This window comes from Glandiceps talaboti, chromosome 15, assembly GCF_964340395.1.
Source record: "Glandiceps talaboti chromosome 15, keGlaTala1.1, whole genome shotgun sequence".
Classification (NCBI taxonomy): Eukaryota; Metazoa; Hemichordata; class Enteropneusta; family Spengelidae; genus Glandiceps; species Glandiceps talaboti.
The window spans coordinates 7,625,168-7,686,054 of NC_135563.1; the positions used below are offsets into that span (position 1 = coordinate 7,625,168).

A 60,887-nucleotide genomic window follows, 5' to 3' on the forward strand; every position below is an offset into this window, starting at 1 on the left:
TATTTCTGCCTAATAAAACAAAATATTTGGTTCCGGTTACCCGCACCCACCTAGTTTTTCACACCGACCATAAATGTATTGTTTACGTATTCGAGAAGAAAATAAATAAAATCGCGAAAATTGTGAAGAAATAGTGGATGCGGAAACTTAAAAAGACAATATAAAACTGATCAATCTAATGGCTGTACATCTGATGAGAAGAAACCAATAACACAGAGACCATATGGGAAAACATAACAACCTGAGTTAAACATATGAAAAAAAATCTACCTACCCCACCTATTCTAAAATTGAGAGTGATCGGGATCACACAATTCTTTTTGTTTAATAAGCCTTATCTGAGATGGAGCCCTTTAAATGTCTCTAAGCTCCTGTGTCAACTTGAGTAAAGAGGAAGGTGAAACAAGATTTCCTTTCAGATACATTTCTACCAATATTATTTACCTGGTCTGTAGCAACGTCGAAGATATATACGTATTACGTCACGGCACAAGTCTAAAATTAAAAGAATACACAGATTTTAAAGTTGACAAAAGTATTATATGATGTATATTTATCAAGGAAGAATATTTCCTAATGTCGTACTCTGCATCTTTTTATGATTAATTGTTGTATTCTAACTTGTCAACACAATTTGCACATTATGTAAATACATGTACTATAGAATGACCTCGGGTCAATTCTGCTAATCCAACAATTGTTTTAGTGTTTCTGACATATTATTGCATTAAGAGGATTATACTAAATCTCCTTTCACCTATCTGATCAAAGTAAGTCGTTGAAAAGTCAATGAAATAGCTCAGTGAGCGTATTTTGTATATTTGAGAAATATACATTGTAGATTTTTCCATTAAATAATAGAACCAGTATCAAACGAGTTGTAATTTGATCATTGTGAAAATTTCTATTCAGTTACCCTTAAATATAACAAAATCATACAAAATTAGCAATCTGATATAAATACCTCCCTATGTGCCACTTGAATAATTCCCATTTTGCTACACTGTCGAACGTTATTCAGACAAAAAGAGATGGATGGGGCGAGGTGTCAGTTTTTTCAAAACATGAGGGTAACTGTACACAGCAATAGACTGGTTAAAACCAGAAGGAATTATGTGCAGTCATTTTATCTGTGATAGGTAAAATTTATTTGTGATATGAACATATTTATTTGTGGAACGAACATAACATCAATATGAATATGTTAGCTTTCGGAGGGTAATGTATTGTTTAAGGAGGTCCGCTACTTTTCTTGTAACCATAGAAACCAAACGAATCTTTTCTTTTGCATGTATATAAAGTGTAAAGTAGTTAATTCGAAAGTGAAAAGAAAAAGAAAGACGCCCTATATTTCCTAAAAAGCAAAACGTCGCCAAAGCTGGGTAAAATCATTAGAATTGATATTTCATAATAAATCCATACATTGTGATGTTAGTGGTAAAACGTACAATCTACAAATACCTATCAAACTGTTCGTCACATATATTTGTCATCAGTTTTTAACCGACAACATTCCTTATTTTCTGAAATAATCATTTCAAATCAATATTGTACATTCGCTGCCTGACGCCGAAAATGACGTAATCACCAATAGATTTTGTGTTTTGATATTAATTTGCAACTTTATTGAATGACAACACTGTATCATGGCATTAATATAATTCTTTGAGTTTTAGTGTCATTTGGAACACTTGTAAACGTGTGTAAACGTATGCGATAGTTTTACAGATTACTCTAAATAATATTGGGGCTCCACATATTTGAAAGGCACTAAACAAAACATTATAGGACAAAACATGTGATGAATTTTACACCACAAATAGTGATTGTTTGAAGAGCTCCTCCTTTCCTTGAACGGAAGAGTGTGACAGAAGTAAACTGATCGTGTCTTTGCTATCTGGTGCACTATGCGCAGAACAGTGCGCAATGCAAAATCCGTATTCTGTCAAGAGAGTGAGCACACCATTTTAACAGTGTTGTATATTAGATGAACACAGGCACACGTCATTTCTTATCTATATGAAATAACATAGCGCTCTTGAATGTAAAATTTCATGTTTGTTTCAATCAGCCCCTTTTAATACGTTTGTAAAATGTAAAATGTGTGTTTCATAGGTCGGGTTAATTACCCTTCAAAATGGAGAATAATTCTCAAATACTACCCACACACACATTTGTCATTTATTAAATGTCCGTAAATATACTGTTAAACGTTTTACTGGTACTCGAGTAGAGAGTGGTGAGAGAGATGAGGGATATAGAAATGTATCATGTTGTCAAAAATGGGGTTAATCATCCATTGGGGTTTACAATGTTATTATTTACTTAAAACGTGGTATTTCATCTGAAGGGTAGAAAACATTATTTAATTATCCCTTCAATCAATTGATATCTTTTGGTTTTATTTAACCTGTCCGCCCCGCCCCCCCCGCGTGTGTGTGTATGTATGTATGTATGTATGTATGTATGTATGTATGTATGTATGTATGTATACATGCATGCATGCATGTATGTATGTATGTATGTATGTATGTATGTATGTATGTATGTATGTATGTATGCGTCTCTGTCTGTCTGTCTGTCTTTCAATATTTTCTCTAAATTCACTGGTTCTAATGAAATGAAAAATTCAGCCAAAATAATTTTCGCTGAAATTGCTTAAGGTTACTAGTAGTTGATTGAAATTTTCCCATACCAATCGGTTTATTTTGCATAATTAATATAGATGATTAAATTAATATATAATGGGTATAGTTTGAGGCCGGGTCTATTTACTGCATTTAATTTTTTACTGCATATAAACTGGGATATCTGTAATTGTTATTTTTTTTTACTTCAAACATGTCTCAAAAGTGTTTCCTGGTACTAACTGTCATGAAGCAATAGCTCTTCTTTCGGTAACATGACCCTGGGCATATCAAAACTTGGTGATTTGGTTTCATAAAAAATGACGTACCAGCCGGAAGTACTTTGAAATTAGCATATTCTCTTTCTATATAAATCTGCTCCAAGAGATACCTTGCTTATGTAGAAGAGACGAACGGATACAACGCCTGTGACGTCAGACGGTAAGTAACTTCTAAATTTATACGAAAAACGATATTTCATTTCGTAAATCTCAAACGACAGCACGAAACGACTCGACGTCAGTTTGTTATGACTCAAACTGATAGACTGACCCTGGGAGACAAACTCTCTGTAAATTATACCTAATGTCTTTATCGAAAGACAAAATAAGTATGCTATTGGCTCAATAAAAATCTTGCCAAAAACTGCTACATTTATCACCCGGCTCAACATATATCTGACGAAAACTGCTACATTTTATCGCCTGGCTCAGCAAAAATCTAACCAAAACTGCTACATTTTATAGTCTGGCTTAACAATAACCATACTAAAAGTGCTACATTTACATGTTGAAAACCTAAACACTGAAATTATTAATGATCAGAAAACCAAGAGGATCTTTTTCCCCAAAAAAATGCTCAGAAAGGTATAGAAATACCATACATATTAACTTGTTATGATAACATATGGTTAGATAGAGAAATGATATTGGTTTTCGCCGTTTGAAATTCAACCATTGTACTCACCCACGCACAGCGTTTTATGGGTTTTGGACTGTAAGCTACTATTAGCTGAAACCAATTTTTTGTTAAATGAAAAGTCAGAATAGCTCCGCTGCTTCTTTGTTCTATTTTTGTTCTACTGTTAAGCTCTTCCACTATGCAGTTTTGTTTTAGCAATATTATAAAGTGGTTAGTGGTTTCATATGATGACTCACACACTATAGAACACATTTCACACAGAAAGTTCGTGAAATATTGCACTTTTATATTATAGTCACCATTTAAAATTTTTTTTACCACAAATTTGAATTTCATCAACTGTCCACGTTACAATGTCAACCTTCAGGCTACATGGAATCATAGACTGTCTATGATTGAATACATGATCATGATCACACCATACGACCAATAATACTGTGACATTTTGATTCAAATTAAATAAACAGTCGGAACAGTGTTGCAACTCAGCCTCCCAAACTTCGTTCGAGATCTTTTAGAAGAACAGTTTTCGAGGATTTCAATTAACGATGTCGTCAACCTACACAGGCTGCAATAATTATAGCGTCAGACTGTTGTGATTTTGAGGGTATTTCTTCTGTTTTTTTACCATTCGATGTTTAACTGGAAGCAAACGCTACCGAGTCAGATCTGAATCGCAAAGTTTGGTGTTTTTTTCTGCTAAATTACGCCTTACCTATCAAAAAATCGGACATTTCCTAACTTCACCATTAATTATGGAGCCGTCAAGATCCAAGAAATGTTCAGAGGTATCCCAATCCCGTCAAAATCGGCAATAGCAGTAACGCATGCAACATTTTGAAACGGGCAGTACGTACGCTGACATGAGCTCATAGTTTTATCGAGGTCCGAATTGGCAATATAATTCGACGATCAACTTGAAGCCGATACACTCTCCAAAATCACTAGTATGTTCACTATTGGTGCTATTGTAGGACTCTACACCTTACTACATAAAAAGTCAAATCAATCTATCGAACATGGTAAAGTCGTCATTCATAGAAGATTCATCACTCTCAGACAAATCCTGGTATGAAATTCAGAATTACTACTGTGCGTCATTGCTTACTATACTAACTGACATGAAACGGTACCCTCTATGATGTCATAATCCCCTATAAAGGGAGAACAATAGGCAATATAACTGTAAATTCATGGCTGCTCTGGTCGGCTGCTGATCGCCAGTTTTAACTTTTTTTCTTACTTATCGTCTAATTTTGATTATTTAGCTTGATTTAGTTAAGAGACATGTAATTAAGGTACATTTTTCAAGGTTGTGGTATGGGGCATTGTGAATCACTTCTAATGTCACCCTCATATAGCCTCTCGACTAGGTCGACCATATTTGATTTTAATACTTCAGACAATGACATAATTAATATCAGAATTCGAATTCTATGTTTATTCCGCTCGTTCGTTTACCATAATAAAGATAACAAAGAGAGGACACAGACAAAATTTCGAATTTTCATTGTCCGTTTATCTTGTCAGTAAATAAACAGACTTGGAATTTAGCTGCTGTGTTAAGTTTTTCTCCAATCCAGAACGTACACGAAAACTCGGGTTATTGTTTTCGCACTCGAAATTCAATATTTCATTCTTCATATTCTTCACCCGTGAGTCAATAATGCCCTGAATAAGAGAAATATTATCCTCTTACTCATCTACAGATAAAACCGTACATCAAAGTACAACTATGCGACTACCAATATCTTTGTTAGTTGCAATTGTTTTACTAATAGGACATGTTGAAGCCAAATGTGGTAAGTAGACTTCATTACCAACCAACATACGGGTACTTTGCAGCTATACCATTTACTCGATACGATTTTTTGATTTTTAGAGACTACATCAGCAGTTACCAGTAAGAACGAAATATATTCATACAATTTCAAGTGAAGAACACCAATTAGTATTACAATAGCTGCTGTCGCCAGTACTTAAAGTGTAACAAAACTTGATTTCTTTGATAGAACCGGAGACCCACCGATTAAGAGGAGTTCGGCCTCATCGAGATATTTGCATTAGAAATGTTTGGAGCCGTGGAAAAAGAAATAATCAAGTCCATGGACAATATCATATAGATTAAGACTCGAATTACACAGTAACAACAATAAATAATTATCAAAAGTCAATCAGTAAATTTCCATTGTCTCGTCATTCTAATACTGAAGATGAATTTCTGGATTGTCGTGATTTTTCAAAGAAAATAACCGAAGTATTTAACGTTCTTGTCAAAACAACAAAACAGATACTGACAGCATCACTAATTTTATTATTTTATATTAGTACGACGTACTTTATCTAAGGTCAAATGTTACAGATGCATGATGTGTTTAGCTATGTCGAGTGTACAATGGGGCAAAACAACATAACACATTCATATATATAGTTCTCTATACATTGATTCATTTCAGACACGCAATCTCAAAATGCTGTCGAGTTTTCAAGTACTAATACTGATGTAGCTGTAGAAACAGACGTACCTCAATTATCAGCACTCACTGCATGTACCTGGACAAAAAGTGCAGTGGCTCAAGTCGGCACATTGGTTTCCTACAGTGTTCCTGGTGCTGATAATGAATTCATAATGTACGACACTTCAGGATTAGACATGTATGTCAAGAAATCCAAAAAAGAAACTTCATTGAATATCAATGATGGTGAATGGCATCTGGTCTGTGGTACATGGGCTTCAAGTGGTGGAAGCTGGGCAATTTATGACAATGGTATCATCTATGCTGGTGGTACAGGTTTGAAGACTGGTAGTACAATTACAGCTGGTGGCTCTTTAGTTGTTGGACAGGAACAGGATTCAATGAGAGGTGGTTACGCTGCCAATCAAGCTTTTACAGGAACAATGGGATACTTCAGTATGTGGTCAAGGGCTCTCAGTGCTGATGAAATTGCTGAAGTTGACTGTTCTAGTGGTGGTGATGTCTTCACGTGGTCTATAAGTGGTCTTGACGTACGAGGAGACGTAGATCTTGTGTGTAGTGATGTCTGTGGTATGTCATTTATTTATTTATTTGAGATGTCTACAGGATTACCCCATTTACAGACACTCTGAAATTGGAAAGACTAAAATACATACAATATTTACAAAAATAGTAAAAATAGTAATAAAATAAATTAAAAGAAGATAAAAATTACCGAAATTGCGTTAAGTTCACACATCAACTATTTTATTTAGGACATCTTTTCTAAAAGTACTGAGACTTGAAAATATGTCACTGTTTTGCAAGGTGTTGATAAAATTGAAGGTCCTAGGTAAAAATGAGTTTCCTTTGAGTAGAATTTCACAATGCTTGTCTTCTTTCCTTGTAACAGACTGTATATCCCTCTCCAAGACTAACTACGAACCTCTTCTTTCAATTTCTTAGATTAATAGATCAATCTAAAATGTGATATCTTGTTTATGAACTCAAATCTAAAAAATGAACGATATCCACAAAACCCAAACTTGTTTAACTTTAACGTTGATATGATTTGGCTCACACTAATCACGGGAGATTTTGTAGTCGGAGATAGGAGAATATGAAACTTGATTTGTTTAGCCATGTACAAACACAATGGATATCGAAATAGATAGTGCGAGAGACATGGATTGCTTAGAAGATTGCTACATTTCTTTGTGTTTTCAGAACCAAAACCTGCTTCATGTGAAAATGCTGTCGAATTTTCAAGTACGACTACTGATGTAGCTGTGGAAATAGACGTACCTCAACTATCAGCACTCACTGCGTGTACCTGGACAAAAAGTGCAGTGGCTCAAGTCGGCACATTGGTGTCCTACGTTGTACCAGGTGGTGATAATGAGTTCATATTGTACGACACTTCTGGATTAAACATGTTTGTCAAGAAATCCAAAAAAGAAACTTCATTGAATATCAATGATGGTGAATGGCATCTGGTCTGTGGTACATGGGCTTCAAGTGATGGAAGCTGGGCAATTTATGACAATGGTATCCTCTATGCTGGTGGTACAGGTTTGAAGACTGGTAGTACAATTACAGCTGGTGGCTCTTTAGTTGTTGGACAGGAACAGGATTCAATGAGAGGTGGTTATGCTGCCAACCAAGCTTTCACAGGAACAATGGCATACTTCAGTATGTGGTCAAGGGCTCTCAGTGCTGATGAAATTGCTGAAGTTGACTGTTCTAGTGGTGGTGATGTCTTCACGTGGTCCATAAGTGGTCTTGACTTACGAGGAGACGTAGATCTTGTGTGCAGTGATGTCTGTGGTATGTAAATAATTGTCACTGAAGAGATATAACAATGATCAGTCTACATTGACAGAGATATTGACATGCTATATTTTAATAATCTGTATCAATGGTAAACCAACAACCTTATTGCAGAAAACGACCTTTCCTCCCGGTAATTAGTAAGCAATTCATATATAACTATGTTAATCAATCAATCAATCAATCAATCAATCAATCAATCAATCAATCAATCAATCAATCAATCAATCAATCAACCAATCAATCAACCAACCAATCAATCAATCAATCAATCAATCAATCACCCAAACACCCACCCACCCACTCACCCACCCACCCACCCACTCTCACTCACTCACTCACTCACTCACTCACACTCACTCACTCACTCACTCACTCACTCACTCACTCAATCAATCTGTATGACTGTCTGTGTGTCTGTCTGTCTGTCTTTCTGCCTGCCTGCCTGCCTGTCTATCTGTCTGTCTGTCTGTCTGTCTGTCTGTCTGTCTGTCTGTCTGACTGTATGTATGTTTGTCTGTCTGTCGTGCGCCCGCCCGCCCGTCTTTCCATTGTTAGTAATAGAAATAGTAGTAATCATTAATCGTTCGATTTATTGCATATACCTCTTGTTCACTTTTCCCCTACATTTTGGTTTCCAGAATGCGCATTTCCAGACGACCTAGTGAATGTTGCAGTAGGTAAACCTGCCTCTCAAAGTTCAGGGAATAAAAAAAAAGGTGCAGAGAAGGCAGTCGATGGGAATAAGGACAGTGATCTGAAGAAAGGAAAATCTTGTACCGCAACAAAGAAAGAATTCCAACCTTGGTGGAAGGTTGACCTTGGTCAGTCTTACGATGTTTACAAGGTTGTGATCACTAATAGACAGGACTGCTGTGGTAAGTCTCATAGATTCCAGTGATACAACTATACCAAAACCCCGTAGATATATTTTCAATATATTTTCATACTTAATGGGTAATTTGGATTTAGTTTTAATTCAATTCCTGTATAAGGGAGTCGTCAGTAATTACGTTAGCGTTACAAAAATATTATGCTCCCCGCCTCCGTCATGCTAAAAAGTGACCATCTCACAATTTCCTTTCTCTAAAACATGATCCTTCAAAAACATGGTTTAAGCGCTGTCAATGGTTTAAAACCGTTGCCACCACATTGAAAGTTTATAGATATTGGTTATTTCTCAACTACTACCAATTTGACGGAGTGAATTTGTGTGAAATTGGCACTATATTAACCAATACCTTTGTTTGGATCTCATTCCTTTGGCTGAAATTAATATAAGGCTAGAACATTAACTTCAAACCACTAGATGGGCACACTACCAAAATTGCCAGGACCGACCAAGGTCAATATGTCCACAACATTATCCCTAATATCTTACCCGACCGTTCCCGCTTAACTCCTATGGGACCCACTGAGTAAATTCCCTCCTCACATCATACCTGACAACTAATTAGTATCAATAAATGGGTGTTAGAGGTGATTAGATTTACATGGTTTGATATTACAGTACCTAACACTAACCCCAACCTTGCTACTAACTGACGTGGCCGCAGTGGGATGCCAAATACCCCACAAAAATGCAAAAATTAGCCAATATAATGAGTCAAAGTAAAATGTGACCCTCCCCTTATCTCATGCCTAAAATATTGCCCTACCCCGAGAACTGAGTTGTAAAACGTGACCCCCTAATTCTCCCGGCCTTCCAATTGTAATTACTGAAAGCTCCCTAAAGGGGAGGTAATAAAGTGAAGTGACGGTATGTGTGTGTGTTAGTGTGTGTGTGTGTGTGTGTGTGTGTGTGTATGTATGTATGTATGTATGTACGTACGTACGCGTGTATGCGTGCATGCATGCATGCATGTATGCATGTATGTACAGGTTTTTGTGTTACTCCTCGCATTGCTGCCTGCATCACTGCCCGTTGGCATGCATACATTGGGCCATGTACATCAGGGGACAGTTGAACACGGTCTACATTCAGAGAGTGTGTCCTCTCGTTTGATTTTGATGAAATTGAAGCTCAGACAGTTGAAATCTCCTTATGAAAGAGACGCTATAATCCAAAATGTTTGTGATTAAATTGGTGTAAGAAATGACCAAGTTTTGTGTCATAGAATCGGTGTCAACTTGTTCAATGATGAGAAGCATTCTGATCCTTATAAAATACAAGTTGATCTTACTTTAGTTCATTCTTTTGGATATCAAATGACCTCTTGTCTTTTACTTTTTCTCCTGCCTATACTTCTATTTCTAGTAGTCGTAATACTTCCTTCCACTGTCTTTACACTGTTCGATTTTGTTAATTATTTCCTATTTTCATATAGTAGCACGAGAAGCAGTGGAAATATATGCACTGTTAAAAGTGAAAATGACAATATGTTGATAGCTTTACAATTACTCTGCTTTGCTATTGGTCTCTTCAATTCTTACTACTTGATTTCTTCACCTTTTGACTTTCAATCTTCAGTCTTTTCTCTCTTTTGTACTCGGTATTTGCATATTTCCAATTTAAGATCATGGAGTGAGGTATATTTTATCAGTTTGTCAGTGTTAGATTGTCTTGTAGCCAGGTCATATTCCTTATTTCTGCCAAAAGGTATACAAAGTCTCTCTACATATGATCATGAAATATCATGCAATAGAAAACTCAACTACAGGTGTGACGTTGCCAGTTTGATGCAATGGCAAGATAGAGTGCAAAAGAAAGTTGTACGGTTGTCTACTTGTGTTCTCCCACATTCACCTATGTCAAATTGTACAGCTGATAATTTCTGTAGACGGTTATCTAACATCCGTAAACAGATTATGTGTCTGACTGCAAAGAAACCTTGCTGTAGGAAGCTTTTATTTCATCAAAGAAACACTAGAGTCAGTGATTTGTATAACACTGTACTGGTAAGGTTTAAACAATGGCAGACAGAGTCTGTCAGCCACAACATATCAGATGCAGGTACTCTTTGTCATGAATATTTTGATGTGCTGTGCACATATGTTCTAATGTTGTATATGACTTCAGTCTTTCTAGTTCATGAAGCAAACAGTCAACAAAATAATTGTCATGATGCTAACACTGGGCTGTACAGTTTTTCACAATGTCAGGTCAAGTCTGTCAACCAAGAAATACTAGTATCACATTCAAACAATGTATGTGATGATTACTTTGATGTGTTGTGCACTTACATGCTCTCAGTGTATGTGACTTCTATTGTCCTAGCCTATAAAACAAACTTTCCCTGTGAATACCAATTTCTCCTTATTCTACCTGACCACTCTGTTCTCATCTATGAATCTCCTTCACCTGCTATATCTTCTTCTGATCTTACCAACTTTGTTTTAGAAAAAGTGGGCATTCCTAGTAGTGCATACAAGTTGATTTATGATGGTAAACCATTTCTGTCTGGGACAACAATTGATCACAAGGTTCACTCAACTCTGTCCATTAACATGACTGGGTATGGTGGTGGCAAGAAGTCATCTGATTTGGTACATCCAGATAAATCATGTGGTCCATGTATTGTATGTGGCTGTTACTCGAAAACAAGGTATTACCATTTGTGTCGCAGAGAAAATGACAGTTTGGTTCAGTATGTTTTGTCAAATTTCAGAACAAAATCCAATGAGCGTCTGTCCAAAACTGATTGCATGTGTAGCAGTTGTGACAGAAAGATGACTCGTAGTTTCAAGTTACCCACTGACCAAAGTCAACCCAAGCGAACAAAATTAAGCCATTGTACATTAAGCAAGTACAATTTGTGTTCAGCTAAGGCAGATCATGATGCCTCCACTATTGCAACATATGACCAATTGTTTGAACATCTTCAAATTGCTGCTACATTTGAAGGTCTGCCACAAAGTATGCCTTTGTGTCACCAACACTACTGTGAAATTTATAACTTTGTAAAGGGCAATGTTTATCGTCCGTGTGCAGTTTGCACACAAACAATGTCACCAAAACAACAGAAATACAACATAAGTGATCTGGAGTTAATGTTGAAATATGTTCATCACATTAAACTAGATGTTGAAGGTCTTACTAATGAAAGTCTCATTTGTGGCTCCTGTAATACAGCTTTTTCAAAGTTTGTTCGTTCAGAATTTGAAGTTAGCAGGGTCAAGGCAGCTTCTAAAGAATACATGAGATCTCTATGTGATAGTTACAGGAATGTCACTTGTAGTGATATTAATTCCATTGAGGAGCATGCCGTAGCCCGTGCAATTTTATTTGTATGCAGAGAATTTGAAGAGGATAGGGCAATTTTTCTTTCTTCTGTGTACGGTATTTACTTAAAAGAACTTAAAAAAAACATTGAAAAATATGAAAGGTCAGATACCTTAGATTTGTTGAAAAAAAATAAGAGATGGCTGATGGTGAAACTCCAGAGTGTATTTGGTGATTGTTTGATTTCCTATTCTAACCCCATGTACAAAAAGCTTGGGACTTTGCTAAGGAGATGTGGGTCATCTCTTGAAGACTGTTTTCTTTTCACTCTCTATGCTGCCAACAATAAAGTTGATAGTTTAGAAAAGGAAATTCTTTCTCTAAATGTACTTAAGAATTCTTTGATTGCTTCTATGCCAAGTCATGATATTACCTCATATCTACGTATTGGTTGTGAATATCTTAAATCTAAAATTATTAAAATGGCACAGAACTTGATGAAAAAACAACAAAAAGATGAGTTTGACATTACTTCAATTAATTTCAAAGACTTTATTACACACAACATTGACCCCTACCTCTGGAATTTTGTTTTTCAGTTGACAATGAACAACACTGAGCAAGGTGACTTTAATCAAAAGGAGATTGATACATTTGATTGGAATGACTGTTACACTCAAAATATCAATGACAAAACACAAAATTATCATATTGGTCGTCTCATGAAGAGGCTGTTCATTGTATCTTGTATTGTTTATTCATACAATACAGAGTGTAACTTTCCAGTACACATAGCTTTAGCTGACGTTGTTGATAAATTCAGCAGTTCATCATCTGAATGTTTAAAAATTCTGAACAGATTTGGCGCTGTCTCCTCTAAAGATAGTCTCCAGCGGTATAAAGTTGGTATATGTGAGAAAATAATGCAGGAAGGACCAAAGCTTAGTAATCAATGTTTTACTGTAGTCTCTGTAGACAATGTAGACAAGCTTAGTTCTTATGCCACAGTAAAGTCAAGTCAGCTTGGGAGAGGATTCAATGGCACATCTATTCAAGCTGTAGAGAGTAAGCCTTCACTAACTCTCACTATAGAAGACCTTGCACCATTTCGCAGACAGTCACTGCGGTCTACAGCCGGAGAATACTTTCATATTGTTCATAACAGCCATGACAATTCCCTTTGTAGGGCAATCGCAGCTCACAGTATTTACTCATTGAGACATTGTACCCGTGATGATACTGGAAAAGCAGTACTGCCTAAACTACAATCTTTAGAGGAAAGACTAATGATAAATATCAGAAATGAAATTGTTGATTGCTTAGAACAAAACAAACAACATATTGAACTCCTTGAAGCCTCCAAATACGAGTCTTTTCTGATGAAAGATAATTGTCAAGAGAAATATCTTGACTTTGATCACAGATGTGAGGAAATCAGAAAAGGTGCTGGTTGTGGTGTTCCTGAAATATTAGCTCTGTGTTACTGCATAGCTGTACCTGTTGTTGTATACAAAGAAGAGCAAGGTCAATATATTGAAATATGTAGATATGGTACTGCTCTCTTTCCTGATACTAACCAGCCAATAAATTTATTACTATCACATCATGAAGATGCTGAAATGTATCATCTTCTTGTAAGTGAAAGTTTGTACTATGATCAAAGATCATTTCTTACTGATGAAAGTACACTTTCCTCCTGGCAACAAAATAACCTACAAAGTAAAGTAAGTGTTTCATTCAGTGAAGTCCTGTGCCCAACATACACACCTGTAACAAACCACTGTACCTTTATGTCTTCTCGTCGAACCATTGCACCTGTAATGATAGAAAACTACTACAGTGACTTGTCAGGTATGGATGATGAAAGTGGTCATCATATGAATTCTTCACTTCTGTCTTTGGAGGATTTTAAAGTGTCACCTGTTGAGAAATTACACTATAGTAGATTACAGTCAGACTGCTTTTTGTATGCACTTGAAAAAAAGGCAATACAAATTGAAGATTCGGGCATCTTTATTCCGAGTCTGAAAGAAAGGCTAGCAATGTTTACAAATGAGAACACAGAGGTTTCAAATGTAGTTTATCTTGATGTGCTTGACCTGCCTGCTGACAATGTTGAAACAATGAAAGCTGTTCTAAATAAAATATATACCCAGTTTGGTGTTGGGAAGTACATCAACTATTTGGTTGTAGTTGGTGATGGAAAAACTTATGACTACTTACTGAAATTAAAAAAACAGTATGGTTTAGACTTGGCATGGCTTTTACCTTTTCCTGGAGACTGGCATATTCTAAAAAACTTTCAAGCTGTTCTCATGAAAATATACCTTGATGCTGGGCTGAAGGACCTTGTCAGTCTCTTCCATTTTGGGAAGACTGGTACTTCAGTTGCCCAGGCTACTAATTTTGATAGAACCCACAGATTTTTACTTCAGGTGTGGGAAGCATTGTATAGAATAGAAATTGATAGGTTCATGAAGAACAGGACCTCTAGCTCACAGGAATCATGTGTTCTGTCTGAAAAGGAAATATATGAGGCATGCACTAACAGTTTACACACTGAGCCAGATCATTTCAATCTACTGGAAAATACTGCATGCTTCACTGACATAAGAGAGAAACTGAAAGTAAAACTTGTTAATTTGGAGGTAGAATTTGAAGAGTTTACACAAACATTAATAGCGAAAAACAGCAACTGGAAATTCTGGCATGACTTTATACACAGAGATATGATGACTTACATTGCATTGTACACATCTATGAGAAACAGAGATTTTACTTTGCGCAATGCAGCACTGAAAGAAATGACACCACTCTTTCACAGTTTTGACAGACTTAACTACTTGAGGCTAATACCACAGCACCTTGCTGATTTAAAATGCTTTCCTCAGTCTGTTCTAACTCATCTCCATAATGGAGGATTTGCAGTCAGTCTTTCAGGTAGAAAATGGAAATGTGTTGCCTTGGACGAATGTCATGAAATGTGCATCAATAAAGATGTAAAAGAAGCAATGCGTTCTGTGCAAAGGGAAGCACTTTCCAGGCTGACATTTTATCTTCCTCACAGGGCTTTACTACATAAAAACATCAAAAGAGAAATATTCAGTGACAAAGATCAATTATCTTCCCATGAGTCAATCTCTGAAATGAAACACACTGAAAAGAATGTTAGGTCATATATTGACAAATTAGTAACATCAAATGTTCTGTTTGAACCTGAATCTAGTACTTCTGATTGTCTTAGTCATCTCTTCTCTAACAAAACATTGTATGGTAAGGATGCACATGATTTGTTGACATTCAGGGCTGTTGGTGAAAAATCTATGGATGATTACATCTCATGTGTTATTCTTTTTAATCCTCAGTCCAAGCTGCCACCTCGTCGCCGCAAAAACTTGAACACTTTCACAACAAAGCAACCAAAATGTGGCAAAACAAAAGCTGCAAATCAAAGATCAAAAACTGGTCAATTCTATCCTTCGAAAAAAAATTGCATATTCTAAGGCTACAGGCATTCCCATTGATGATCTCAGCCAGTTCATTCAACTTCCAAGGGCCATAGCTACTGTTGATGGACTGCCTGAAAAGGGACAAAAGGCCAGTGTTGGTAAAATACTAAAAGGTAGATACCCATCTGCTTTTTATTCAGAAATACCACGAACATTTATCCCAGAATGTGTTGTATTAGAGGGAATGTTTTTAATAAACACCACACCACTAGCATTCCATCGAACTTTCAATGACTATGTGTCCTTCCTCTGTAGAAGGTGGGTTAAACCATACTTTTGTAAACTAAATACAACTGAGGTACACATCGTTTTTGATCATCCACAGCGCCATGGGGTCAGTCCCAAAGATATTGAAAGGACACGACGAGATACAGGGAAAGAAGAAGAGGTAGTGTTTGAAACACTGACCTTAGATCAGGTCCTGCCTTCCACTTGGAGGAAGTTTTTAGGTGTTCGCCAACATAAAAGACTTCTAGTTAATCTGCTGTGTGATGCCATGTTGGCATTGTCTAAAACATATCTATCAGAGAATCAGATACTTGTTACTGCAGGTGGCTTTGATGGTGCTGAAACTGACATTGCAAAACAAATCAATGCACAGGGTGTCATTTCCATTAATCCACTGTTAAATTCAAACCATGAAGAGAGTGACTCTAGAGTATGGTACCATGCCTTCAAATCCAGTCATCAAAATATTCTTATCTATTCCCCAGATACTGATGTGTATCATATTGGTCTGCCTTTCCTAGAGGAAAGAAGTAAAAATGTACTGATACAATTACGAGCAGTCCCATTCGATAATGTCTATCTTTCTCTGTCCTCACTTTTTGAATACATGAAACATGACCTAGCACTAACCTCTGTACCTTCTAATAAGCTGGGGAAAATATTTCAAACACTATTTATCTGTAGTGGTTGTGACTATATATCGTACTTTCGTGGTTGTGGAAAGAAATCCTTTTTAGATACATTTTTTAAGGATGCATCATTCATTACTAGTGCAGATACTGAATACACTGTTGGAATGCTAAGTGACACTTGTGAGGATTCTAAAGAGCAAGGTCTGCTATCCTTCTACCGGTTGGTTGGCTGTGTATATTATCGTAAACATACAGCAGCTTTTCCAGGATTTGAAGGGCCTAACGAACATTTCAAATCATTCATCAGTGAATCAATATCTACAACCCTCGAGTTACATCAATCTTGGCTTGATGATATCAGAAATAGAATATGGGACAGAATTGACAGCGAGGTTGGATTTTTACCATCAAATGAAGCCTTAAAATATCACTGGAATAGGTCATGCTGGGTATCCTTGCTATGGGCCAATGCTGATAAAGAGGAAGTCAGATTACCACCAATCACTGAATATGGATGGACAATTGAGGATGGCAAATTAGGTATCATATGGGACACTCCTGAGAATTTTGAGAGAATTAAGAAAAATGTTGAATTTTGGACTCATGGATGTAAGTGTAAAAAATCTAAATGTACAAACAAATGTTGTAAATGTGTGAAATCAGGCAATGTCTGTGGACCAGGCTGTAAGTGTTTATTGTGTGAGAACAAGCCAAAGCAGCAAAACACATAAACTGTATCTTCAACTGAATATTTGGCAGCATTGCATGAGGCCGAAGAAGATGACACCATTTATGAGCAAGGTCTAAGTAGGGACAGTGAGGAAGTGTTGATTGATGAGGACACAGAGTCTTTGATTGATAACCTGGAGGCAGCAGACTTTAAATATATAGAAAACTTGGTGGAATATGAGTTGAACGATGACCAAGACTGGAGTACTGATTTAGACTAAAAGCTATTCAAAATTACTCTTTAGTTGTCTGAAATAACCAGACACATGTTTCAACAGTTTATAGAAATGGCCATTTTAACTTGTAATAAAGATTAGTAGTAATATTAGTAGTAGTAGTGTATAGTATAGTACGACTACGAGCAGTAATTTCAGGCTATTTTTCTTTTGGGGAAGAATAACAAATTCCTGCACACTATAAATGTAAATTCAAAAACCTTTATTTCCTGAATATTTCAAAAAAGGTACATACCTGCAGTATACCTAATTTTTCTCGTTATCTATCGGGCGGTCAAATCCCTGTACATACGTATCGGTATGTGTTCGATCTTTCACCCATACCCATGCATGTAATACAGTACCGTCATTGCTGGTACCAAGATCGTTCACAAAAAACTGCAGCACTTTTATATAAAAAGTCCACCAACGTTCAAATTTGGCTCAATTACAGATGAATACATTGTCTATCTTCCATGTGATACTTATTTTTCTACCATCAAAACTTTTTGAGATTCAGGTCGTCAAATGTGGAAAATAGTAAATTTCACACCAGATTTCCGACGAGGTCATTCTAGGAAAAAAATGTCCACAGTGTGATCGCACGGTGCAGGAGGCATATAATTTCTCAGAAATTATCCTAAATACCTACTTTCACCAAATCTACGGCCATTTCAATGGAAACCTGACTTAACTGTGAAAATCAGCCCGTGTTTCGCGTACGTGAACATTTATCTTACGGGAGCCGCCATATTTGAAAATAATCACGTGACCTCTGCATGATGGGTGGTTGCGTTCCGACTGGTATGTATGTATGTATGTATGTATGTATGTGTATGTACGTACGTACGTACGTACGTATGTATGTATGTATGTATGTATGTATGTATGTATGTGTGTGTGTGTGTGTGTATGTGTGTGTGTATGTGTGTATGTATGCGTGTATGCATGTAATAAATGCCGTCCGGGTAAATACACGCCGACGTAGGAGGCGTGTATTGCCAGGATGGCATTTATCTTGTACCCCGGCTAATAATTCAATGGTGTCATATTCTTACCAGGAAAAAGTTCATACACCCATGACCCATTGTTTATGTTTTGATTTTCGACAAGACACCCTGACGCCAACGTGACTTCCAATCGAAGCTGACACGTGTCAACAAACTGGATACACGCCTGTGTCAACATTCAATGTCACACACGTATATCGCTATGTTGCACGACGAAAATAGCAATTTACATCCCAATGTACAATGTATTTCATACCACTATGTATTTGCTCGATATTATTATGTAGGACATTCATACTACAAACTACTCAATACAATCACATCCATCATGTGTATGCAACTAGTGATATGAAATTTAATCGCCACTCAGTGATAAAACGTAAACCTGGCTACTGACATCAAAAATACAACTTTCAGCGAAATTGTTTATCTGTGTCTAGTGTAAAGAAACAGCATATTAATTACATGCAAATGAAATACATCATTCAAACTTTTGAAATGTCGTGTATTACGAAGCAATAGTAGTACCGTCTACCTCTCGCAAGTTGTAGTAAAATACACCATTCAAACTACAATGCAATACCGTCCACAACTATTGTGACTTTTTGTCCATTCCGTCTTCATCCCTATCTTCGGCCCAACTATTCCAAACTTGCATGATGAGCTAGTATTTTTTCAGTGTATTTCTGTGTGTTTTTCAGTACACTTGCCTTCAGTTTCTGATCTATGTCCTCAGCTGTCATAACAGCAAACCGTCGCTTTCCCCCTGCCATTATACCGTCTACCTTGTAGTATGTGTATTTTATTCACCTTCTAATTAAATACACTCTGAGGTAATGTGTATTATTACGAAAATAGTGTTCAACGTGTGAACGGAAGTCTTATCTGTTCAGTCACAGTCTGGGGTCATGTTTTTGTTATGATTGTCTGCGTCTAATCACTCTTCCCTGGATGCCATTAATTGGATCTCATACACAGCAAATACACTCCCGCCACCGACATTTGATAAATTTGCTACTCTGCTGAAGCACTGAGTAGGTTTTGATAAACATCCTATGGATATTAATGTAACACAAGCTGAGTGTAGTAACTTTTAAATCGAATGAAAAGCCGTACAAGAAAACCTCGATTAACTATTCTAGTATAATGGTAATATCGATGCATGCCTTCTATGACATTACAATTTGTGTTCTGGCATTGTTAGAATTGTTGATTGCATTGTTGGGAGTTTCTTTAATTTTTGATACGTATAGTAAATTACGTCATTGGCTCGTATTCTAATACCAGGTTTAAGTGTAGTTAATTGCAAGTGATGGTTAAGTATACATGTATATATCAGTAAGTATTTTAATAGTGAGAAGTATATGTACATGATGTCACTTTTACAAATAAACATGTGAAAAGTAGGGCATTCCTCATACATACTTCTTATTCCATACACATTTCCTTAATCCGTTAGTTGAAAATAACTTGTTTGATTGAAATTTATTGATGACGGGATATGCTAAAGTCATGTGTCATAACCAGCTTTAAACATACGCTGATGTGTTTGTTGTGTTTCGATTGTAGGAGCCATTATACCAAGTTTACCATGTATTGGTGAAATAGGTCATATGTCTGTCTGTCTGTCTATCTGAGTGTCCGTCCGTCTGTCTGTCTGTCTGTCTGTCTGTCTGTCTGTCTGTCTGTCTGTCTGTCTGTCTGTTTCTGTACCTCTCATAATATATCTCTGACCTTATGTGCCTCTTTTTTCTCCTACAGCTAAGAGATTGAAAAATGCTGAAGTACGCGTAGGTGACAATGAAGATTTCTCCAAGAATCCTTTATGCGGAGATGTGCTCAGTGGCGATGATGTGGAAGACGAAACCATCACCATAGAGTGTGGCTGTGAGACACCGATGAATGGCAGATACGTCAGTGTTCAATTGATCGTTAATAAGCAAGTGTTAACTTTATGTGAAGTTGATGTAATGGTAGCTTAATTATATTGTGCAACCACATCACTACAACCGTTTTACTCATTTTACGATAATAAAATTAAAATGGATATTGGATGTTTTTGTTGATGGTATAGATAGGGTTATTGAATTCAAATTTGCAAACTAAGACGACTGGTCACTCCTAGTTGATAATATAAGTCGGGTTTTGGTTAGCATTACATATTGGGCTAGTGTTATTACATATTGGGTTAAGGTGTTATTACATATTGGGTTAGTGTTATTACATATGCTATAACATATTGGATTAGTATTACATATTGGGTTAAGGTGTTATTACATATTGGGTTAGTTTTATTACATATGGTATAACATATTGGATTAGTATTACATATTGGGTTAAGGTGTTATTACATATTGGGTTAGTATTACATATTGGGTTAGTGTTATTACATATGGTATTACATATTGGATTAGTATTACATATTGGGTTAAGGTGTTATTACATGTTTGGTTAGTGTTACAATTGGGTTAATGTGATATAACATATTGGGTTAGTATTACATAATGGGTTAAGGTGTTAATAGATATTGGGTTAGTATTACATAATGGGTTAATGTGTTTATTACACATTGGGTTAGTGTTACATATTGGGTTAAGGTATTATTATATATTGGGTTAGTATTACATATTGGGGTAAGATGTTATTACATTTTGGGTTAGTATTGCATATTAGATTAATTGCTATTACATATTGGGGAATAGCACTACATTTTGGGTTAGTATTACATATTGATTTGATCAAATCCAAAACATCATTTGTTATCATAAAGCAGAACAACATTCATCACCACAAAAGATTGCTGACAATAAGCTGTGTTCATAGAATGTTTTACAATGTGCCCCGTGGGAATTAAGAAAAGTCATCGATATTTACTTCATATGTACCACTATAGGCTAGGCTAATATCTCGTACTGTTATATTTTATTGGTACAAATAAGAGCAGAGATGATAGCAACCTTATGATTATTTCATTTTATCCAAGTCGTATATAAAATGATGTATTCACAAATTGTATTTGAAATCAACTTGTCTTATGTTCTCATCCTTTACAATAGAGAAATAAAGTATGATGCAAATAACAGACTCATATATTGTTAAGTGTTTTCTGGTTTCAGGTAAAAATGTACAACTAAGGTTGTATTTGAATATTAAAGTCTGTGTGTGAAACATTGCTCCTGAAAATACCATGACCTGTGTACAGGAATGAACGCTGCTGAAACAATAGTGTCGATTAAATCTTTTATTAACAGAATGTAGCTTAATTCAATCCCCTTATGAACGTAATATCTTACAAAAATATTAGGGAGATTTACATTCACTTCACTATCTCATCTGACATTTGTGGGATTTGTTGCTGTTAATGCTGCCTTTCAAATGCTAATATTATTAGTTGACATGACTTGGTTGTGGTGAGCTCACACCATATACTTTACCTGAGGTGCATGAATATTGTCGAATCTTTCCGAAATGTTCCAAGGTCAACGCCCTTTCCTTCAAAGGACGCGAGACAGATAAAACTTTTGCAAATGAGACGAATCAACATTTTCATAGGTTGATCGTGATTGGTACGGACAGGATAACAAGATCTGTTGACTAAGTTTAACATTCTTAGTGTCATACATCCATTACATGTAATTAATGACTCAGCCAGTCACGTACAATCTGCTAATTGGGAGTTGTTCGTTTTGTGTTCGGAATTTTGTATGTGATGAAGTAACAGTTTAATTGGTTGATTGGGATGGTTAATATAATACCTGAACGTAATATTCATTTTTAACTTCCGTAAGGAAGTTTATATAATAGAGATGAAGTCTAAGTGTCTGTGCGTGTGTGTCTGTATCACCATTTCCGAAAAAACGGCTGCATCAATTCAAACGAAATTTCATAGACATGTTCCATTGGGTAATGGCAAGAAATGATTAGGTTTTGTAATAATCCGGTGAATATTAATGACCAATTTGAGTAATTAATCGATCAAACGAGTATAAAGTTGGCGTCAGATTCAGATTCAGATTCAGATTCAGGTATAGTGTTATCTTGAACGTTATATTGAGCGTCAGATGGCCTCAGATCCGAAGACACCCGATGTACTCAAACCTGAAATAATACCGTTGAGACTACAGGGAAGGATTCTGCTTCACTGCCATCGGGTGTATTCAGATCTGAGGCTCAATATGACGCTACCTGAATCTGAATCTGATGCCAACTTTATACTCGTGCTGTACACTGAGAAAGACTCTGTTTTCAGGGGTTTCGTACCAACCTTATTTTTTGTTTCCCTTGGATCTGCACTCTGCATTGACTGGACAAACACGAGAAAAAAGAAGACCGAGGCAGGGTATTTAAGTGATTCAAACTCACCAGAAAACAATTTCTTTTCTTGGCCTTAAAATAGGTTTACAATGAATGTGGAGTTCACAAACAGGTGAAATATTTATCATCGTTTCAATTTCGTCAAATATGGACTTATCATTTTCAAATTTCACACACTAATGCGCAGATGACTAAAGAGAAATCGTGTCTTTTTAGATTTTTGATTAGAAGTTTAGGAAGTATTATATTGATCTCGAATTGTCTCATTTTTACCGTGTTCTTTTCTGATTTCTCTCGATAACAAACTACCGCTGTTTGTTGCAAGGCTTGTATATAATCATTTATCTAGCTCTGTATCTCATCAGGATATAAATACACTCTTACATATTTATCAAGTGTAATAATCTATAATTTATACCCAAATGTATGTGGTCAAAATATGGAAAATTTACCAAGCAGCCTCGCCTAGCCTATGAAGAAAATTCCGCAACAATGTATCAATAATGGTGACCTATACATTGACCTCTATATAATTAGTGTACAGTGAGGGCGTGCCACTCAGCAAAATCTTGACAATTTTCCCGTAGTGATTAAAGGAATGTGTAAACTTGTGGTGGGACAGAAGGAAGTTCAACACGCACATGCCATATCCCGGGTACGTAGGGGGTCACGAAAGCTGAGTGAAGTCGAGGATGGCAATCTTTCCTGTGCTGAGAATAGGAGGCGAGGCGGGCATTTCAACAACATTTTTGACAACTAACTTTCATTGGGACTTGACGAATCACAGATATAGAGCTAAATTTCTTGCATAAATCATGCAATTGCAAGACTATACCCTTACGGAAGGCATTCAGTTTAAATCTGGTCTTATTATAATGTGAACGAATGATTCCATATGGATTCCAATCAATTTCGTCTTACAGGTACGAAGATATAGTCAAACGGTTGTTATATTTAGTCTGTAGACCTGGAAAACAACAATCTATGAAATATTACACGCCCCTATGTTTTGAGACATGTATGCTATCTTTTGAGACCTTGACCTTTGACCCTGAGGGCCAATTATCAAAATCATAAGCCGATTCCTGACTATCACAGACATATTGTAGTGTTTACATATTGACAACTTCTTTTAAATCAAGATTACAAGTAGTATTGAAGAAGAGAAGTATACACAAGCATTATTTCTGGTGCTCATGTAATTTTCACCGAATGGCAGCCGTATTTATAGTGAAAAATCATTACAGTACTGCATGCATTACTGCATTACATAATATTACATACGTGGCTCATGTTTTCGAGACATGCGCATAACTCTGGTCACATGAATCAATCGGTGATTGGTTGCAATAATGCAGCATACCAGCATATTTTCGCATATAGTTATCCATATAAGGTGGGTCCTAGGGATGCGTTGCTTATTCAGAGGTGGACAGCGGCTCAAGCTTTTCTGACATCAGAAGGTAAGAGATATTGTTTTAAAAAGGAGATTGGTTTCATTCCATTTTGTAAAAGTGTAAAAGCGGCGGGAAACAACGTTATCTGTGTAGTGACTCGAGTAATCCTCCTTTTAATCTACCAAATATCTTTATTGAACTACTTTGGTGGTGGTAGTTGTGTAGTATTCTTTTATCCATTATTCCTTTTTTTGAACATTCTGTAATTTGAGAGATTTTCTAAAATGTAAATAATTCATCCAAGTAAAACTGTTCATATAAAGGTTATATTGTCATTATACTGTTTTACAGGTCTGTTCAATATGTTATAGTTGTGTTATACACTACTACTAGAGGTCTAAACGGCAGGCTGAAATAATCAATACTTTGGTAACATTTATGCAAAGTTTGTAAATATTTTATTCAGACATACTTCTTATTCAGCCTTAGAATTTGAATATTGACTAAAGCTCGAATTATTGTATGTTATTTGCTTAAAGGTCATTTACTCATTTGAAATCCTATTTTCAAACAAATGCCAAAAAAACCTTGGCAAAGTTAAATAAATTTTGTAAAAGCTAACCTTATTATCATCGACTTTAAATGAAAATCCAGTCTTGTGCACGTGGGTAAGCTATGTTCTAATTCAAGCTTTTGTTCACAAACACAAACATAAAAATTATTACCAGATATTTTCGATTGTACGAGAGTAGCATGCAGTCTAATATTTCACGTCATGATTTTCAAGTTCGTGTTTGAAGCGAACGTCTAATTTGAGATAATATTCTCACTGTGGAATCGTGGTGGTAGAATGGATAGAGTGGCCGGCTCGGAATGTGCAAGTTGTCAGTTCGAACCTAGCAAATTGTTTCTGAATCGTTAAAGTCATTTGGCAAGAACTGAACTACCAATCAAACCAAATGTATAAATTGGGGCCTGGAAGGATTGAGGACAGCTTGAAACCTATCAGACTCACTAGCTTCAATGATTTTTCCCCTTCCCTGTGTTAAAAGAGTCGTTGGGCCGTTACAAGTACATACCATGGCATGCTGATTACTCATTTGCATTAATCATATTTTTCTACAGATAAAACCACACAGCAAGATACAACTATGCGACTACTGATTTCTTTGTTAGTTGTTTTACTAATAGGACACGTTAAAGTACAAGGTGGTAAGTAGACATCATAACCCACATACGGGTACTTTGCTATGTACGATTTATTTGACACAGGATTCTTGATACCATACTTTGCTTTACCATTATGATAGTTTATATAGTCGGCAGTTATACCAGTTGGTCGTTTTAAACAGATAGTACACGAGTCAATATTATGGTAGACTCCTAGTATGTGAAGCGAGTCTTATTTATATCTACATAGACCATGGAAATACCCTCAGATCTTACCCCTAAAACCTGACATATCATGCTTAAACACAGAACTGTCCTATATAAAGAGGATTATGGCTAATCTATGCAAATGCGGGAAATTCAAACTGCTGTACAGAGCACTAGCTTCTGGGTCTTGTTTTTCAGCATTTTTTCTACTGTGCTCAGAGAAACACACAGGTCATGTATCATGTACAAATTGTTTGGGAATGTTGTAGGATGGTAAGTTGATACACAAATTAGTTGAAAATCAATCTGTTTGTTTCGCAGAATGAAAAAAACAACTTTCAAAAATGAGACAAATTCCCCTGCAAACAGCTGTTTAGACTGTGTGTCACTCATGATTATTCAAATATGCGGCATTTGCATGTGAACAACCCAGTTAGGGAATGTTATATTTTGGTGATTGCTTACCAGTAAGTCATCACAAGTTCTCCATCTCCAAACATACAGTCAGTCATATGCAAAATAGGGTCTCAGGCACCGGCAGTCGTACCTTTAACCTAACCACAGACTGACCTAGCTAAAAATATCTGGACCCAATGTTACTGGTAATGATTTATCTCCGCTAAAGGGGAATACCACTCTAGGAAATAAAGGTATTTTCATAACCTTTGGCCCTGGAGAGTCATTTCATGATTTTACATTTTCGTGGGTTGCTAAGAAACACGAAATATATACTCTTCCACTTCTATTGTTCTTTCATGCAAACAGCCAAAACATTTACAGGAAAACCAAAAATAGTAGGCTGATCCCAGCAATAAACATTGGCGGGTAGCTATTCTTCAAAATATGACACAATTTTATTCAACTGGTTAGTGCTTATGCTATAGTAGACACTTAATATGTAAACAGGTAAATGTACCATATAATTACTTTGATACTTCGCTTTTCATTGGAAAGTCTTTAAAAATATGTTACAGACTTTTTACATCACTATCCAAGGAATACAAAGGTAGTATGTAATTCAAATTCTGGTTGTGAGTGCTACATTTACATTTTCATGCAGAGTAGACGAGTTGCACTCTTTAGCAAATTATGTTATTAATTCATTTGGCTATGGACCTTTTAGAAAAATGTTGTCATATATACCATACACACATGATGATGATGAGAAATATTATAATTAAGCACTCAATTCGGCTGTGGGAAGGCATACCCTTGGTATTGACCATTTGACTCTATGGCACTGATGCTCATGCGTACATGTCGTCAACTGGTCAAAACCTCGGGTACACCATTTCTGGGGTGGGGGGGGGGGGTTATTGATATCATATTATACCATTATATTGAAATTTGCAAGGAAAAAAGTGCACTTCGGAATGGAAATAAAGTGAGGTGCAGTTAGGCCCGAGAACCTGAATATCTGTTGAATTTCAATCATGATTCCTTGTGGATAAGGCGGCCATGATGGATGCAGACAGCAGCGGTCTTAAAATGGGTAGACTATGCATTCTCATTCAGGGCCGCTTAGAGTCCCGCTGACTGTGTATATATAACTTTTTTTTAGAAGTGATAGTTTAATGTCTTGACAATTAGATCTAGATCTCTCGATTAGCACGATCAATATACTGGTATGATAATTATAATACCTAATGCATTATATTATGATGTACATGACCTGAACATTTTGATTGGTCATGCTTGTATAGCTTGCCCTGATTAATGTTTCTATTTTCTTCTTACAATATAATTGTATTATACAAGTTAATTTTACTTCTGAATTCAATTAAAAATCTGCAATACATAGTAACTTACCAATCCATCGTGACCAATATCATTGAGATGCACAAGACAAAGCAATTATACAAAGTCCAAAAATAGTAATTTAAACCCACTGATAATATTGGTGGGTAGCTAGCAGGAGGTCAAGACCTTTTCTTTAGTTGAAAATAGTGCACAATTTTATTTTGCTGGTTAGGTCCAATGCACATATGTATGGAGATAAACTTGCCACGTATATACTTGGTATTTTGCTTTCAATTGCATTTTGAGAAGTCTTGGAGAAACAACATATGATAGAGACATTTACATTATCATGAATACAAAGATGACTTATAAATAAAATGTTGATTGTGAGTCATACATGCATATTTCATGTAGATAAAATGAGTTGTACTCATTAACATAGAACAGTGTCAATTACCACTATGACATTTCTGTAAGAGCGATATTAACAAATAGGCCTATCTCCCTTGTAATTCAGCAAACAGATATACCAACGCATTCTATAAACTAACTACATATTTACAAGCTTTGGTTATCTGTATTTACAAGACTCTAGAAACTAAATTGGTCACATTCTTGTGTCCAGAGAGACATACTTATAGAAGTTAAAGGGATGACTGTTAACAAAATGAATACATAACTGTACTAACAGTATATGATTACCGTATATGGCATGTCATTTTCATAATTCAGAAAGGTATGCTCATGCGCACAAGCGTTCCCCCCCCCCCCGGCACATTTCAATGTACTAGGCAGTGCACAGTCGTATGTTACCGTTTATTTCGCCCGGCCGTCTGAGAATTCGTGGACGATCGAGTCTCAGATAAGGGTTGAAAGAAAAATAAACACACATTTTCATAAGCAAGATCTGGAAAATTTGGTTGACATATTCATGTCCGTAATGATCATGCTGTACACAAGCATAGGTGTCAGGGACTTTTTGTTAGCCCAATGGAAAATCCCTTGGCCCTAGGACTAGTTTCTACGCCAACAGTAAATTTTATTAATGAAAATATCACAGTTTACTGACTATCGCACACCAATCATACGGTGAACACATAGATAAATTATATCAGGGTGACACTGCGCTAAACTATCATTGCGATTATTTGGATTTCTCCGGCATTGGTTCATATCTATGTCTAAATAATAAGTACCTAACGTAGTGCATAATCGACTTCAGCATTGTTAATTCACAGCATTCTATGTCGTCATTCATTTCAGATACCAATTGTGAAAATGCTGTTGAGTTTTCAAGTACTAATACTGATGTAGCTGTAGAAACAGACGTACCTCAACTATCAGCACTGACTGCGTGTACCTGGACAAAAAGTGCGGGAGATCAAGTCGGTACATTGGTGTCCTACGTTGTACCAGGTGGTGATAATGAATTCATTTTGTACGACACTTCTGGATTAAACATGTTCGTCAAGAAAGCCCACAAAGATACTTCTTTGAATATCAATGATGGTGAATGGCATCTGGTCTGTGGTACATGGGCTTCAAGTGGTGGAAGCTGGGCAATTTATGACAATGGTATCCTCTATGCTGGTGGTACAGGTTTGAAGACTGGTAGTACAATTACAGCTGGTGGCTCTTTAGTTGTTGGACAGGAACAGGATTCAATGAGAGGTGGTTATGCTGCCAATCAAGCTTTCACAGGAACAATGGCATACTTCAGTATGTGGTCAAGGGCTCTCAGCGCTGATGAAATTGCTGAAGTTGACTGTTCTAGTGGTGGTGATGTCTTTACTTGGTCCATAAGTGGTCTTGACGTACGCGGAGACGTAGACCTTGTGTGCAGTGATGTCTGTGGTATGTTTATCAATTCCCCCCTTATGTCCCCATTTTCTCTTCTAGGTGTATTCATTTGTTTAAGTGGCTTTGTAGTAGTTGCCGTGACCTTTCTTGGTATATTTGAAGACCCATCTCTTTACATACGTTCCCCTCCTGCTTTCTCTCAATGTTAATTATTACAATGAATTGTATTGACAAAATAGCTGTCATACATGTATACATTTTACAGTATTTTGATTGAAATATTTAGAAACGAAAGACAGATAACTAATAGACACTGATCATACAAATGTACCACAGTTCAAGAAAGTATAAATGGGAAAAGAATCCAGTAGAACAACAAAGTGCAAACGCATGGCAACTGAACATTGTCAATAGTTTAAATTTTATGTTTAGAATATTGGATGAATGTTTAATTATACATCTAAATGATTTCAACTGTTATATTGTGATAAGGAAACAGGTCACATTGTTTCTCATCAACCGTTTCCTTGGCTTTATGACAAGTTCTTGATGCCCTAATGCGAGCTTCACTCTTTATCTTCTTTAAGACACCATGCTGGTCACAAGTTGCATTTATTTGATGACTTGGCGGGAAAACAATAATTTGTAATGGCAGATTAGGCTAGAAGATTATAAACTTTGAATAATTGCTTTGTTTGCAGAACCAAAACCTGCTTCATGTGAGAATGCCATAGAGTTTTCAAGTACCAGTACTGATGTAGCTGTAGTGACAGACGTACCTCAACTATCAGCACTGACTGCGTGTACCTGGACAAAAAGTGCGGGAGATCAAGTTGGTACATTGGTGTCCTACGTTGTACCAGGTGGTGATAATGAATTCATATTGTACGACACTTCTGGATTAAACATGTTCGTCAAGAAAGCCCACAAAGATACTTCTTTGAATATCAATGATGGTGAATGGCATCTGGTCTGTGGTACATGGGCTTCAAGTGGTGGAAGCTGGGCAATTTATGACAATGGTATCCTCTATGCTGGTGGTACAGGTTTGAAGACTGGTAGTACAATTACAGCTGGTGGCTCTTTAGTTGTTGGACAGGAACAGGATTCAATGAGAGGTGGATACGCTGCCAACCAAGCTTTCACAGGAACAATGGGATACTTCAGTATGTGGTCAAGGGCTCTCAGTGCTACCGAAATTGCTGAAGTTGACTGTTCTAGTGGTGGTGATGTCTTCACTTGGTCCATAAGTGGTCTTGACGTACGCGGAGACGTAGACTTTGTGTGCAGTGATGTCTGTGGTATGTTTATCAATTCCCCCTTATGTCCCCTTTTTCTCTTCTAATTGTATTCATTTGTTTAAGTGGCTTTGTAGTAGTGGCCGTGACCTTTCATGGTATATTTGAAGACCCATCTCTTTACATACGTTCCCCTCCTGCTTTCTCTCAATGTTAATTATTACAATGAATTGTATTGAGAAAGCAGCTAACGTACATGTATACATTTCACAGTATTTTGATTGAAATATTTAAAAACGAAAGAGAGATTACTAATAGACACTGATCATACAAATGTAACACAGTTCAAGAAAGTATGAATGGGAAAAGAATCCAATAGAACAACAAAATGCAAACGCATGGCAACTGAACATCGTGAATGTTTTAAATCCTATGTTGAGAATATTGGATGAATGTTTAATTATACATCTAAATGATTTCCACTGTTATATTGTGATAAGGAAACAGGTCACGTTGTTTCTCATCAACCGTTTCCTTGGCTTTATGACAGGTTCTTGATGCCCTAATGCGAGCTTCACACTTTATCTTCTTTAAGACACCATGCTGGTCACAAGTTGCACTTATTTGATGACTTGGCGGGAAAACAATAATTTGTAATGGCAGATTAGGCTAGAAGATTATAAACTTTGAATAATTGCTTTGTTTGTAGAACCAAAACCTGCTTCATGTGAGAATGCCATTGAGTTTTCAAGTACCAGTACTGATGTAGCTGTAGTGACAGACGTACCTCAACTATCAGCACTGACTGCGTGTACCTGGACAAAAAGTGCGGGAGATCAAGTTGGTACATTGGTGTCCTACGTTGTACCAGGTGGTGATAATGAATTCATATTGTACGACACTTCTGGATTAAACATGTTCGTCAAGAAAGCCTACAAAGATACTTCTTTGAATATCAATGATGGTGAATGGCATCTGGTCTGTGGTACATGGGCTTCAAGTGGTGGAAGCTGGGCAATTTATGACAATGGTATCCTCTATGCTGGTGGTACAGGTTTGAAGACTGGTAGTACAATTACAGCTGGTGGCTCTTTAGTTGTTGGACAGGAACAGGATTCAATGAGAGGTGGTTATGCTGCCAATCAAGCTTTCACAGGAACAATGGCATACTTCAGTATGTGGTCAAGGGCTCTCAGCGCTGATGAAATTGCTGAAGTTGACTGTTCTAGTGGTGGTGATGTCTTTACTTGGTCCATAAGTGGTCTTGACGTACGCGGAGACGTAGACCTTGTGTGCAGTGATGTCTGTGGTATGTTTATCAATTCCCCCCTTATGTCCCCATTTTCTCTTCTAGGTGTATTCATTTGTTTAAGTGGCTTTGTAGTAGTTGCCGTGACCTTTCTTGGTATATTTGAAGACCCATCTCTTTACATACGTTCCCCTCCTGCTTTCTCTCAATGTTAATTATTACAATGAATTGTATTGACAAAATAGCTGTCATACATGTATACATTTTACAGTATTTTGATTGAAATATTTAGAAACGAAAGACAGATAACTAATAGACACTGATCATACAAATGTACCACAGTTCAAGAAAGTATAAATGGGAAAAGAATCCAGTAGAACAACAAAGTGCAAACGCATGGCAACTGAACATTGTCAATGGTTTAAATTTTATGTTTAGAATATTGGATGAATGTTTAATTATACATCTAAATGATTTCCACTGTTATATTGTGATAAGGAAACAGGTCACATTGTTTCTCATCAACCGTTTCCTTGGCTTTATGACAAGTTCTTGATGCCCTAATGCGAGCTTCACTCTTTATCTTCTTTAAGACACCATGCTGGTCACAAGTTGCATTTATTTGATGACTTGGCGGGAAAACAATAATTTGTAATGGCAGATTAGGCTAGAAGATTATAAACTTTGAATAATTGCTTTGTTTGCAGAACCAAAACCTGCTTCATGTGAGAATGCCATAGAGTTTTCAAGTACCAGTACTGATGTAGCTGTAGTGACAGACGTACCTCAACTATCAGCACTGACTGCGTGTACCTGGACAAAAAGTGCGGGAGATCAAGTTGGTACATTGGTGTCCTACGTTGTACCAGGTGGTGATAATGAATTCATATTGTACGACACTTCTGGATTAAACATGTTCGTCAAGAAAGCCCACAAAGATACTTCTTTGAATATCAATGATGGTGAATGGCATCTGGTCTGTGGTACATGGGCTTCAAGTGGTGGAAGCTGGGCAATTTATGACAATGGTATCCTCTATGCTGGTGGTACAGGTTTGAAGACTGGTAGTACAATTACAGCTGGTGGCTCTTTAGTTGTTGGACAGGAACAGGATTCAATGAGAGGTGGATACGCTGCCAACCAAGCTTTCACAGGAACAATGGGATACTTCAGTATGTGGTCAAGGGCTCTCAGTGCTACCGAAATTGCTGAAGTTGACTGTTCTAGTGGTGGTGATGTCTTCACTTGGTCCATAAGTGGTCTTGACGTACGCGGAGACGTAGATCTTGTGTGTAGTGATGTCTGTGGTATGTTTATCAATTCCCCCTTATGTCCCCTTTTTCTCTTCTAATTGTATTCATTTGTTTAAGTGGCTTTGTAGTAGTGGCCGTGACCTTTCATGGTATATTTGAAGACCCATCTCTTTACATACGTTCCCCTCCTGCTTTCTCTCAATGTTAATTATTACAATGAATTGTATTGAGAAAGCAGCTAACGTACATGTATACATTTCACAGTATTTTGATTGAAATATTTAAAAACGAAAGAGAGATTACTAATAGACACTGATCATACAAATGTAACACAGTTCAAGAAAGTATAAATGGGAAAAGAATCCAATAGAACAACAAAATGCAAACGCATGGCAACTGAACATCGTGAATGTTTTAAATCCTATGTTGAGAATATTGGATGAATGTTTAATTATACATCTAAATGATTTCCACTGTTATATTGTGATAAGGAAACAGGTCACGTTGTTTCTCATCAACCGTTTCCTTGGCTTTATGACAGGTTCTTGATGCCCTAATGCGAGCTTCACACTTTATCTTCTTTAAGACACCATGCTGGTCACAAGTTGCACTTATTTGATGACTTGGCGGGAAAACAATAATTTGTAATGGCAGATTAGGCTAGAAGATTATAAACTTTGAATAATTGCTTTGTTTGTAGAACCAAAACCTGCTTCATGTGAGAATGCCATTGAGTTTTCAAGTACCAGTACTGATGTAGCTGTAGTGACAGACGTACCTCAACTATCAGCACTGACTGCGTGTACCTGGACAAAAAGTGCGGGAGATCAAGTTGGTACATTGGTGTCCTACGTTGTACCAGGTGGTGATAATGAATTCATATTGTACGACACTTCTGGATTAAACATGTTCGTCAAGAAAGCCTACAAAGATACTTCTTTGAATATCAATGATGGTGAATGGCATCTGGTCTGTGGTACATGGGCTTCAAGTGGTGGAAGCTGGGCAATTTATGACAATGGTATCCTCTATGCTGGTGGTACAGGTTTGAAGACTGGTAGTACAATTACAGCTGGTGGCTCTTTAGTTGTTGGACAGGAACAGGATTCAATGAGAGGTGGTTATGCTGCCAATCAAGCTTTCACAGGAACAATGGCATACTTCAGTATGTGGTCAAGGGCTCTCAGCGCTGATGAAATTGCTGAAGTTGACTGTTCTAGTGGTGGTGATGTCTTTACTTGGTCCATAAGTGGTCTTGACGTACGCGGAGACGTAGACCTTGTGTGCAGTGATGTCTGTGGTATGTTTATCAATTCCCCCCTTATGTCCCCATTTTCTCTTCTAGGTGTATTCATTTGTTTAAGTGGCTTTGTAGTAGTTGCCGTGACCTTTCTTGGTATATTTGAAGACCCATCTCTTTACATACGTTCCCCTCCTGCTTTCTCTCAATGTTAATTATTACAATGAATTGTATTGACAAAATAGCTGTCATACATGTATACATTTTACAGTATTTTGATTGAAATATTTAGAAACGAAAGACAGATAACTAATAGACACTGATCATACAAATGTACCACAGTTCAAGAAAGTATAAATGGGAAAAGAATCCAGTAGAACAACAAAGTGCAAACGCATGGCAACTGAACATTGTCAATAGTTTAAATTTTATGTTTAGAATATTGGATGAATGTTTAATTATACATCTAAATGATTTCAACTGTTATATTGTGATAAGGAAACAGGTCACATTGTTTCTCATCAACCGTTTCCTTGGCTTTATGACAAGTTCTTGATGCCCTAATGCGAGCTTCACTCTTTATCTTCTTTAAGACACCATGCTGGTCACAAGTTGCATTTATTTGATGACTTGGCGGGAAAACAATAATTTGTAATGGCAGATTAGGCTAGAAGATTATAAACTTTGAATAATTGCTTTGTTTGCAGAACCAAAACCTGCTTCATGTGAGAATGCCATAGAGTTTTCAAGTACCAGTACTGATGTAGCTGTAGTGACAGACGTACCTCAACTATCAGCACTGACTGCGTGTACCTGGACAAAAAGTGCGGGAGATCAAGTTGGTACATTGGTGTCCTACGTTGTACCAGGTGGTGATAATGAATTCATATTGTACGACACTTCTGGATTAAACATGTTCGTCAAGAAAGCCCACAAAGATACTTCTTTGAATATCAATGATGGTGAATGGCATCTGGTCTGTGGTACATGGGCTTCAAGTGGTGGAAGCTGGGCAATTTATGACAATGGTATCCTCTATGCTGGTGGTACAGGTTTGAAGACTGGTAGTACAATTACAGCTGGTGGCTCTTTAGTTGTTGGACAGGAACAGGATTCAATGAGAGGTGGATACGCTGCCAACCAAGCTTTCACAGGAACAATGGGATACTTCAGTATGTGGTCAAGGGCTCTCAGTGCTACCGAAATTGCTGAAGTTGACTGTTCTAGTGGTGGTGATGTCTTCACTTGGTCCATAAGTGGTCTTGACGTACGCGGAGACGTAGACTTTGTGTGCAGTGATGTCTGTGGTATGTTTATCAATTCCCCCCTTATGTCCCCTTTTTCTCTTCTAATTGTATTCATTTGTTTAAGTGGCTTTGTAGTAGTGGCCGTGACCTTTCATGGTATATTTGAAGACCCATCTCTGTACATACGTTCCCCTCCTGCTTTCTCTCAATGTTAATTATTACAATGAATTGTATTGAGAAAGCAGCTAACGTAAATTTCACAGTATTTTGATTGAAATATTTAAAAACGAAAGAGAGATTACTAATAGACACTGATCATACAAATGTAACACAGTTCAAGAAAGTATAAATGGGAAAAGAACCCAATAGAACAACATAATGCAAACGCATGGCAACTGAACATCGTCAATGGTTTAAATCCTATGTTGAGAATATTGGAAGAATGTTTAATTATACATCTGAATGATTTCCACTGTTATATTGTGATAAGGAAACAGGTCACGTTGAATTCTCATCAACCGTTTCCTTGGCTTTATAACATGTTCTTGATGCCCTAATGCGAGCTTCTATTTTTACCTTCTTTAAGACACCATGCTGGTCACAAGTTGCACTTAATTGATGACTTGGCGGGAAAACAATAATTTGTAATGGTAGATTAGGCTAGACGATTATAAACTTTGAATAATTGCTTTGTTTGCAGAACCAAAACCTGCTTCATGTGAGAATGCCATTGAGTTTTCAAGTACCAGTACTGATGTAGCTGTAGTGACAGACGTACCTCAACTATCAGCACTCACTGCGTGTACCTGGACAAAAAGTGCGGGAGATCAAGTTGGTACATTGGTGTCCTACGTTGTACCAGGTGGTGATAATGAATTCATATTGTACGACACATCAGGATTAGACATGTTCGTCAAGAAATCTAAAAAAGTAACTTCTTTGAATATCAATGATGGTGAATGGCATCTGGTCTGTGGTACATGGGCTTCAAGTGATGGAAGCTGGGCAATTTATGACAATGGTATCATCTATGCTGGTGGTACAGGTTTGAAGACTGGTAGTACAATTACAGCTGGTGGCTCTTTAGTTGTTGGACAGGAACAGGATTCAATGAGAGGTGGTTACGCTGCCAATCAAGCTTTTACAGGAACAATGGGATACTTCAGTATGTGGTCAAGGGCTCTCAGTGCTGATGAAATTGCTGAAGTTGACTGTTCTAGTGGTGGTGATGTCTTCACTTGGTCCATAAGTGGTCTTGACGTACGCGGAGACGTAGACCTTGTATGCAGTGATGTCTGTGGTATGTTTATCAATTCCCCCCTTATGTCCCCTTTTTCTCTTCTAGGTGTATTCATTTGTTTAAGTGGCTCTGTACCGGTGGTCGTGACCTTTCTTGATATCTTTGAAGACCTATCTCTTTACATATGTCTCCCTCCTTCTGCTTTCTCTCAATGTTAATTATTACAATGAATTGTATTGACAAAAAAGCTGACATACATGTATACATTTCACAGTATTTTGATTGATATATTTAAAAACGAAAGAGAGATTACTAATAGACAATGATCATACAAATGTAACACAGTTCAAGAAAGTATAAATGGGAAAAGAACCCAATAGAACAACATAATGCAAACGCATGGCAACTGAACATTGTCAATGGATTAAATCATATGTTTAGAATATTGGATGAATGTTTAATTATACATCTAAATGATTTCCACTGTTATATTGTGATAAGGAAACAGGTCACGGTGAATTCTCATCAACCGTTTTCTTGGCTTTATGACAGGTTGGTGATGCCCTAATGCGAGTTTCACTTTTTATCTTTTTTAAGACACCATACTGGTCAAAAGTTGTACTTAATTGATGACTTGGCGGGAAAACAATAATTTGTAATGGTAGAGTAGGCTAGACGATTATAAACTTTGAATAATTGCTTTGTTTGTAGAACCAAAACCTGCTTCATGTGAGAATGCCATTGAGTTTTCAAGTACCAGTACTGATGTAGCTGTAGTGACAGACGTACCTCAACTATCAGCACTCACTGCGTGTACCTGGACAAAAAGTGTGGTGGGAAATCAAGTTGGTACATTGGTGTCCTACGTTGTACCAGGTGCTGATAATGAGTTCATATTGTACGACACTTCTGGATTAAACATGTTCGTCAAGAAATCCAAAAAAGAAACTTCATTGAATATCAATGATGGTGAATGGCATCTGGTCTGTGGTACATGGACTTCAAGTGGTGGAAGCTGGGCAATTTATGACAATGGTATTATCTATGCTGGTGGTACAGGTTTGAAGACTGGTAGTACAATTACAGCTGGTGGCTCTTTAGTTGTTGGACAGGAACAGGATTCAATGAGGGGTGGTTATGCTGCCAATCAAGCTTTCACAGGAACAATGGCATACTTCAGTATGTGGTCAAGGGCTCTCAGTGCTGATGAAATTGCTGAAGTTGATTGTTCTAGTGGTGGTGATGTCTTCACGTGGTCCATAAGTGGTCTTGACGTACGCGGAGACGTAGACCTTGTGTGCAGTGATGTCTGTGGTAGGTCATTTACAATGCTTACCTTCTTTTCTTGTAACAGACTGTATATCCCTCTCCAAGACTAACTATGGACGCGGAGATGTGGACATTGTGTAGTGATATTTGTGGCATGTTCAATAATTTCAAGTGAACGGCTAATAATGTTCAGTGTGCACACTTTGAATATTCAAGAATATTTTTATTAAATATTCGATTTCATTGAGTTTATATTTTACTATGATAATATGTACATTTGATGATTTAACAATATCAGGTAATGTTAAAATAGCGGAAACATGTGTTTCTTGCTTTTATTATGTATATTGGTACATCAAGCCATGACACAGAGTATTGAAAAGTAATATGTTAACTTTCGTTAAGATTAAATTGTGCATGGTTTACGTCCACCAGGTCCACCACCGACAACTTTACCACCGACAACGTTACCACCAACAACTTTACCACCGACAACTCTGTTGCCAACAACCGTACTTCCAGGTAACTATACTAGTATACCTGTCTGTCTGTCTGTCTGTCTGTCTGTCTGTCTGTTTGTCTGTCTGTCTGTCTGTCTGTCTGATTGTTGTCCAAATAAGGAGTTAAAATGCTAATACCGGGTCTCAAACACATCAATCTGTAACAATTGGACGTAATGCTCCTACTACGTCCTAAAGTAACCTAAAACTGTGCATGAATAAAACTGAAACAGCAGTCGAATTCCAAGTACATTTTCATTATAGATAGTACGTTTCCTTGACAGTTTAATTGATTTAGCAAGACATTTTAAGTACATGTACTTTTCCTAGGATACACAAATGATGATTGTCTCAACAAAACTAACGTTCTGACCAACGTTTGCCATATATATATATATATATATAATATATATATATATATATATATATATATATATATATATATATATATATATATATATATATATATATATATATATATATATATATATATATATATATATATATATATATATATATATATATATATATATATATATATATATATATATATATATAGTTTTGGTGGTTCTGGAACTCTTTCTTGGTTGTAACTCGGAGTTTCACGCATAGTGCGATCATCAGACAACCAAACCAGAACCACCAAAACTATTGTGCTCTGCCACTGCGGTATAGAGCACTGTCTTAGCAGATGGATACTCACCGAGTTATATTATATATATATATATATATATATATATATATATATATATATATATATATATATATATATATATATATATATATATATATATATATATATATGATATATATATGTGTGTCTGTGTGGTAGTGTCTGGGTGTGTCTGTGTCTGTTTGTGTGTGCCTGCCTCTGTGTGTGTGTGTAATATATGTACGTGGTAAAACGTTGCTGTTGCATTATTTTGGATATACCTGTATATAATCTTATTTTCGTTAATTCTTTCTTTTCAGTATGTGAATTTCCTGACAGCCTAGTAAACGTGGCGGAAGGCAAACAAACCTCTCAGAGTTCAGCGAATAGCAGAAAATCTGGAACTGCAGATAAGGCCGTCGATGGGAATAAGGACAGTGATCTGAAGAAAGGAAAATCTTGTACCGCAACAAAGAAAGAATTCCAACCGTGGTGGAAGGTTGACCTTGGTCAGTCATACGGTGTTTACAAGGTTGTGATCACCAACAGACAGGACTGCTGTTGTAAGTGTCATAGATACAGCAGGTTATAAAAACAATCGCAGAACTCATTAAAATGTGATCATTTGGTATGGGTTATAGGACATTTTTACGAATTTGCCACGAGGATTTATTCCCTTGCAAATTAAAAGTTCTTAAAATTATTACAAACTTTGTTATATCAAAGAGTTTCTGTTGGTCCTTCAGAAAAATTAAAGTAGACTTTGGCATCATCAACCTTTAAAAAAAGGAAGTTAATCACAATTCTTTTATTTTCCCTTAGAGTTAATACAGCATTTGGCAGCCATATTTGATAGTATATTCTTACCCCCATTTTAAACTTTTTATTGATTTTGAGTTAGAAATAAAATATATATTAGAGTTAGTATCCATCAAGTGATGCTCTCTGGCGCTTTACAATAGATACTGTTAAATACAAATAAGCTCTCTCGAAAAGGTATGTCTGTAGTCTCAATTTGAAAATCCCAATACTCTGTGTAGAGCGGACAGTTTTTTTGGCAGTTGGTTCCACAGAATTGCGTAACTGAAAGATTGATCTCCATATGATTTGTAATGGGTCGTAATTTCGTATTCTGTCACCATGAACGACATGCACAGATTGAGATTCCATGTTTCAAAAAAGAAGAAGGTTAAATCCACTTAAAACAGGTCTACATGCAATCCACCAAGACTAAAAAGTGACCAGAGACTTGGGGAGACCCGGCTTTAATTCGATTACTTGTCAGGCTAACCTGCCCAAATTTAATGGCACAATAACTATACTTTCAATTACTGTACAGGGAGATAGACCGTTTGACATTCGCTGGGCCATACTGGCTTGTAATGTGGTAAAGCTCTGATATACATATGATATGCTTGATATTGTCTCATTCGTCTTGCGACCAATTCAATTTCTCGGTCCGACAAAAACGCTATTGCTGGTGTAGTGGCGCCACGAGAAAGAAAGCTATGACCTCCGAACTGATCAGACATATACAGGCCAGTAAGACCCCTTACTAAGCACAAAGAAAATACCTAATTAGAGGTGTTTCCACATGATTGTGAGAATAAGTAACGCGTAGCTGCAATGGAATACTTGTGATATTGGCGCCACTCATCTAGTATCGGTAACAGTTTAGAAGAGGCCCAAACAAGGATTTAGAGGGAGGGGGGCTAGAACGGCAAGACTGGGCCCCACCCAACGTAGTAGGCTAATATCCTACGTCTATGAGTTGACGCACCTGTAGCATCATTATGTTTATACATTTGAATAACAAATTACATCCTATCTCTCCCCCCTCCCCGTGTCGTCAATATTTGTTGAATCATAAGTACAATGTGTATGTATGCAATATCTCAATCTCATTGTTCATCTTTCTGTCTCGTACAGCTAACAGACTGCTGAATGCTGAAGTAAGAGTTGGCGACAATGAAGATTTCTCCAAGAATCCTTTATGCGGTGATGTGCTCAGTGGGAAAGGTATAAAAGAGGAAACCATCACTGTCGAATGTGGTTGTGAGGCACCGATGAAGGGTAGATACGTTAGTGTTCAATTGATCGTGGATATACAAATCTTGAGTTTGTGTGAAGTTGATGTATTGGTAGCTTAATTATATTGCAACCACATCACATACAACAGTTTTGCTAAAATTTAAATGTAATATTTTCAGTGGGTGGTGGTATATGTACGAACAATACATTTAGCATTTAGTCTTATCTGCCCAGCTTGAATATATATATATATATATATATATATATATATATATATATATATATATATATATATATATATATATATATATATATATATATATATATATATATATATATATATATATATATATATATATATATATATATATATATATATGGATTTTCATTGTTAAATCAGTTCATTCACTGTGCAATATTCTTGTCCCAAAGGTAAACGGATACATAGCTGTGGTTTATTAAATCCGTCGTGTCGGGCTATCAGATGCGTGAGGGCGCCCTGGCAGTCTCTCATAAACGGAGCTATGTGCATTTATTCAATAAATAGGTATTATGTATTAGTTTGAATACGATCATGCGATCCAGAGGCTGAGAAATTAAACAAAACAAAATGTTAGCGAGTACGTGGTAGTAACATTTTCATATTTTCTAGACAGAATTTGTAAATTATGAGTCATGAACACGGGACTTGATAATTCAAGTGTATCCTCGGATTTCCAGAAATACTCAGATCAGTGTTCTGCAACAAATAATCCGATCGGATCATATCAAATAGAGTGTTTACTTTTGATCAATGTATATGGGTAAAGTTGTCAATTGTCTTCTGTTTACAAAATCCGTAACTGAAATATGCTTGTATATCGACCACAAAACATTGATGACGTAATCCATGTAATCGTTTTTTTGGCAACGAGAATATGAAGATATCCGTGTTGACCTCAAGGGCACCACTATACATATGCATACATGAGGTTAAGAGCTTGTATGTGTGTAGGTAATTAAAGGGCTAATTTTCAATCCCTGGTCAGTGTCTCAACATGTCCAACGTGTAAGCTTATCAAGCCAACAGTTTCACGAATACAGTGACGTGTTTCTTTCATGTCTATGCATTATGTATTAGGAGATACAACATTAGGAAATAATTCTGAAATACTCTCTAAAAACGGCAGTTTCACCGGTGCTGTATGAGCTCTCAGAGCGTGGTACATGGTCAGTGTCATCTAGCATAATGAGCGTCATCTTTTAATTAGATCGCTATCTATATGCAGAGAAGGCCTTTTTGTTGAATGAAGATGAAATTCCATGTACAAATACGCGAAGAAATCATAATTCATCTTTGACCGGTGGTGGTGTCCTTAAAATACATGTTTACATCTTTTCCTTTAGGATAGTGAAAATAAAGTGTTATGCAAACAATTACAGTTGTATACATTGTAATATTTTGTTTCTGACATGGATGTACAACACTGAGGGTGACATTTTTAGCTCCGCTGTCAGCGAAAGCTGAAAGCGTAGCTTTAGGTATAGGTGGGTATTGAGGTATAGAGAGTAGAGTGAATCATAGGTGTCCGTCAAACTTTTATATTTTCACTATTTTCTCTGAAAGTAACAGCCAGAATACTTCGATATTTGGTGTGCATGTTCCCTGGGGGGAGGCTATTCAGATTTGTTCATGCCAAGTTGATCTGTGCCATTTTCAATTTTTTATGATTTTTTTTCCAAAAATGACATTTTCATCAACTCCTCATAAAGTTCAAGTCAGATTGCTTTGATATCTGGTGTGTTGATGCACAGGGGGTAGCTTACTTAGATTTGTTAATTTCAAGTCAGCACGTCTTCTCTTCTATTTTTTATGATTTTTTTTTTGAAATTTGAAAAAAAATGAATATGTTAATGAGCGTAATGACCGACGCCATATTGGAAATCAGTCCGCGAGACTTTAGGTAAAGTACAACTTTTCAAAAGACACTATTGACGTCAAACAAGCAATGTAATATGTGCTATAGTCTTAATTCTACGCATTGTGCGCCCAAATGACAAATATTTGTTCGAAAAAGGTTTGTAAACTTCAAATCCAATTCACACACCACCCCTCCTACAGAATGGTTCATTCCAGTATATGATCATTGTGAGAAGTCTTCCATGCCTGAACTGAAGTGTTTTTGACAGAGTCAGTCGTCAATAAAAACGATAATACTCTTTCTAAAATTACCACATTTTGAAAGGGAAAGTACTTTGTGGTTCATTTATGGAGTTTTGTTTTTGTACGATCAATATTGGTGGCAAAATTACAGCGTCGAAATTGCCGATGTGGTAATGCACGACAATCCCAAGTACCCGGATGCACGAGGGACTAACCCAGAAGCAAGTCGCTGTCAGCCATACGTTACAGTGCAGTGGTAACATCGTCCGAGAAATCGCTGCGTTCAGTGTCATTATTCACAGAATTGTTGTTTTCGAGTGAAACCCCGTCTTGAATTGTATAACTCTAACAAATGAAGACATGTCAAGTTATATTTTGAAAGTTGTATCGCTAGTTTGAGACGATTTTCTCACGTACTATCGGGGCTTACTTGGACTTGGACCTTACTCATCGGGAAGTTTAGCCAGCCCGATAATTCTTTCTGGTTTAGTTTACAACACTTTTGATCGCGCAGATTTTGTTGTTGTGATGAAAAGAAATTAAAAAAAAGATCACTTCAACCATTTCGTTGTGTTTTCTTTATGAAAGGTAATCGAACATGAACGAGTGTTACCACTGTAACCAGGAGGGTCTATGCTGTAACGTATGGCAAGGGTTCGACATACACGCTGGTCCGCTATCCCGTGAGTCTAGTAACTTTCTGTAAGGACCATGTACCAGTAAAGGTTACTAAATAAAATGCCCATTGCAGGTAGTCCGACGGGATAGTGACTTTTCGATAGGTATATCAGGGAGCTCAGAATTCAAACCACCGGCTATATGATGAATTCACGGTCATAGTAAAATTCATTTGATTTTTAATTTGCTATTTTGACCAACTCCGGTTGTCTATTCGCGATAAAATTACGATTAGTTTGGAAACGGGGTAGATTTTCTATGATTCCGTGTCATAAAAGCATGTGTTGTGTAGTTTTCGAACAGCACACGCCGGTGGGAAAGTCGCCCAACAGACCATCTCGCGCCATTGCTGTACTACGTGGCACTTTATTCTGGCGGAATGTCTCTTGAAAACGGGAATAGCGAACGATGAGCCAATCAAGTGAGACCTTTCAAATGTAGCTAATATTATAGCCAATAAAATTAGTTGTACGATGATATGTGTATAAGTCCTCTACACTGTAACAAGTAAATAGTAAAGTTGAAATCTTTGTCGCATGAATTCGTACGGATGCGTAGTCTTTCTGAACAGTAATTCTTAGATCAGTTAGTATTTAAACTACGTTTCTGAGTTAATTATTCGGTAGGTTATTGACGAGCTCCCTTTGTAAAAACGCTGTACAAATTGGATGTCGGCGTTCGCCCGGCCACGTTCAACGGAACTAGTGAAGCTCAATCATAACAATGGTGGCTGTCAAAATCGAAGACGCAATTTGACCGTGTTGTTATTTCAGTGAGTTTATTCAGCAAGAAAACAACGTGTTCTATGTTTTTGTACTTCCTACATGATGTGATGATCGGTTTTTTTACCGGTACAACTTACAGCCTACAATGAAACTGCTAACTTACTTAGTAACACGATTCCGTGTTCCGTGTTCCGTGTTCATGTTTTGGTATTCAGTTTGAAAAATTAAAATCCTGAACTTTATTTTGCGAACGGTTTTGTCATTTCTTAGTAATTATAGGGCCGACTGTATCACGTTTAACGTTTATGTCAACCCGGAAGTACATAGACACGAAAATAGACGAAGTGACTTGTACATGTAATTAGTAACAAAATTTTGCTGTAACTGCTGGTAACCTTCAAATTTATTTATTTTTATGTTGTAAATACATTCTAATATGCACTAAGGACAACACTATAAAGACTTGCTCTATGGGAAGGTAATTTTTTGTCTTTTAAAAATGCAATAGTTAGATCAATGTGTACCAGAAATGTTATGTAGTATTTAAGCTAGAAATAAGACCACATAACATCTTATTACTCCCCCCCCCCCAATTAAGACAAACTACTCACAGAAAGCAACAAAAAAAGAGAAGAAGCTCCAAAACATAAAAAAGAGAATAAAATTACAGTAAGGAGTTGATGATGCACAAACAACTACAACGAAATAGACAGTTCAATTACAACAGTGTTTGAAATAAATATGGGGTTTGGAAAAGTGAATTAGAAGTAGAGCAAAAACGAAGAGAGATGAAGAGCCTAAGTGAACAAGCGAAAGCACTTAAAGATAGGACCACCAAATTTTTTGCAGGACTACTACGTTATCAATTTTACTAGTCCTGTGGGATAGTGACTTTTACTCCAGTGTCGAACCCTGTTGGCTGAGAATGACTCTCTTTCGGGTACTTGGGGATTGTCGCCGTACGGAAACTAAGATGGCGATTAATACATTTCTTTCCTATATATATATATATCTACTACAACTAGTACAAGTTGAATGTTGTTGACTTGGTAAATTTGTTAGAAAATTGAAATTCAAATTGCCTCAAAATTATTTTAGATCCCTAGTTTATTTCATTCATCATTAAAATTTTCCAGGGTTAAAGCTGTAAGACACTGGAATTATTTATAGCCAACCTCAAAATCCTCTTTTTTTCTTTTTTTTCTTGTGTGCATTTCCCAGTCATTTTTTCCCTGAGATTTTGTGCAATTTTTCATAACAGTAGATTTTTGTTATAAAATGGTGACTATGGTATAAAAGTACAATACATTACCAACTTCTGTGTAAAATGTGTTTTATAGTGAGACATCATATGAAACCACTAACCACTTTATTGCATCACTAAAACAAAACTGCATAGTAAAGAGCTGAAGAACTGAACCACTTCTACATGTCACCAAAAAACAAACAAAAAAAAAACAAAAACAGCGGAGCTATTCTGACCGATAGGTCGCTTGTTTTACATATGAGTCTGTGTGTAAGTGCTCCCTTGTATATGGAGCGGGTACGGAACATTGATTTAACACAAGATGACTGGAAGGAGTACCACTTGAACAATGATGGCAGATATGGAGGAACAAGTAAATACAGGGCTAGAGGCTAAACAGGGTTAGTATAGAGACGAGAGTCACATACGGTGCCGAGTAAATGTGACATTGAAACCCGTAGTCCTACACTAAAAACTCATATACTTAATTTCTCAGTATGACTGTGTGAGGCGCAAATGGTTGCAACCATCGGGAAAGATTTGAGCAGGCGAGTGTTATTTTTCTTCCGAAAATAGCATTCCGTTAAAATTAGATTTGATGTCTTTAACATGTTCCATCCAATGTCAAAATATATAAATATATGCGCATATGACGAGTATCCATGGCATAAATCCTTGCTAAGTTCACGCTTTATTCAAAATCTATAGCAATCTTTGGCCAACATGTATCGTATGTGGTCAGTGGGAATGCCCATATTGACACATTTAAATACATCCAATGAACAAAAACAATAGTTTTAATGTGTGAACTTGTAGGAAGAAAAATTAAACATTAGACAGTCATTCGGTTGTTGTAACTATGGTAAGCTGTACCTGGGTTACCTCACTTTTCAAACACATAGGGTTTGTAGGCCAACGTCCTTTATGTTCCTGATAGCACTCACCGAGTGTTACATTATACTAGCAGGCTTATTTTTTAAAACAATCTCGCAAAAATAATTTTCCAAACTATTTAAGTACCAATGGCCCCTTTCCCAAGATTTTTGAGCCTTTAGAACTCGCTCCCAGAGGGTATCTTTTCAACATTGTTGCTTTTCTATCCCATTACCCACTGGTAACCCCCACACTTTCCAAGATTGGACTGTCCGAAGAAATGGAGTAAAGGTTCTGACACACCCTTTTAGGATCTTGCGTCTCCCCACCCCTTGATTTTCAACTTTGGTTTTGGCATGTATTACCTTGGTTATTTTTCGGAAAATCAAAATTTCCGTAGGGATAGGGTACGTAGAAGTTTGGATAACTTCATTGTTTATGGTTTTTAGCTCAACTTTGGAGTGCAGACGTGTTTTATGATATTTTCAAATATATATACGATCACGTTTCTACGATTTTGAAAATACGCTATCCAATCAAATCCAGTCAATAAATGTTTAAAGCAAGTACCCTAAAATTAGACAAATGAGACAACATAACATATGGGCAAAATTGATAACGATGACCTTTCACACCGATTTTTTTGGTGACACCATATGGTCTAACCACAGTGTCATTTTTGATTGATGATGAAAATGTTAGTTGGAACCTAGACTCACTGTCGATGCGCATAAAATCACCAATAACCAGTTTTCAATTTTAGTGATTAAAAACGTCTGATGATGTGACCAAACTTGTGGCCAGTACTCTAGTTGACTCCGTACAAGCGATTTATTTAAACTAATGATACGGGAACGTATCTCCCTTGCAGGTGTACTTTATCAAACCAATTAGCTTGAACGTCTTTTTGATGATGTCCTGAATGTCATGTTCAGCTTAAAGTAGTTGAGAGGATAACGCCAAGACCTTTGACTTAGTTTTCACAGTCAATTTAGATGTCGTTAATCGTATATTTATGAGAGATGAAAGTCCTTTTCCTAGTTAAAGTAATCACATTGTCTTCAAATCAAGTTTGACGTGTCACAGATTGGACCATACAGAAACATTATAAAGTCACTGTGTATCTAAAACAGTCACGACCATTGAAATTCAATTTGTCTTAAAGATCTTGGGGACTTAAGAACATCAGGTAAATCAGTAATATATATACTAAAAAAAGAAGCAGACCCAGGATGGAAACCTGAGGTTCACCTGATATAACCTTTTGCCATTTAGTTAGCAGTTTTATGGTTTGACTGCAATCAACGTGCAACATTAACTCTCTACCTATTTACAGATAGGCCATTCTAGGGTTTTACAACAATGAGAGGTCAGAGGCTTTTTGTCGGCCAATAGAAAAATCCACTAATTCGCTCCAGGTCTGAGAAATTGACCAGTCCCTAAGCCAACAGGTAACAAATAGTTCATGATGAAAATGTCAGTTTACTGACTATATTACCACACCAATCACATGGTCAATCACATAGGTACATTACAACAAGGTTATCGTTGCTAGACTACCTTTGGACATGCGATTAGTTAGATTCAAAGCATTGGTCATCTCTCCACATGCTTCACATCTGCTTTAATATACGATATTAAGTATCAAAAAGGTCAAGGGCTCTCAGTGCTGATGAAATTGCTGAAGTTGACTGTTCTAGTGGTGGTGATGTCTTCACTTGGTCCATAAGTGGTCTTGATGTGGACCTCGTGTGCAGTGATATCTGTCAGTAACTTCAAGTGAACAGTAAATAATGTTCAAATTGCACACCTTAAATATTCAAGAATACTTTATTAAACACGTTTTATGGGTTTCACTGTTTATCTTATTCAAGTTGTATCCTCGGCCTTTCCGGAAACACTCTATCAGTGTGTTACAACAAATGATCAATTTGATGATCAAATAGAGTGTTTACTTTGGGCCATATATATGGAAAAGGCACCACTATAGGTTAGGTTAGGTTAATAGTTCGTATTTGTGTATGTAGTAAATGGTGAAGGAAGATGCATTTGCCATGTACAAAAACGCGAAAAAATCCTAATTATTCATGGTTGCCTGTTGATGATATCATTAAAATACATCTTGTAGGATCTTGTAGGATGATGCATATACAAAGAGAACTGTAATTTGCTTTTGAAATCATGTGTACATCTTTTCCTTTAGACTAGAGATATAAAATCTGATGCAAATAAGTATAGTTGTATATATTGTTATGTTTTGTTTCTGATATGGATGTATCAACACCACAGCTGGTTGTATTTATAAATGAGTGTGTGTGTATGGAGTGGGTATGGAATAATATGTATTGGTTGTACAAATATAACTCATAGAGGTATCATATCGTCTCCAACGGTAGTAGTGGCATCTGATAGGGAGGGGTGATCTGTAGGACTTTCAAATTGGGAAGAATTCACCAAGTCTATGCTTGCTTGCAGCTTGAGGTATCACTAGGGATGTTATAGTCGAACACCCAATGAAGCAAGGAGACAAAGATATACAGTTAATCGAATGTATTGAATACGGCAATGCAGGACATCTTGACATCATAAAATACCTAAAACTAATAAAGCCTGTAAATATATAGATAAGGTTAGAGTTAAAAGTTGAGGACTTTGCATCGTCGCAAACCACGGCCTGTTTTACGGCAACGTTCTTAACGAGCCGTGGATGCATTCATATACTTTATCCGTATTTATGACATAGCTAATTTATTCGTTAGAAATAATAATTCTGGTTTGCGAGAATGAGGACTATTGTGGTAGTGAGGGGCTGAAGTAGTTACCATTGATTCTGGGACTCGTGTCCTTTTACATATCAGCATGTGTTGAATAGTGCAGGGTCAAGTTTTAGAGAAATAAAATTGAGGGAGGGCCACTTTTTAGCATGATGGGGTTGGGGGGGTCACATTTTATGCAACAGACTGAGCCCTAATTTCCCCCGGCCCTCCCCCTTTTAATTACTGAACAGTAATAGAGAAAAATAATTATAAAATAAGCTATCAAGGTTGTTTATGTTGCCAGAATTTGTTTTATCGAATTAACCCCAGTATACCCAAAACACTGGCGACAAACAAAACAATAATGACATTTACAAACAGAAGACCATGTACAAAAGACAGTAGAATCAAAAGAACTCACAAACCTCTGGCAATAAAATGATGACAGCATCAATTTAAATGATGGCACATTCTTCACATATATAATGTTGTGACTGAGCTGATTCCAAAGGGGTACAATTCTATTGAAGTATGAATTTTTTAAATGACTCTGTCTGACAACATTGTCCTTTGAATTTAATGTGGCCAGTGGAAAATCTTGTGTCAGGATAATCTTGTTCAACATAATTTAATTTAACAAAATCATCAAGTTCGGTGTCGTTATACCCAAATTTACATTTGTAAAGAATTGTCAAGTCTGCCATTTCCCTTCTGTACGTTAAGGGCAAAAGATTAAGTTGAAAAAGCCTATCTTAGTTTATAGATAATTATACAATTCATCAACGGACACGTACAGTCCCGATAAGCTATAAACCGAATGTGAGTCCAAGAATATCATTCTGTCGATACCTGACCTGGCCTGTACAGTACCTGTACGTGACCCGACCGACCTGCGCTTTGTACTGACAGTAACCAATACTGACATCGCATCGCACAAAACGATGTTAGGCATAATAAAAAAATTGTGTGGTTCCGATTACGCTCAATTTTAGAATATGTGGGGTAGGTAGATTTGTTATTGTGTGTGTGTGTGTGTGTGTGTGTGTGTGTGTGTGTGTGTGTGTGTGTGTGTGTGTGTGTACTTTAGGTTTTCCATTGTTTTCTAAATGGTCTCTGTGTTCTTTATTTCTTCCTATCAGATGTACAGCCATTATAGATTGGAAGAACAGTTTTATATTGTCTTTTAAAGTTTACATGCACAATTTCTTGCGACACTTCAAAATGTTCGCGATTGTATTATCTTTTCTCTCTAATATGTAAAAAAAAATATTGTTGGCAGTGAAAACTAGGTGGGTCGGGTAACCGGAACCAAACAATTTTTTAGGCCTTACCATGTGTTCAAAATAAAATATACTATAGATGAAACGTTGGACACATAGTTCTGCAATATGCATATGCCAATACATTTGTCTGAATATCTTATACCAGTTGTGTGTCCCCACATGGAGTAGTGTCACAAGACGAATGTTGGCATGTACATGTACACATATGTATGAGTCCAGGACATTCCTCTGCAAATGCGCAGTCTTCCGAACAAGGCAAGCTATATCAAATACCCGTCAAAGAACATGTATTATGGGATACAAACAAGGAAGGAACTTCTCTGCTTTGTAGAAGTATACAGCTATTATAAGGATGGGGTAAGAATTTGCGGCAGTGGGTGTCTGGGAGAAATTATTTTGGTCAAAAAAAATCCACAGCCCCCCCCCCCCTTTGCGCTCTTAAAATATTTCATGCCCCCCCCCCATGAACCCAGGATTTTTCGAAGCCCCCCCCCCCCCGGCTACCCATATTTTAATGTGTAATTATACAGTATCCCCCCAGTCTAACTTCAGATATATACAGTATGGTACACTACATTAAACTAACAGTGGAATTCAACTTCAGCGTCCATACATAAAATAGAAGAGGTTTGTTTACAAATACAAATGTATATGTGGGAAAAAGGTCTCACATTGGGCTGTAACCTGTACTTGGAGATACTTGGCCAGCAGGGTTTTCTCTTCAATCTTGATTCTGGGCAGAAACATCATCCCCCATGATAGCTAGTGGGGAGGGTGTGGGAGGGAGTGTCCCCCTCCCACGGTAAGTACATGTAAGAGACAAATTAATTTCATAACATTTCAAACCATACACATTATCGAAAGCCATAGAGTACTTAAAAATGTCTTCAATACCCCAATTTTACTCTCAATACATTAATATACAACTGTATAGCTATATAACCTACACTTTAACTTAATATGCAAATGGCAGACACACAGTCGCTTGGCTATTGACTCTCTCATAAATAAATGTAAATGTAATTTTGCAAAGTACAAGGTAAACGACTTCTCCTGAGGTTTGAATTAAAAAAACTCTCCAGAGAGAGAGAGAGAGAGAGAGAGAGAGAGAGAGAGAGAGAGAGAGAGAGAGAGAGAGAGAGAGAGAGAGAGAGAGAGAGAGAGAGAGAGAGAGAGGGGGGGAGAGAGAGAGAGAGAGAGAGAGAGGGAGAGAGAGAGAGAGAGAGAGAGAGAGGGAGGGAGGGAGGGAGGGAGGGAGGAGAGAGAAAAGGCATACACAACTACATACGCATGGCTGTCCCCCAACTCATCACTGAATATAGGTTTTAGAAGGTCTTTACTCGGAAAACGACCGCTCCTGAGGTTTAATTTGATTCAAATCATGAGCAAAATACCCCCCCCCCCTCAGAACATCAGAATTTCCATGCCCCCTCTTTGAATCCTCATTTTTTTCATGCCCCCCCCCCCAATTTCTCCCCAGGCCCTCTGCAGTGACCCCCGTATTGTAAATACTGAAGGCTCCCTAGTGTAAAAAAATACCCCCTTGCCTACATCATTTCTAGTTTCAAACTTTATGCGGAATTATCAAGACCATACTTCTGGGTATAAAGTGCACTCGAAAATTACTTTACTGACAGAGATGCAAATGACATCCAGATGAATACAAAATTAAAAGTATACAAAACAAGATATTGATTGTTATTCCTCGGTGTTTCCAGGTTTTAACGGAAATGTAATCTAATGCTAGCCTTTCCCTTGGTCATGAAGTACATTTGCCGCATTCATTCTGAATGACGTGAGATCTGTGCGTTGGTATTGTCCCAGCATACCTTGCGCGGTCGTACAGTTTTGATATACATGTGTATGTACGTGGAGACTTGTTTCGTTTAGTCACCACAGAACGACCCGAATCTTTATCCATTCTACATCACCCGTCTTCCGTCGTAAGACGAATTGGTAACATAACCATTCATTCCTTCTGTGTATCCTGTGATCATCTGGAAGTGGGAAGACGACACGTACAGTTTCCCGGGTTGTATGAAAACAGAGCTACCGAACAACACGAAAACAGTACTCTTCACGATGGTTGGTGTCCGGTGTACGATTGTTACCTTCGTTGCTCTGATATGCATCTCTCAAGCAATAGAGACGCCATTGGATACGGCAAGTACGTATATGATTTTCTACTTTTCCATGTTCATTACTCGAATTTGAAGTGGAGAAAACAGACAACGATTAATTTTAGTAATAGCTACTAGCTAGGCATTCGGCCTTCGGGTCGTCATTTTAGAAAATGGCCTCCTTGCGATCAAGACTCTTGTCATTGATTCTATGTTAATTTGTTATAAAATCTAAATACGAAATAAGTCAGATTGCGAGTTCAAGTTCAAGTTTAACAATGAAGGCACGAACCTTGAAAATCAATTTACCCTATAGTACCGTAGGTACTTGACGAGTGATATAACATGTATGTAGTCCGTACAATGTACAAAAAAATCAAATGGAATCGATTTTTTTTTTAAATATTAAATTTGGAACTTTAAATTATTTTTGAAGAAACGTCTTGATGCTATGATTGCTATAGAAGTATAAATATTTCCGGAGCAGTTGTAATAATATAATTTATTTATTTCTTTATTTTTTAAGCCTTCACATGAAGAGAAACCAAAAAAGAATTAAAACAGAAAACATGATACATTACAATACAATGTTAAAATGGCATCAACAACATGCTAAGAATTTGACAAGTCTGTGGATCCTTCGCATATACATGTAAAAGCTGTCTGACACTATCTGTCAGCCCATCTGACATGAAATGTTTTCAGATTTTTTAATACCGATGTAGAATATTGAACATGTCAAATATATAGCGAAGAAATGAAATATTATAGTTGTGATACAAATTGCCTGAGTACAGGACAATATAACAGTGTGTCCCTCCAGCTTACCACAATAATGCAAATTTAGCAGATGCATATAAAAATAACATGCATGAGAATTATTACTAAAAATCAATTTCGTCAGTGTAAAGGAACTGATTTCCACTGACGTTTTCAATTTTTATCACATTAATTGCATTCAATGATTTTGGCCAATTATGACACAAGCCTGACAAGGTTTACCCGTTGGTGTAGGGTCTATGGTTTACCATGCTTGATAATGATTAAATTCATTTTTTTTGGGACAGAGCATTCATGTGTAGAGTGCAGTTATCACAGGGAGATGCAGGATAGATTAGGAGATTTGTTGAATGCAGCAGAAGGATTAGATGATAGGGTAAGTAAACTACATGTAGGGTGAAAGTCACTCTCTTATCACTCCTTTTGTTTTCTTGATAGTATACTAATACAGTAATATAATATGGCCCAAAGTTTTGCTTTTGAATGTTTGACCATACTGAGTGATTGGGGGTCCATAGTCTACAAGATACCTAATTTGTGCCATGTTTTCAGCTATCACTCACTTGGACTGAACAACACAAGTGTACATATTTTACAGTGTATGTTTGACCTGACTGTAATATTACTACTAAATACTTTTTCCCTTGTTGACTCTAAGATTGTGTATCAGGTGGGAGTAAAATACAAAATGTACATTGTATATAGAAAATGGTGTGAAAATCCTGAACACTATCCACCCCCATTTCCATGTTTATTAGGCCTAAAAAAAATAGAATTTGTGTGGTTCCTATTTACGCTCAATTTTAGAATGGGTGGAGTAGGTAGATTTTAAAGAAAATTTACATATGTGTGTCGAGTTCAGGTGGTTGACAATGTGCTTTCCATTGTTTTCCATATGGTCTCTGTGTGTTATTAGTTTCTTCCCATCAGATGTACAGATTGGAAGAACAGTTTTGTATTATCTTTTTAAGTTGATGTCGATTTCTGCAAAAAATTTCTTGAATGCGTAAAAACAAAGTTTAGGGTCAGCTGTGAAAAACTAGGTGGGGTTGGTAACTGGATCCAAACTATTTTTTTTGGCCTTATCATTTTAAGTTGAGAATGAATATTTGGAATTCTTTTGAGTTAAGGTTTGGCAGCCTATGTAAACCCATATCAGTTTATTACCGGAACTAATACACTCTGCTTCCTGCATGCAGGCAATATCTTATTCTCAAATTTCATCGAAAATGTTTTCAATTTCCTGTAGAGTGGGTGTGTGGTCAGTTGTTTACTTTTGTATACCACAAAGTGCACAGTCAACCATGTACACATATATTTTGTATAACAATATGTTCTCTTAACCTTGTAAATACAGTGCTTTTCTTAGAAGTGCGTCAAAGCTATTAAATGAACTATCAAGGTCAGTGAGCCTGATCACAAGGTTTCATGTTGAGATAGACACCATAAAGATAACACATAGACATTGCTTACACCATGCAGGCTCTGTGTTTAGTTAATGATATAAACAGTAACAGCATGCATCCTACTACACAAGGTATAATCTGTTGAAGTTCAAACAAAATCCATGGTCAGCAGCCAGTGAAAGTTGATAGAATCTTAAAGTTTAACACATACTCTATTCCCATATTACATGTGTACCTAACAATGCAGTCAATAATATGCTGAAACAGTTATCCTGTATATTTTTTATTATTTAAATTTTAACAAATTGTACTAACTTCCACTGGCTGCTGACCATGGAGTTTGTTTGAACTTCAACTGATTATACCTTGTGTAGTAGTGTGTATGCTGTTACTGTTTATATCATTAACTAAATACACAGCTGTTAGTGATGTTTGTGTGTTATCTTTTTGGTGTCTATCTCAACATGAAACCTTATGATCCGGCTCACTGATCTTGATAGTTCATTTTGAAGCTTTGACTGGCTTTGGGGAAAAGCAGTGTAAAGAAAGTGAAAGTTTGACTATAAGCTTAACCCCCCACCCCACCCCCCACCCCCCCTTTAGTGTTTCAGTTTGTGGCATAGATTCATAACAATTGCAACCCCCAATCCCCACCCACCCACATAGCAATATCATGGTGACATTTCTACATAGTCACATACACATGTCTGTATGTCATAGATTTTCAAACAGTTGCTTCTACCCGCACAACTGTTTCTGTGTGTATACATGTATATAGCATTATTTGAACTAATCTCACCCACTCACACATTAGTGTTTGCATGTGTATACAATACACATACATGTGGGATAGATTTCAAAAGAAGACAAATTCCAACCACAGAAAATATGTAATGCTGCATTGTATTATCTTCCATGCCAAATATTGCTGTTGGTAAATGTGTCATTTTTCAAACAGACAACCACAATATATTTATAGAAAATATTTAAGCATTGTACATGGTAACCAGTGGTCTGTATATTGATAAGCAGTACAGAAACAGGTTGAAATCATGGGCACTGGTTTTCAGGTACGGACATAAAAAAATCTGATTTATCATGTATACAGCTGCAAGAAATGTGTTTACCCACAGGTGATGCAATACTTTTCAGATTGTACTATGTTATTTTACCTAAAAAAAACATTTTTTTTAAAAACTGTTCCAGTTTCAGGTATAGTGCAGCTTTAACCGAGGAATCCCAGCAGCTATTTCAATAAATATATAAATGTCTTGGTGTTCTTAGAAAACAGTTTACCTAAAGTTATACAGACCAGAACAGATAATATATATATCAAATGAAGACTCATGTTTTTCAGATAACAAAACAATTTCCAAAAGTTCACTTTGATACAAAATATATTACACCATGCATAAGCCAAGTTGTTGTCTTTGAACAGAAAATATGGATTATATACCCTGGTGTTCGACATCATGACACCCTGCGTCTATGTCACTGCGGTGCTCAAATGATGACCATTATTTTCCCAAATTTTTCAAAAATTATACTTGACAAAATATATTACATTATTTTTCTTCATTCAGCTGAAAAATACTCGTAGCCTCAGGGTTTTGTCCCTGAGGTCGCTTGTATTTTCCATGGCTGAACAAAATATTGGGAAATATTATCTAAATATTGTTATGTACTTATTATAAAAGTATATATTTTTTTCTTTCCAGACCAAACAGTTGACTGAGCCATTGAATAAACTGGAGGATTGTGATTGTATGAAACCTTAGTATAAGAAGAGGGTGAAATACCGCACAGAAGACCTGTGTACGAGTCACTGTAACTGTATACATAATGAACTGTTATGGAGCGATGCCAAGGCCCTATGAGTCAGTTTGTTTCTATTTATAGAACGTTGCCCTTGTTTTACCCTGTTGACATCACATACAAAATATGCAAGGGAATTGTTAATCACTATGGACCGCTTCATTGGCATAACAGCATCATAATGAAGGGTTGCCATATAGTTTATTAAAATAAAAAAGAGATCTTACGTGATATCTGTTTAACTGTCTTACCAGGAATTGTCGCATGTAATAATTGTACAGCATATCTACTTATTTTGTTAGTGACCAACTCTCATCTTTGAATCATGAAAAATTGACTCAAAAAAAAAAAATTATTATATGTTGAAGTCAAATATATACAACTGGTAATCAAGGTCATCTGTTTTCCAAGATAGATGCAAACTAAATCTATTGTTCTTCAATGTGGTATTACACAAGTGGGTGATAGTGGTTCCTCTGTTGTGTGATTCTAATCACCCTGTGATCAAGATAGTGTAAACATTGGAAGTCCCACAACACTATACACTGCAAGTTTATGAAACTTGAACTCCCTACTGAGACCATAATAAAACTAATATCCATTCAAAAGATTATCACTGTTGTATCATCCTGTTGTGACAATAGTTTTAGTTTGTGTCGATCTTAGTAAACTGAAAGGCTCACTTACCAGAGTAATATCAAGGAGGGAATTGTAGCATTAATGTTATCTACGAACACAGCAAAGCTGTATAAAAAGTTAAATCATTTACTTACAAGATATGTCTTGCAGGTGTACTTCATCAAATATAATATACCATGTTTACGTATATGTATATTCAATTTTATAAACTGTATTTGATATAAAAATGTAATGTACTCATATGATTAGAATTTTAGGGAATTCATCACGCAGCATTTTTCTATTTTGGAAAAAAAAATAATCTTCAGAATCTCATTGCCAGTAAGGTTGACTTATAGAGCAGGTGTCATGCTTTTTATTTTACCCACAGTATGTGCCAATTTGGTTAATTTATTATCAACATTTCAAGGTTTAGTCATTTCTCTATGAACACTGCCATTAGCTGCACAACAGGATTACTCATTGGATTAGTAAATTGTAATGAGAGATCTGATGATATGTGCAGGGTATGAGTCACAAACTCTTGTCATTTCTTTTCATAGATTATATGCATGTAAAGAAAAGTGATAAAGAGAAATTATTGACATGTATTTATCTCATAATAAACTACAGATCTGAAGCAGTACTTAGTTATATTTGCAGCTTTCAAAGTTGTGCTCAGTACTACATAATGTATGTATGTATGTATGTATGTGTATGTATGTATGTATGTATGTATGTATGTATGTATGTGTGTGTATGTATGTATGTATGTATGTATGTGTGTGTATGTATGTATGTGTGTGTGTGTATGTATGTATGTATGTATGTGTGTGTGTGTATGTATGTATGTATGTGTGTATGTATGTATGTATATATGTGTGTGTATGTATGTATGTATGTATGTATGTATGTATGTGTGTATGTATATATGTATGTATGTATGTATGTATGTATGTATGTGTGTGTATGTATGTATGTACGTATGTATGTGTGTATGTCTGTCTGGCTCCCTGTAGCGTAGTGGTTTGCGCACAGGATTAGCAGTCGGGAGGTCACAGGTTCGAATCCCACTTGAAACAGGGGATTTTTCTGCGACCGACCCAAACCCAGGGTGAGTGTTCTACAGACTCATGATCAATGGGTAGGCTGTATCACTCAGCCGTGTCTCACTCACAAGACGAGTGCAAATTTGGGGGGACTCCTGGAGTAATGACTTGAAAAGTCGGGGACGATTACTCACACGGAGCCGGCAGGTGCTATGTTTGCCGGGCCTGGGTGACTCTGGGTTAGCCTGTGGACTGACTGGGAAAGCCTTGACGGTTCCATGGCAACGTGATATAAAGTGTGCTACATAGACCTGTCACGTATTCCCAAACCCGAATGTAGCATTTGTGTTTGCTTGTTTGTGTGTGTGTATTGTCTGCATAACAGAAAATCGCTGGGAGGAATTCCCAGCACAAAAATTTAAAAAAACAAACAAATGTATGTATGTATGTATGTATGTAAGCATGCATGTATGTATGTGTGTGTGTGTGTGTATGTATGTATGTATGTATGTATGTATGTATGTATGTATGTATGTATGTAAGCATGCATGTATGTATGTGTGTGTGTGTGTGTATGTATGTATGTATGTATGTATGTATGTATGTACGTACGTACGTACGTACATACATACTTATGTCCGTACATACTGTATGTATGTACCGTATGTATGTATGTATGTATGTATGTATGAATGATTTAATACATACACCATTACATGTGTGCATATGTCATTTTCACTTGCTCACTTTGCATTTTTAAATACATTGTAGGCCATTCTTTTAGATAGTTTTGTAAAGCTAATAAAGCATTTTCGTTTACTCAAAATATAGCTGTGGTTAGTGTGTTATTTTCTTGCCACAGTTACAATGTAAATCAAAGTCTCAAAGTAGTAATACTGGCATCAGTTCACTGTAACAGTTTCATTTTCCTACCAAAGTATGTGTATCTCTTTTAATACATGATACTGTGGAAGAGAATTATATTGAGTGATTCATCTCTAGAGATTGTGATGTTGTCGAAAAGTGAATCCATCACAAGACTGTCCACAAACCCCACTCTCCATTTTTCAGTTGATGTACACTGATCAAGACTTGGGTGATTAACCATAGTAACAGAAGTAGTTACAGCAGGCATGGCTATTTGTTGACGATAGAATTACAAAAGGAGGATGTGTAGACTAGAGGAAATTACTTCAGTCATGAAAAATGAAACAGTCTGTGTGTTTCAGCTGCTATGTGCTTCAGTACCCACACACTCAAAAGTGGAAATACATATTACAGAGTACACTTAAAATCATGAATTCTGAAACAAAACATCATATGGCTCAACAAAAATCTTACTAACACTGCTACATTTTATCATCTGGCTCAACACAAATCTTACCAATAATCCTACATTTTATCATCTGGCTCAGCAAAAATCTTACCAATAATCCTACATTTTATCATCTGGCTAAACAAAAATCTTACCAATAGTGCTACATTTTATAGTCTGGCTGAACAAAAATCTTACTAACAATTGCTACATTTTATAGTCTGGCTGAACAAAAATCTTACTAACAGTGCTACATGTCATCTGGCTGAACTATTTCTGTTGGTAACATTTTCATCAAGCCACACAACATTTAGTTTCAGGTTTAATGATTCTAATTGTAAGTACATTTGACTACAACATACACATTATAAGAGAATTTGTACACATATGTATACATGTAACTCATGTATACATATTAAAGTCTGACAGTATGTATAGCTGTCATGTACACAAAAATACCTGTGCAAGTATGTTGTCACATACACAATGTACACATTTATAAGACTCGTACAAAGCATACACATAATGTACAGATATGTATCATAATATTTTATTACAAATGATGCTCCTGAGTTTTATCATCAAATACATGCACACACAACCAATTCAAAAATCAATATATGTTCAAGTACAATGGATCAAAATGAATCTCCAAAATACATATAACCAGAGTTCGAAAACTGTCTTTGAATGTAGAAAAAAAAATGAAACTGATGAAAATTTGGAAAAATACAGGACAATTTAAGTATTTCTCTTCATACAATCATGTACCCTGTTAACATGTTTCTCCAATAGAAGTCATTTAAACAAGAAAACAACACAGATCTCTAGAAAACTCCTCTAATTCCCTCTGGTCTAAGTCGTAGAAGGTGTCATCTAAAATGTCATGATAACACTTCTTAGTTTTTATACTGTACATGTAGTTTCATTGGTAGCAAAACCTTACCCATATATTTTAATAGTTATGTATATCTCATTTTGAATGATATCATTTCTACAATAAAACATCTTGATGGACCATTCTACATTTTCACTTGATAAACCAAGACTTCTGCAAGTAGCAGGGCTTTCCATAAACTTGATTATCTCATTAACATAAATCTACATCAATTTACATACTGTTTAACATATGATATTAGTTTATTACATTTATTCATATTGATGGAAGCTCATCTCTGTAGGTTACTGTATCAACATAGACATTTAAACTTTTG

At 36.5% G+C, this 60,887-nt stretch overlaps 1 protein-coding gene and 1 long non-coding RNA gene across 2 annotated transcripts; both read left to right on the forward strand.

Moving 5' to 3' along the window:
- The first annotated feature begins 2,956 nt into the window (after positions 1–2,956).
- LOC144446160 (uncharacterized) lies at positions 2,957–21,399 on the forward strand. Its single transcript, XM_078135892.1, has 6 exons — positions 2,957–3,068; positions 5,258–5,350; positions 6,005–6,595; positions 7,232–7,831; positions 8,476–8,712; positions 20,081–21,399. Exons 2-6 carry the CDS (start codon positions 5,284–5,286, stop codon positions 20,299–20,301), a joined length of 1,716 nt encoding a protein of 571 aa, XP_077992018.1. The 5' UTR covers positions 2,957–3,068; positions 5,258–5,283; the 3' UTR covers positions 20,302–21,399.
- A 31,006-nt stretch (positions 21,400–52,405) lies between these two features.
- On the forward strand, positions 52,406–57,953 carry LOC144446625 (uncharacterized). The gene is made up of 3 exons (XR_013481967.1): positions 52,406–52,737; positions 53,758–53,846; positions 56,595–57,953. It is a non-coding gene; the product is annotated as an uncharacterized LOC144446625 (long non-coding RNA).
- Positions 57,954–60,887: the final 2,934 nt, after the last annotated feature.

Coding starts and splice junctions, on each gene's coding strand:
- LOC144446160 (XM_078135892.1), top strand. CDS start 5,284: ATGCGACTACCAATATCTTTGTTAGTTGCAATTGTTTTACTAATAGGA. Junction 5,351..6,004: donor ACATGTTGAAGCCAAATGTG/GTAAGTAGACTT, acceptor GATTCATTTCAG/ACACGCAATCTCAAAATGCT. Junction 7,832..8,475: donor TGTGTGCAGTGATGTCTGTG/GTATGTAAATAA, acceptor TTTGGTTTCCAG/AATGCGCATTTCCAGACGAC.